Consider the following 72089-nt stretch of genomic DNA (forward strand, 5'->3'; position numbering starts at 1 on the left):
GACTGGAAAATTGCAAATGTAATACTGATCCACAAAAAGGGAGACAAAAAAACCAGGTAACTACAGACCAATAAGCCTGACTTCTGTTATATGTAAACTATGGAAACTATAATATGATCCATAAATGGAAAATTAATATGTCAGAGGGACTCGTACCAAAATTTTATCTGAACCCTCTAGACTATTAACTAACTTGCTTGATGTTTTGAGGATGCAACATCGACATTGGATAATTGCAAAGCATATGACATGATTTATTTAGATTTCCAGAAAGCTTTTAACAAAGTCCTGCATAAAAGATTAATTGACAAGTAGGGATTCAAGGAAATGCATGCAATTAGGGAGTGGTTAACAAGTTTTTCAAACTGAAAAAAGAAGACTGGTATAGTAAGCAAACTTGACCACAAAAATAGGGGAGTGGCAGACACTGATGCAGCAGCAAAGGTTATTCCAATGATGTAGACAACATTCAGAACTGGGCAGGTATGTACATTATAAATATCAGAAAATGTTGAAGAAGGAATCTAATCTAGGAGTTTATGTTGACTCAGAAATATCTTCATTTAGACAATGTGGGGAAGCTATGAAAAGGCCAACAAAATGCTCAGATATATAGTGAAAAGTGTTGAATTTAAATCAGGGAAGTAATGTTAAAAATTTATAATGCATTAGTATGACCTCATCTAGAATATTGTGTTCAGTTCTGATCACCTCACTACAAAAAGGATATTTCTGCTCTAGAAACAATGCAAAGAAGAGAGACCAGAATTAAAAGGCATGTCATATGCAGACAGGCTAAAATAATTTAATCTTGAACAAAGAAGACTACGCTGAGATATGATACAAGCATTCAGAATTCTAAAAAGTATTGACAATGTCGACACAATGGACTTTTTTGACCTGAAAAAGGAACAAGGACCAGGGGTCACAAATGGAGATTAGACAAAGGGGCATTCAGAACAGAAAATAGGAGGCACTTTTTTACACAGAGAATTGTGAGAGCCTAGAACCAACTCCCCAGTAATGTTGAAGCTGTCACCATGGGATCCTTCAAGAAGATGGGCTGAATAGCCTCTTCTCATTTTGTACTATACTCGAATTTAAGTCGCAGTGTGTCTTCGCAGTGTGTCTTAAATTCAAAGGAATGCGATACACAAATAAGCTGTATGTTCCTTTTGCTACAAAAGAGTCCTTAATTGGACAGGATAAACCATTATCACCAACACAGCAGTGAAATAGGTACTATATGTTTTTATTAAATCAAATTTGTCTCAAGGGCCCTTCTGCCTCCAAGACAGTTTTGCCTCTTGGGCAGAAACTAAAATTCAATGACAAATGTTTTGACTTCTCAAATTTTGAAGACATTAAAAAAGACTTTTAGTCAAAAGATTTGCCATTGAATTTTAGTTTCTATTAGTATTTTCAAATTCATTACTATTGAGTGTTTCATAGTTATGGATGATAGCAAATTTGATAAATAGGGGAGACACTGTTTTTAATAATACATCTCCTCTGAGGCAGATCTCCCAGAAGGATTCTGTGCATTACAAAAAGACAACCGTCTTGGTACAAAAGGAACATAACTGCTTTGTAAAAATATTCCACAGCTCAGAATCTTACACGCTCTCCTCTCTCTTTTTTCTTTTTCTGATATATTGCAATATATAACACAGGAAATGCATTCTTTTATTTTGCTTGTTTTCTCATGTACCCTAAAATGTATTTAAGGCCTTAAGGGGTGATGTAAGTATGGGCGCAGTGCAAATAATTGCGGATGCAAAATTCTAATTGAATTGCAGCCAGGCAATTATTTTGCACTGTGCCCTATGTAAGCTTAAGAGCAATGCAAACTATTCAACATGCACAAATAATGTAGTAACAACAAGAAAATCCATAATAATTCAAAGTACTTCAGTTATGCTAGTATCCTTAGGTACCTTTTTAACATGACATCCAGAAATTTGCCTAGCACTCTGGAAAAAGTGGATAGGGCTATCCTTCCAGACATTGCATCTGTGGTATGAAAGGAACCAGAGACTAAGTAGTGGTCCCTAGATTGACGTTGGGGTCTAGCTCATCCCTCAAGTCAGCTATTAGGTCTAGGATGACCTGCAAAGTGAGACGATAATGCTTTAGCACCCCATCCTCCAGCATCCCAAACAATTGACCCTGGGATTGAATATGCAGGGTCTTCTTCGTCTTGCCCTTCTCCTGCCTCTCATCAACAAGAGCCAAGTGTAGCCATTCTGAAGCCAATGACAGGTCTCTGCAGGTGTGTGCTTTTATACAGCTCTTAGTTACTCACTTCTACAGTGGTTTGCACTTTGTAAGAAGTGCAAGGCAAAATCCTTACATCACATTATAATGTTTGCACCTGCTTAGTATCAATTTCCTGCTCAATTCCATGCTCTTTTCTTCAATTGAATGCATTTCAATATAATTTTAATGGATTAATGATGGCAAAGTGCAAATTTGATATGTGTGCAGCACAAATCTTTACTTATGCTGCATTTTTAGTGACCAGTAAAATCAGACTTTACGGCAACTCAACACGATTTATAACAGCATAAAGGGGGTTCTGTACCTGCAAATCACTTTGAACATATTACACCACCCCCTAAATGTTTCATGATTTTTCACAGTGTCAATGCTTTTAAATGTCAAAATGTGAATTTCTTCTCAGTTGACTTACCTTGTTTTTTTGTTTTTGTAAATCTTTGATTTTTTTCAGTGTACCAATGACAATAACACATTTAGTGAAAGCCTACTGTGGAGATTTCCAATTGTTTTTTTCAACTTCAGAATTCAGCACTACATGGCAATGCCTAGAAGTTGGAATAATGGCAGGATGCACCATTTCTCCACTGGTAATGGAAGTAATTATTAGGGCATCAAAATGGGTAGTGGGAGGAGAGCGCTTGGCTTCTGGAATGCGACTACCACCAATTTGAGCATGACTGACTACAACATGACTACATGACTACAACAGTAGCCTGCACTAATCGGTTATTGGGCAAATTAACCAACAACATTGAATGGGCACAAATGCAATTCAAGCCCACTAAATCAAGGAGCATCTCTATAATTAAAGGTAAAGTAGTAGATAAAAGGTTCTACGTTAATGGTGAGGCAATACCAACAGTGTCTGAGAAGCCAGTGAAAAGACTTGGGAAATGGTACAACGGGGATCTAAAGGACATAGTTCGTGTGGGAGAAGTTAGACAACAAGCAGCGGAAGGGTTGAAGATCATAGACAGCAGCGCTTTACTGGGCAAACTGAAACCGGTGATTTCAGTTTGGTCTAATGCCAAGGCTGCTGTGACCACTGACTGTGTACAAGGTTTCTTTGACAACAGTTGAGAAGCTGGAAGTTTTAATCTGTGATATTACGGGGCAAGTTGAGCATGGAAGAGAAAGAAAGCAACGCTGATGTATGGGTAAGTAAGCTGGGCTGAGTTGGAATGCCAGAATCACTGTCTAGGCCTCTTGAGGAGTCGTGGGCTAGTTGACAAAACACAGAGGACAAAAGGTGCCCATTTGAAGACCCCAGAGATGTACCCTACTTAGCTCAATCCAGACAGTTGTTATGCTGATGCGCTGGGGAGACTGCACTGTTGATCCCCGGAGCCAGCATCGCAGCTCTTGCCTGTGCTGATGTGCTAGGAAGGCAAAATAAGCTGATCCCTGGAGCCAGCATTACACTGCAGGCATCAACACCAGGCAGAAGGATATGTACATTATCAGATGGAAAGAAATGCAAATGGATGTAGATGCAAATGGATCACATTAGTTTACTGTAATGTTACATCTAAGTTGGTGCTTATCTTGGTGAGAGCTGAGTTCAAATCAGCATGAAGTTTTAACATGGAACTCTCATGGAATGGAAATCATGATTTGGATAATGAAAACCTTAATTCTCTATGTATGTATTATTATTTTTTTTTTAGTTTAGGTCATAAAGATTTTTTTTAGTGTACATTAGGAAACACGTGCATTCTCAGAACTGATTCACAAACTTGATTCACAAAAAGGTCTGTTCATGTATTAGCAAGTGATACTATTTTGAGTCCATTCCCTGTACCTTCAAATGGAAATCATTCCCCAACACAAAGGCCATTTGGGATTTGCTGATGTAAAGTGTCAATATAAACTACAAAACCACTTTATTGAATTTGCCATGTAAATTACAACTGTGGCTGTTTATTTGAACTAGTGAGCATGTTTAGAATATCTCGACTACAGATTTGCAGAAGTTCTTGAACAGATACAAGATTGTGAAAAAGAACCACAAGACACTTTTTATTCAGTTAGGATAGAGAAGTTATTACCTGCATCCATATTTATTTCATTGTGCTACAGTGAAGTTCATTAATTTTACATAGATTTTTCGAAGTTTAACAAAGTAACTTAATAACAGCATTATAACTTATTTGTTTACACCTGATTTGTAATGATTTTTAAATACAATGGTTCAGGTTTTTTTCTCAAAATGTAGGAAAGTATATGCATGCATTCTGCTGATAGACTATTGGCACATTTGTAACATTTGGAGATCTATCACAGCTTGTAAAATATAATTTTAATGCAAAAAAGTATAAAACAACAATACATTAACAGTAACAGTGCACGTTTAGCAATTAGCTGGTGCTAAATATTCTAACTCCCTGGCTATATAATTCATCATCTGTAAAGTAATTTATTCTTCTGGTTTTAATATGTTACAGATGAACGGTTGTATGTCTTTCCTGTTAGAACATTACCAGACCGGCTACTTCTGCATTAGCCTGGTACTACAAGAGATACCTGAGGTGCTCTTCATGGTTCATGTGGTACTAATTTAAATGGGAAGTTGCACATATTTCATTGAAACATTCGGAAAAGCCAGCTTTCACAGAAGGATGCAGATGATGGACCATTCTTACTGTGCAGCTGAACTGCTCTAAATATGTCAGGAAGGGTTATGGATAATTTCATTTTGCCATCATCTCCAGTCTGCTGTTTGTACAAATCACAGTGCGGTGTCATCAAACAGAACAATTCTGATAGTACATAGAACATAGTACAGCTGCTCTTAATGTGAGCACTCATCCCATTTAAACTTTTAGGTCACCCAGGAACATACCTGTATGCCTGTTATTATTATTATTATTATTATTATTATTATTATTATTATTATAGAATAGACAACAGTGTTTACCCAGAGACCTCACTACAACATACCATTTTGAGGAGGAAAACAGTTTTCCCAAAATGTTTCATAAACCTAAATGAAATCTCTGAGTCCTAAATGACAGAAAATGGTATCATTCTGTCTGGTTGGCTGAAAAATGTGTTTTTCAAATGTGAAGTGCCCCATATACAGGGCCAGATTAACCTATATGCAAATTATGCTATAGCGTAGGGTCCCCAGCAGAATTGGGGCCCCATGAGGTCGCTGTTTGTTTGGGAAATTTTATAAAAATAGTTTTTAATTAATTTTGTTCTTTTATGATGGCTATGCATTTCTTTCTCGATTACAGCATACCTGGTCTCTGAGTCTCTCACGCAAAGAGCTTCCTGCTAATGTACAATACCAAATGCCCCAAGCGCTGTGCCTCCTGGGAAAGATCTATCCCTAGTCCTACTACGTCAGAGGCATCAGTCTGCAAGATAAAAAGTATCAATCAGGCTCAATTTATATATTCTTATTTCAGTTCTAAGGCCAATTAAAATACCTGTACAGTCTGAAATGTGCACAGTATGCCTCTTTAAATTTTATAAAATGTTCCTTTTTCATTTGGGGGTTGGAATTTTGGAAAAAGGCAGGTAAAGGTAAACATGTAAAATGCGAGAGGCTGAAGGAAATTCAAATGTGGATGTCTCAGCTGGCAAGAACAGCATAGTGTTTGTTTCTCTCACTACAAAAGAAAACCCAAAAAGAAGTAAAGAACATAAAAGTCATTCCCTTTTTTTTCTTAAACTACATTGTTTTATTCTATTGAATGTAGTAGAAGGACTCGACGAACAGGTTTGGAAAAAAAATAAAACGTTGTGTTCTGCTATATACTGTATATATGATTCTACTGCTATTGTAAATATTAGCTGCTGGACTTTCTGGTAAACTAACAAAACCACTGACCCATTAACCCCAGTGGATATTGTATTATGCACCTGCTAATGCTTTTGTACTTTACTGCCTGGGACTGAAACTTTTTTATGTCTGTGATCCTCTGGCAAAGTAGTTAGCAGTGTGCAGGTGCAGGTGATCAATAAACAGACAGACAATTATAATCCAGGTGCGATGTTGTTTAATGTTTTTTTTTTTAAATCCAATGGCTTTATGGTAAACAAAAACAGTAAATAATAACAAAGGTATTGAAACAATCCGCGGGTTGGCCCCAAAATAATAACAGTCCCGTTTTTAGTTCACCCACACGTAACACAAGCACAAACACCAGTCCACAGTGCGCGCTCTAGTGCTTGTGGTTAATACAGTACTTTAGTGTTAAACAAAAGTGCTGTTATGTTGATCCGGGTTTAATGCTGGTCTTTAATGACCGCTCCGGATCGTGTTAGCCGTTAACAGTATTATTAACTACAAAAACAAACAAAACACTCACAGTTCACAATACAGGTTCTTCTGGTCCTTTAATGCAACCATTCACAAAGGAACACATCACATCACTACGTCCTCTTTTTATAACGTTACCCGTGACCCCTTGGTTAACGAGCGCATCCGTCACGTCGTTTCCGGTCCGGGTCATTGAGTTTGTATACCATAGCTTTTCCCCCTTTCTAGATGGCCGACTTCCACCTAGCCCTGGGAATAAACTGTCGTGCCATTTAGTGCAGGGTATTCGGTTCCCTTCATGCAGCTACCAGGGAGATGTAACACCACAAATCATTCGATCTCTGTCACAGATCCATATTGCATCATTTTGTGTTCTATGTTCCCACAGATGTTTAAATGTTAATTAAAATGATCATTAACAACCATTTTTATATGGCAGCTCCACAATCTGGAGAATATATATTTACCCTCCATAATGAATTATTATAAAGTGCAATGCCAATCACATTGAATACAAAAGCGTCAGTAAAATATAAAAATGCAATTCTCAAGTCTGCAAACCATAATAGTGCCTAATTTTGGTTTGAAATTGTAAAATTAATGGCTCCCATGCACAGGCATAATGAAAAATACTGTACAGTGACTGCACCTGTATTTGTCACCTTCTTTTTAAAAAAATTGTGCAAACTCCATGGCCAAACATGTATTTAAAAAAATGAAACCACGCTCAGTTCTTCTCAGTGCTGTGAAAGAGCAGGCTGGAAAAGTCTGCTCCGCACTCTGCTCCCCCGCTCCATAAACAATTGGTTAGCTCCACTCTGCTCACACTCTCTGATTACAGCATACCAGCATACCCATTTTAGATAATATTTTATTTTTGTTTTATTGAACATAATTATACTATAATACCATTTTAGATATATTTATTTTTTGTTTTTATATAATATATATATATATATATATATTTAATGATATAATATTATAGTATATATATATATATATATATATTTTTTTTTTTTTTTTTTTTTCACTGACAGTTTTGAGCTCAGTCTAAGGAGGTTGAACCTTTGGATGACAACGAATGCTTATTGAAATTAAACAAAAAAATAAAGCTATAGTATATATAGAATAAAAACATATAAATACCCATGTAACTCACACCTATCTTGAGTTTGATTCATGGAAGGAATCTTGAATACTCTTCGGATGATGATCTGTTTACTCTGTCACCCGTGCAGCACCATCCTTTTCTGCTCAATCTCCAGCTTCTCTCCCTCAGATTCACTCTGCCGGGATCTCACCCCAGTCCTTCTCAGCACCCCTCCCTGCAACTGAAACATAGTCTTCTGATCAGAATTCACCAAAAACATCCCGGTTCTACACAAGCCCCTGCTTCTCAGTTACCCATCAGGTATCTCCCTCCAGTTTGCCATAGCTCTCATTTCACTAAACGTAAGTCAGCAGCTCCTGACATAAAAAAACGAACTATTCCAAAGATTGAACAATTTCACCATGAAAGAACATTTTATTTAACTCATCAGCTTGCAAGGAAGAGTTGTTTCATCTCTACCTCTACCGCAATCCAAAAACACTTCTGTAATGATGTCACCTCAAATCGCCGTTCAGCCTCCCCTTCTGATAGTCTTCGTAGGCGCAGCCATCTTGGAGTAAACAATATTGCTGTCTTGAATCCCCCAGCTGTCACAGGACTTGATTATTTCAAATAACACCACGACTGCAAATACTACTGCAACTATCCCTGAGGATTTTCTCAAACAAACAACGACTTCTATTACTGTTAATATTCCAGCTGCCTGGTCTAGTTTACCAACTTTATTACTGACCTCACAACAAGCCGGAGTACATCAATTTATGAATTCTGCAGGTGTCAAGCAGGCCTCTGCAGGCCCTGTGGACCCCAGTAAGTCAATGTCATCTGCCCCTGTTCAACCAGGCATCCTATCCACCCTACTGGATGTCCCAGGCATCCAGCAAACCCATCTTTCCACTGCGGGCATCACAGGTCATGCCTCTCCAGAGCCCTGACTCTCACTTCCACTGCGGGAGTCCAACAGGCCCCTGTAGCTAATAGGGCTCACAATCACAATTCAGCTTATAAGATTACATATTCTCTGCCCACATTCAAACTGTCATTCCATCTTTCCCTCCTTATCTTGTGTCTATTGTGGGCATCCAGCCGGCCCCCACAATTCACCAGCCCCTTTTCAGTCACCCTGTTCTTCCTCTCACCATTTCCACTGGTTTTACTCTCGGCTCTGCTGTTTCTTTGCCTCCCCCTGATAACTCACTTACCTTCAATCCAAGGCCTGTCTCTTTCGCTACACCATCAAATGCACTCAGATGTAGATATTTATTTAGTCGCTTTGCTTATTAACTCCCTAGATAGTATTAGCAGCAGAACAATTGAATGCAGAGAACTCTTTGTTACTCTCAAGTCCTCAGACCCTTGTATATTTAAAGCGCTCACTATTTCTGAATTAATTCTCGCTTTTAGTCATTACAGTTCAATTTTCAACCCATGTCTGTCTCTACTCAGCCACCTTAATTATGCTACGAGAATAATTCAGCAGGGTCCTACTTTCCTCAATTTGCTTGTCCATTCCATCCCTCTCTCATATTATTTCAATGGATTCTTTCTGCCCATGGAAACTCCTTCTAAGTCAGTGGAATGGAATTACTTTCTTTTATGATAACTGCCTTCTTTTACCTGAAGATTTACAGATGCCTTTTACAGATGCTTCTCCTTTTTTGGAGGGTATTTTAAGGGAAAGGTTTGTCGCTTCTTGGCTTAAATAATTAGAATCTAGTCTCCATTCTAGTCTAGTTTCCATGACACACAGCTATTTCAATCATCTTTAGTCTAACAATTGTTTTTGGAATGTTTAGTTTGCAAACAAGTATATTTTTTGTTCAAATTTGCAAAATTATAAAAGTACAGGGAAATATAGTCATATGCTACAATAGTTACTACTAATTCAAATCATTACACAATGGAATGTATAAATACTAAAGACTATGTTCAACAATACGAACATTAGCAAGGATCCTATAAAATATAAACATGACCTTAATCCATTAAAAGCATTTTAGCATGCCAGTTTTCATGGTACAAACCAAAGTAATAAAAATGTTTGATAAAAATAACCAGAATGTTTCAGCTGGTCCCCATAGACTCCTTCTAAAGTGGTTAGAGACGTTTGTATTGGATGCAAAGGGCATGCTTCCTACTGTCCAATTTTGAGGCCTAATTGACTTGGTAACCACAGGGAAATGAGAAGCAGGCCATTGCTCTTTTGCATGGTTTGTCACAGGAGACACTCAGACTAGGTTACAGGTCTGGTGATTTAAATAAAAGCAGTTATATAACATGAAACCCAGAGTCGCTGATATGCAAAACCGTATAGACTACATTCATTATAAGTTATGCATGTATATTTGAACCTGGCTTGGGGGAAACTTTTACTGTACATTGAGAAGAAAAACTGAAAAATACAACCTACAAGATGATTGATTTAGTGAGTAAGCCCTAGCAATGGATGGTCTTCTAACTTAATGGCCTTCTAAAATAGTATTATTGACTATGTCCGGCAGTATCTTGCACAAACCTTATACAGAACTTCGAAGGGTGTTTTAAGAAGGGATTTGGATTTCAAAAAGCCTTCTTCAATGATGATCAATCATGCAATGATGAATATGTGGCGCTTACTAGGGACTTTGGCGGCTGTACTATGGTCAGAATATCTTTTTAGAATAGTTCTAGGAGATGTTAAAGATCTGTGACACAGATGAGATCTATGCCTTGTCAGCAAGATGGACACACAAAAAAACACTTGCTATGGAACACAAGGGATTATTGGTGATCTGCCATTTCTGGTCCACCCATTATGCCCTTATATCCTTTGTATATTTTAACCCTATGCTTTAAATTTTACATTTTCTCATCACAATGTGGACGCTTATACTCTGATTATGTCCATCTGTAATACTCTGCATGGTAAACCTGATACTTGCCTTACATTTGTATCTTCTGCAAACTTAGATCACAGGGGTAATTTCCATGGAAAAGAAAAGTAAGTCTCACATTTTTCTCACTCTATTTTGGTAGCACTTATTTTGGTACAAACATGACTTTTTCCTTTGTAGGCGGCATGCTACTTAAAGCTAATGTACAATGACTTGCATCTTATTGCTAAGGGACAAAAAAGTCTAGGCTGAAGCAATAAGTGTAAAAGGGCTTTGTTATTTATTTATGTATTTATTGCAAAGGCTATTTTTTTATTTGTAGCAGCTTCAATATTTTGATAACCTTGCTTTTAAAAAATGTAATTATAAAGCACTTTTTATGAGTCAAATAGCAATAATCTGAAACATTAAAAACAAATCAATGAAGAGGTCTCTAAAACTGCATGTTTATTTTTAAGAAGTTTGCCAATAATTGCTTGGTACAGCCTTCAGTTACTAGAAAGTTGTGTAAGGTTACATCACAAATGGGATTTCCACTGCTGAAGTCTCGTAAGCATAATTAGGTTTTGGTTAATTGCACGACTTTTTAGCGTGAGAAGGCATTTGCCCACCTTTTAAAGTCATACAACGTTTTAGACGCACATCTCCTACAGAGAGTGGAATGTGCGTGTTATATGCGAGCTACATCACATAAATAATGACTGTGTAGAGAGCGTGTCGACCTTCTAAGCCAGTTACTTCTAGCCCATTGACGTTTCGAATTGCATTTCGGGTATAGTCCAATAAATTGTTGATTTTATAAAAATGTTTTTAATGCATTCACTCTTTTATATTGTTACTGCTTCCGTTGAAACTAGTTTTCAAGGGATCAACTGTAAGACAATACTGCCATACCAAGCATTTAAATAGCATGGTAAAAGCTGACTTTACCCCGTTCATTACAGTCTGCACAGTGTACGAACGACAAAGCCCTACACAAATTAAAAACTCAATATAATTCACCCTGACCCTGTCTATATATTACAATACGTTTCATAGTACATTTTTAGGTTTTATTTTTCAGTTTAAGCATTTTTTTCTTATGTTAAAAAACAAAATAAGCATTTGTTTTAAGTTTGTAAAACGTATACATATTCGAAAGCCAGGAAAAAATAAGATATGTTTTCCATGGAAACAGTTACTGGAATTGCATTACTCAACCTGTTTGCTATTTAGGTTGATGTCTGGTATTTTTTAGTTTATAATGATAAATAGTGTTCAATATTTTGTTGTTATATAACCCCATGCAATGTACAGAACATAAAAGGGCTCATAATCCAAGATTTGACAGTAGTTTGCAACACATTCTTGCCATCTCATCTCTCAAGAACCACCTGTTCTTTTTCTTGCTTTCCATGCACTTTAGGCTGTGCTTCTGCGACTATTTCATGTATTATGTTACTATCGTGTATTATGCACTTTCCACTGTATTTAATGTACTATTTCATGTATTATGTTACTATCGTGTATTATGCACTTTCCACTGTATTTAATGTACTATCTCATGTATTATGCTACTGTCATGTATTATGCACTTTCCACTGTACTTAGTGTACTATTTCATGGTGAACACAATAACTTGCTTGAATTTGTACCAATCTTGACAAAAAATTGTATCATACACTTCTAGCCTCCTATAGAAGTTCTCTAATATGTTTGGCTATCATCATATAAACCCTTGATTTTATACACAATGCAATTTTTGAAAACTTTATAAATGCATTGTTTTTAATAGGTTTTCATCATAACCAAGACAGTCATTTTGTTGATAGAGAAGTAACTAACATACTTCAGCTGTAAGAATTGAAACTGTTTGAAGAAACCAAAGGTGTAGGGTAAACAAAAAGACTATTGAGGCACAATGTATTCTAAATGCAGCATTTGAACCAGGGCAACTATTGAATAATTTCACATAATCTAATATGAAAACATAACCAGGAGCAAATGATCACACAGAAGATAAAACTTTTGCCTAGGTGTATAAATCCAACTGATGTGAGCAATGAATGCTGTCATAAAACATGTCAAACAGCAACAGCAAATTGAGTCTGTTATGTACAAGTATCTGCAAGCTTTAATATTGAATCTGAGGTTTGTGTTCCTATAACATAAGCAAAGGTAACTTTCTGTAGCTGGAAATCTATAATTCTCAAATGCCCAAACTCCAGGTGCAGACCACAAAAATTGCCTTTGGCGATCAACAGACTGCTTGTTTTTAGACGGTTTCTCCTGAGGGAGTGATTGAATTCAAACATTTATAAATATTTCAACAGTTTTTCATGCTCTTCAAACCCCTTGCTAATGTGCTTGCTGCTAGTCCTGGAAGATGCAGCATGCTTACATTTGCTGCTTTATCTGGTTATCATTTACAAGTATCCAGGAACTTTAATAAGGAAAAATACTGCTCTCTGTAGATATCTTCTAATCTGTTTCGAACATGATTCTGGTGTTGGAACTGAGAAGGTTTCTGATTACTGTTCTCTTCAGACTCTACTGCCAAATAGAATTTAGAAGAAGCAAATAGTTCAGTACATTTAAGAAACAAACAGTATTACATTTTAAGATAAGTTAGCCTTCCAGTAAATCTACAAAAATAACTACAAAATGAAATCAAAAGTAAAAACAGACTTTAGCGATGTAGAACTATGGTACATCTGGTTGCCATCTGAGAAGTCTGGACTCCAGCCAATAAGAATCTTGAAAAAATGAAAATTACTTCATTATGAAAAAATAACAAACATGGATGCTACTTTGAACATATTGCTGCTGACTTCAGTAATTTGTATAGTTCTACAATTTGTATACAATATATGTTTTCTTTTAAAAAATAAGATTTGTTTTGTTGTATAATGTTAAAGTTTCACCCAGAAACAGTGTTTTGTTTTTAGCTTTTTGATAACTTTAATCACAAAAATGTGTGTTAAACTTTCAATAAATAATTATATTTATGTATTAATGTAGTTGTGTATTTGTTTAATGAATTGATTAATATAAGCATAGGTGATTGGAAATAAAAAAAGAAACCATATATATTTCTGCAGGAGCCAAAATATATATATAATATATATATAGATATATATCTATATATATATATATATATGATGGACTTTTTTGTAATTCCTCTTAAATAACACTGTAAGTAGCAGTGTTGGTTTGAACTGACAACCTGTTTGTCAACAACCTTTAATTTTTGTATTACATAATCAGTCAAAATTGATCATTCCAAGTGCAGTTCTATGAATGATTAAGATAAAACAGAGAACAGAGTTTCAAGATAAAATGTTTCAATTACTAATATAAAGATGAATAGTAACCAAATAAACCGAGGATAAAAGGATAAAAACACATCTACATATTTATTGACACCAATTGTTGTATTGACACCAACTGTTTCTTCAGCATGATGATGAAATTATCCTGGAAATATGTAACGCTACTAACTCTACTACTAGGGGTGTGTGTGTGTGTCTATGAAATATATCTACAGAGAAAAACATTTATATTATGGGCTGTATGGTACTATATCAGGTTTATTGTGTACTCCAGTTACAGGCATGGCTAGTGTTGGTTTAAAAGTTATATATACCCCATTTTGTGTTTTTTACCCCACTGTAAATTTATAGTCAGGTTTTTAAACAGTTCAGGGGTTTAGTTACTCTACAAATTACCCTTGATGAGACAGTGACACAAAAGATCTATTTCCAATACAAATAGCATAAGGCAGCATGTGAGCCCACCTACATTATAGTGCTACCACATCACTTTTAATACAAATCATGCACAATCATGCAATGACTGAAGACTAAAACTGTAACTGTATAAACACAGAGCATTACAGTCATTACAATTTGTGTTCAAATAATAATAATAATAATAAAAAAACTCCAACCATGCCAACGAGTTGAAGCACTGGAGAGGTAAACAAAGGGAAGAGATATTATGGTATGTGTACATAAAAATGAGCAGTCCTCAACACTCCGCCCCCACTGCTGCAACTGCTGATTTGCACTACAGAGTGCTTGCAGGGCTTTTAGTCGTGACTCCCTAGATCCTATGTTGAAGGGTACAGATCAGTTTAAGCCTCTTATTGTGTTCTATATATTCAAAATACACAGAACAGATTAGTACAGGGTTGTTCGCTGCTTTGTGCAGTACAGTTATTCCACTACACACACTGTCATGCGCATAACAATCGATATACGAAATACAGACATGGATTAATATATGTATAGTTCAAATGTACAAAACATTTTCTTTTAAACTAAACTTGAAGCCAGTTATTCTTATTTTTCAAAATGAAATCATTACTTTAAAGAGCTACTTGGCATGGACATAACATATCAAAGTTGTTTTAAGTAAAGATTCAAATTATTGTCATTTTCTCTTTCAGTTATCACAATCTCAGTGACTTTTCTCATGAGTTTAAAGTGCTGTCGGTAGAGCTCTCAGAAGCATGTCTAACTGGTACACATGGAGAGGTTCGGTGAGGGCTCTCTCTCTCGATCTCTCTCTGAGTGGTCCGGAGGCGGGCCTTGAGGGGTGCTCGATCTATAAAAATAATGCTCTGCTATTTCTTAAGTCTGCCCCTTTAGAAAGTAACAGCGGGAGCTCTGGTCAGAAACTGCGGTTCAGACCACAATAAAACGCCAGCATCTGGAGCGAGAAGATGAGACAGACAGGCAAGCCAGGCTGAGGAAATAATTAGCTACAGACCTGGGGGGATGTGGGTAGTTAGCAGGGGAACCCTGGGCAACATCACAAAGTATAGCAGAAGAATAGCAGGGTGCAGGCTGTAGACCCAAGATGTACGAGTATCGATGGTGGGGGACGCTTTTATTTACCTTTGCTTTCGCCTTTTTTTGTATTATTTTGACACACCTATGTGTGTGTGTACATTCATTATTCTGCTCCTCTTTTACCATTGTTGGTATTAGAGTGAACAGCAGTACAGTGGCACCTTGTGGCGAAATTAATAAAGTACACCCCTGCAGGGTGTTTCAAACACAACTTTCTGTGTTGTGTCCCATAAATGTCCGAGCTTGGTTTTCAAAATTAGCTTCATACAAAAGCCATGCCAAGGGCTATCACGTGATCACAACCATTACAGTCAGTAGTAAAATATAAAATGTTCCTTACCTTTAAAAGTAACTACCCCAACACTGGCTGTGGCAATACCATAGATTTTCCCAAAAATGTGATCCTACATAAAATACAGCTCCCCTTTTTGTTCTAAATTGGCTGGAGTCACACAGTATTATTATCGTTCATTTAACAATCACAGGATAAACGGACCGTTTTAGACAAATAATAATATTAATTCATTCTCCTTGGATTCAATTCTCACAATCCTTATCATCTGAGGTATTGCGTTTCCAAATCTCACCACATACTTCATTTTCAAGTTAAACCTAAAGGACTTAATAAATGGACCTCCATTTATTATGATCCAAGCTCATCTCAGCATCCTTAAATAATAAATGACAAAATGGTTGATAGCACTTGACAATGCTTATGTATCATTATTGATGCAAAACAGTTACATAATTGCAATTTATCAATAACAATTAAAAATAACATTCTTCAAGGTGCAACCCTTGTTTTTGGAGGTCTATTTAGGGCCCACATGATGAAGCAGTGCTGTAGAGGCCCAGGATTCTTTTAAACATGATATAGTATTATGTTGAACAAACTCCAGCTAGTTAGCAATATTAATGAAGTTCTCATATTGGCACAGTCCACCTACCACTAGCGAGAAACTGCACTACATTTTTCTTTCCAAAATATTTTATGTCAGCCATTCATCAGTAACAGAGTAAATCTTGTCTTCTTCAAGTAAGGATCGAAAGCAATTACCATTAGCAACTCTTGTCTGCAGACGATCCTTTCTGCCCTGTATCTGAATCTCAATGATCTCCCAAGTGTCCCCATGCAATTTAACAGCAAGATCAATACACCACAGCAGTTAGCAGCGTCGCTCTTGAAGAGCTTCACAAAACTCTCTACATTTTCTCCACCAAATAAATGTCAAAATATTCCACCAGCTACAATTCTTTGGAGAAATTGTTCTTGCGAAACATTATTGACATACTTTAACCCACATTTCCAGCTTCCTAGAGGCAAGTCAATTCTCATTTGGCAAGAGTCACATCGACATGTGTCCCCTGCTGACTTACTCTGTAGGCATGAAAGCCATCAAAATCTGGAGCAGGGGTTCCAGAAGCCAGAGGTCAAAGGCCTAGCACTGACCCAAGGTCAAGGTGGCAAATGGTCTTCCCTGGAGGCTTGCTTTCATCTCTAACACGGCCTTGAATCCAATCAATGCCATTTTAAACTCTGCCTGTCTTGCAGTCTGTGTTACCTGATCTATGAGCTTTCCTGCAGCACGTAGAGAAGTGACAGTTGACATTATCTTGACAGAGAGATTGCCACTGCTTCTTCTGCTCCTGGAAATCAACTTAAATAGCATGTCTGCATCCATGGAAGTTTTTCTTTAGAATCTATAACTATACTGTTTGAACTATATTTTATTAATGTCTGCGCTTGTTATATTTACATTGGTGCATCTAAGGTTATAGAATTGCATAAAGCAATTACACACATGAACAAGTTGATAGCCACATAAATAGCTAAGGTTTTTATCATCCATTCATGAGAGTCTTGGCAATCCTTTTTTCTTTCACAATTCATGTATTTTGCATTTCAATTAAAAGTAGCATTTATAATGCTTCTTTTTCTCTGTAAAGCAGATTGGAAAGCTGGTAATTAAAAATGATTCCAAAAAAAGCAATATAATCAAGTGAATGGAGGAAATATTAAATATTGCATACATTGGTATATTAAACAAATTTGAAAGAAAGCAACATGTATATCATTCTCACTCAGATTTTTGTTATAAAAAATATTAACTGCAGAAAAAAATCAATTTCACAAGCATGAGAAACCTGAACATTTATACAAACATTAGCTACCTAAGTACCTCTTCAAACTGAAAGCTCCTGTGTGTCTGGTAATCCTTGCAAGGGAAGCATCAAGCACTGAAAATTGTGCACACAATCATTTTAGTTATTTTTCCTAAAAGCAAATCCACACAAAGCAGTTTTGTAAATTATTTGTTATATATTTTTTTAAGACAATCGCTTTTCTTTCCTGCTTTGAGACATACAGGTAAACTATGCTACAGTCTAAGTTTTTTTGTTTTTGTAATAGCAAGGACTACTTGAGGGGTTGGGAACATTATTAATTGTCAGTCTTTTTGTCTTTTTATTACAATTATCCTGTTAAGCGGAGATTTATATTCATAGCCCGTGCAACATGCCCATGTTAACCCAGGCCCGCTGCCCCTGGCTCTGCCCGGCTGATGTAGGAAAAGAGCTGTACATTGTGAGATCACACCCTCACATAATTTTGTCTTGCAATTGACAATACATATTTTAATGCTTAGTTTTTTATGGTAATCTGTTGGGGTCTATAAATGTAATGCAGCCCTGTTGTACTCTACCAGTGAGACAAAATAGAAATGTGTTATAATTAGGCCTCCTACTTTTCGATATTAAACGGTAAAGCTTGTTAAACGCCAAATTCCCCCAAAAAAGAGTTCGACTGAAATAAAGTTATACAGGATAAACAACGTTAAAACCACACCCTTTTTTTCGTAACAAAAATAACAATTTAGAAATCATCTGTAGTTTGTTTAGTTTTTATACTTACTGTCAATCATATCACTGTTCTACTCTGAATGGCTAGAGGCCACTGTCAATCATCTCAGTGATCTGTTGGCATAGTTTCACTGTCACTGTCATTTTACCCAGTTCTGACCGATCTCTTTGACTGAAGCAGTGCCAGATTGCTCTCATTCGTTTAAATGACTGTCAATCATCAAGACCTGTATCGACTGTGCACTTTCATTTGCCAGCTCAAGTGCCTGTCTTTCAACGCACCTACTTTTTAAATGAGCAGGATAAGGTGTAGGTGGCCTTTTGCTAGATCTAGTTCTGTTCAGCTATCTAATGTTTTGTTCTGTGCATACTATTTTTACTTGTAAATTTATGCTATAAATTTATATGCTACAGTTTATTCTAGGTTTATTTGAGACAATTTTTTTATTTCCTTAGGATCTTTGTCTTTACAAGGTATAGCTTCGCTGTGACGAAACGTTCTTTCAATTAGAATGTTGGTAACCATGGTTTTATTGCATGTTGAATATGACAAAGGGGCTTCGCTAAATGAGACGCTTCTCAATAGCATAAAGTCTGTGAAAAGTCGATTTCATCCATTCTCTGCTTGAATTGAAAAATAAAGATCGAAAAAAAAAAAACACGGTAAATTCTTTCTAAAATAAACATCGATATTAATTGTCGATTTGGCAAAAAATAAAAATCGAATAGTAGAAAGCCTAGTTATGTAATATAATATTATACAGTCAGCACTCAAATATCCATTACCCAAATACACGTGAGTCACGTTTTACCGCCCTTGTATTAAGAATAAAATCAAGCCCCATTACATATATGTAACAAATGAATGCCCCTCTCAATGTTATAATGTACTTGTTTATTCGTCACAGCCCACTTGTTTTGTTTTTTTCTCGCATGACAAATCAGTCACTCTTTATTGCGCGGTTACACAGCACATCATCCAATTTCACATGATGAAATGCAGCAAAAACAAAGCGAACGACACAAGCTACGGTAAATGTTACTCATAAACAGTTCTACATACGGTGATGCATTTTTTTTTAAAAGCTGTGATCTTTAGTTTCTTTGGTTCATACTACAATCAGGTGCACCGACCCGTGATGACGGCCCCAAAGGCGATGGCATGATGATGACGGCGGAGTATGATCCCGAAGCTTTCCTGGTCACGTTTGAGCTGCTCGCTACCACCGCATTATGGCGTCGATTGTTCTGGGCAAGCCAGTTAGGACCCTGCACTGAAAATACAAATCTGCAAGTATCTGTAAATTGTTTGGTTGGGTATGCACGCAGCATGAGATAGCTGAGCTAGCAAGCGTGTAAATGGGTGACGGCTAAAATGCAAAACAATTGTGAGTGAGTTGATTTTTGTAAAGACATAATTGTTAGATTTAGTTTAATGTTTGATATTGGCTGTTAAAGTGCAAACATTTGTGACAGTGTCTCTGAACACATACCTTTTCTTTTAGAAGTTTTTTTTTTTTCTTCCATTATAAGGGTCAAACTAACAGAACTGAATGATAATGATAAAACCTACATCATTGGGTGATGTTAACAGCGTCACGTAGAGACTCTTTTCAAACTAAAAGTATTGTTCTGATACAAGGTGACAACCGTTGCCTCTCTCCTCTGCTTCTCCCTCCCAGATACATACAGACCCCTTTCTCTAATCTTAGCAGTCATGAAACCATTTCAATATTTCATGTATTTGAATTATTGTACAGTGTTTCAGTGATATATTGAAGTAAATATTATATTCATTGTTTTTTTCCCCTACTACAATTATACATTATACAATTATACATTATTTGCATACTAGAGTGACGCACTGTTCATTGCTGTGACTAAAGTGTCGAACAGAGTATTGTATTGTTATTAAAAATGATCATAGAAGTTCAAAGAAAATTACAGACAACCCAAAAATTGCTTTAGTCTTGCTTTACTTGCTTACTAATATATGATTTTTTTTTTTTTTTTCAGTAATAGAAATTCAATAGACTAACCTTAAGAATGTAATTGATGCTGCCAACAGGATTACAAAGACACTGTTCAGTGTAGTCAGGGGACACCTGATTAGCAACTGAGTAATTGTTAATTGATTGATGTATCTCCTCACCTCTCTCAGTAGGGCTTTTATAAAGTGTTTTGTTTGTAATGGGCTGCTCTGTACAATTGGACAGCAGATTACCATACATCTTCTTTTTATGTTTCGTTTTATCTGTAAGAAGGAAACAAAGCGAGTTAAGTATGATGGTAAGGTCAGTACAGTGTAAATGACCTTCCATTTGCTCCTGTCTTTGCACAAAGAATATTACGTGAGTATGTTGAAGCTAAAGTAAAACCGCAGCGATTGTTTTATCGATTTCCTGTTCCACAGGACAAAACCACATTATGACTTTAAGATAAGGTGATAGTCTCGTTTCTTTATGCACAAGTGCCTGTGATTAGTTATTACACTTCAAACTTTTGTGAATACTGCATTTATTCAAATTAAAAAACTAAAAACTAAAAAAAAATGTACAAACACTTTTTTACCCTGAGCTAACTATGTTACAAATAAAATGCTATTAGAAATCTCTATTGTTCATCCACAATTAGTACAGACTTATTTAAATAAACAAGTCCAGTGCCACAACAGGCAACATATATAGATTAAACAAAAATGATAAGAAATAGCCAAGCTCTTTAGGAGAAATCCAGGCCTTTCATTCCTGCCACTGTAGCTGTAGCTGCTGTACAGGCCTGTGGCAGGACTGATCACGGTGCTAAGCAGTAGAAAAAAAATTCTAGAAAAAATCAATTTTTTTTTTAAATTTATTTAATGATTGTCTTTATTTATTGACTGGATCAAACAAAGTTATTTTAGTGTAACATGTTTGATATTTAGAGTACAGTCACATACACTGTGTATTATAAGTGTTATATTGAAATGTATTCTGAATATTACAGAACAAATTTTAGTTTTTTTTTTTTTTAATGTTTCACTGTAAAAGTGCATAAACAATAAATCTTGAATATAAGGAGCGACACTGATTTGAGGTACTTTAGAACTAAACTAATATCTTTGAACTCAATACAATCTTTTTACTTTCAACAGGTTTAAAATGATGCTCAGAAAACACACACACACACACACACACAACACACATATGATATGACACACACACACACACACACACACACACACACACACACACACACACACACACACACAACACACACACAGTTGAAATCAAAAGTTTACATACCCCAATGGAAATTTATAATTTCTAGAAATTTCTCAAAAACAAAGAATTTTAGAGAAAATCTTTTGTAGCATAAGGAAAAAATGCATGTTTTTTACACTATTTCATGGAATGGCATTGAGCATGAGCACTATAGCAACTCATAAACTGTGTCTATGGCAATTCGAAATGCATCATATGATCAGTAGTCCCAAAACAGCTCTACAATGCAATACAGAGGCGTTAATCTAAATGCTAGTTCATACATTTCCCAAAATACTTAACACTCAGCTGTTCTAACTTGGGCAATTCATTTAATTCAATATGTTCTTCTCTGGGGCGGCTCCAAAATAATTCACACAAATGAGTTTGTTTTAATGAGAACTGATTGTGTATTCAAACCTGTAATAGAATCGCGTTTGTTAACTTTCACATTCAGAAAATACAAAAAATGTGTTAATCTTAATTTGGACAAGTGTAACAGAGCAGAGGCTGACTGGTGACTATGCACTCCCTGAGGAAACATCTTTACCATAGCAAAAAAGAGACAGACCTATTTGCACAAGCATTACATTGCTTTTAAAATCCATAATGGCAATTACACTGCCACTAAATTGGGCTAAATTGTAATTTTGATCACTAGTCTTCTTTAATTGAACACACCAGCTGCAGGAATAAGAAGAAAAATGTGTCAGCCATTTAATAAAAATACACACACAGTCCCATATTGTTAAGACATTTAGTTGATAATTCCATGTTTACCCATTCAAAAATGGACAGTATGAATAGCACTGAACTACACTACATATTAGCACAATGAATGATAAACAGATGCATGATTAATCGATCAGTAGAAGGACCACTACAATAAAAAAAATATTGTTTTATTTATAATACAGGTGTATTATACTGTACAATCCTTAGCTGACCTTAACAATGTTGAACAAATACCAAACAGTGGTTCTGATATGGTAGCACACATGTACTAATATGGTACCATGCTTCTGCAGTGGACTACTGTATGGATTGGTTCTTCCCATTGTGTTAATATTGTGATAACATTCCACCAATGGCATACAATATTGTGGATGCCCTTATGTGCTGCCATATTCAGGAGCCTTTACATTTCAGTTAAATATCCCTTAGTAAAGGGTCTGAACTGTTAGTGCAGTCTAATGAAGCATTTTCTATTATACTCTCCACTCTATTATAGTCTCCACTCTGGAAATGGGCATTGCTGTATATCTGCAGAGCAGTGGTTAGGTCATCTGTTTCTGTCCTTGAGCAATATCATGCTCCTACCTGCTGTATTTCGCGTGGTGTCTGTTTATTATGTTCGTTCAGAATTTTGCCTTCCAGAACTCTTTATCAGAAAGCACATTCCCCACATGTAGTTTAAGCTGCAGAAATACAAGCTTCCTCATGCCTTGGAACCTCACATATAACATTTACGCTATGTATTTAAAGTACAGTAAATCATGGGCTTTTGTCTTCCAGGGTCCAGTAGCTTGCCAACATCCACTGTAGAGCTCTGTAGCATAAAGAGGTGATTTGGCTTGGTGGTGGGACCAGAGGATGTTTACCGACCTTCATTTCTCCTGAGCTGCTGTGTGGATTTGCAGCAGTGAGGTACCATAATTGGGTCTTTCAAATTGGGGAGAAAATCAGGGTGAAATAATTGGACTGGTGTGATTGGCATAGACCTACAGTACTTGGGCAATTTGTAAATGCTTATTAGTTGTCAGAAAAATCTAAGACTTGGGATAAGGAGCAAGTATATGAATGCTAACGAGTAGTATTACATCAACAAGTTTATTTTCTCCTCAGTTTATACAAACATTTTAGTTGGTGTGAAAAGTATACCTTTACTAAAAGTCTAGGGACTGTTAGATATGTAAGTTACCTAAGCAGCTTACTGATTAGGGCTGCCAGGCTATCTAATATTCTGTCAACACTGAGGATGACCATCAAGTGATGATATGGTAAATTGCCAGACGTGAGATCTTATGATTAAATAGTGTGGAAGTTATTGTAGTGCACTGCGTGATCTCATGCATGGAATTGCACTGGCATAAGCAGTTATGTTTTATGATCATAAGAACTGAGAGACACTGTATACAATCTGTAAAACAGCAATTGATTGAATTTCAGGAACAGTGAATGAGTTTCTCAAATGTTCCTTTCCGAGCTGAGTAACTGAAGAGAGATTATCTTGAAAGAGTACAGCTGTCAAGAGATGTATGCCATATTATTGTGTAGTCACTTTTAATAAGCAATTATTGCATCGTAAAAATAACACTTTTTACATATACTATACCTTTTTATTTCAAATCCACCACCATGTTTAATATCACAAAACCTGCTTCTCAAAACCAGATATTTTTATTTATTTATTTTTTGTTAACTGGATAACGTTAAGAGCATAATATAGTGAGGTCTTTATCAGTGTATTCCACTGGTCATCTCCTGTACAATTAGCCTTACACTGGAAAGTGGTCCCAAAATCATGGAATTATGGATATCAAGCATTAGTTACATTTTTATGAAGAATTTCAGAACCTTCTAAACGACTGAGGAGCTAAAATATCATCTTCATTATTGTTTGCTTCTCAAAATGTTCTTAGTATATAGCAATGTTTGGTGATCCTCAAGGAATAGCACAGTGCTTTATCAGCATCCTGATTAAAAAGTCTAATGTGGTAAGAGTAAGGCATATTCAACCATGGTGGAAGTTGTCCTAGGGATATATAGAATATTCTATCTGACCATTCCTATATGCCGTAATAAGTAATATATAGTTAATTATATATATATATATTCGGGGAAAGTGGAGCCTCCCATTTCACTCTGTAAAGATTCTTTTTGGATTTGTTTCACTTTCATTCCCCTGTAAATGTATCACCCATGATAATGTGTGTGAATACAAATTAAAAACAAGTATCATGATCATATTGAAAAATACATTTTACTAATATGTACAACCAAATGAGAGTAATGGCAAGTAATGTATACATAGTAACCACTACAAGATGTCCTTTACAATTCTGTTATTATGAAACAAAGCCAATCAGTTGTCACTTGCAATGAATCTCCTAGCGGCTGAGGAGTTCGTAATACTGACATTAACATAAGAAAGACTTACTTCTCGACTACAAAGTTTGTTGTTTAGTAGAATGGTAACACATTTGTCTTTGAACTGAAACGGTTAAGTACCGTGTACCGCGGGATACCTCTATGCCAATTCCTTACAGTGGCACGCTCTGGGAAAGAATCCTGACCCCTGTGGTTGAAACAGCAAGCCGAACGGTTGTGTTCTTTGTATTATAGTGATAGCATGTATGCTGGCTTGCAAGACATGAGTAGTTGAAATTACAAGCCTAACTTTGAAACCGACTGAGCCTAGGTGGGTTTGTACTTGTGTTTATGCTTGAGGACAAGCTTTGATTAAGCGGAGAGAGAATGTAATCAAATCTCCTCCGTGCGGCTGATGAGTTATTAATACTGACATCATCATTAGACCTGTATTTACCTCCTGACTACGGAGCTTGCTCTTTACTTGAATGGTAAGATGTTTGTCTTTGAACTATATGGTTTGTGGTTCATGTCCAGCACTTGCCTTTCAATTTAATTCAGTGGCTGAGATACCAATTAATTACACACTGACCAAATTATGAATACTATTATTATAACCATTTGTGAGCTCATAGTGGTGGAATTTGTCATGTTACACAGTCTTCTTTTTACAACCATTTTCATTGCAAATACTGATCTTTGTTTCTTTTGTTTCACTCAGGTTCAATTTTAGAGGGGCTCTCAAAGAGTTTAGGGGGCCCTGGTACTCCTGATAAAAGTCACTGACATTTTAAAACACAACACACACCCACACACACACACTCATTTATCATATAATATATATATATCTATATATATATACTTATATATATATAGATTGTGATGAATGTGTAGTAACAAACGTCAAGATGGAGGCTTTGGACCCTGGGATAGCACAACACATGGATGATGACGAATGTCATAACATTGCTTAATTGAGACTATTGGTCGTCTAGTCTGTTACCTCATCGTATTAACTATGCAGCGCGTTCGATGCAGGTTGCAAAGAAAAGGGGAAGGCACAGAAATGATGCGGGTGGTTACCTCCCCGTCTTTGATGGAGTCCGCGGCGGCTTTCTTGAGCACGTCCACAGCCTGGTTATTGTATTTGGTTATGCGGCCGCCCACCATGTTACCCAGGAACTCTACACCGTACAGCTTATTGTAGGGGTTCTGGGGTCGAGGGTCATTCACCAGGCAGATCTGCTCGCCAAGGGAAGAAGAGATAGTTACACAACTTGTAAATAAAATAAGGGATTACAAATTGAAGCAGTGCCAATAAACATTTCCAACAGTAGCAGGAAAGGTGTTAATCCATCCGTGTGTCCCTTTACACTGCTGAAGGGTTTGACACGCTCTCTGTAGAACTGCAGCGGGCTCAGTGCCAGTGTGTGTGTGTGTGTGTGTGTGTCTCAACCTGTGGCCTCAATGCGCACAGTGTTTGACCTGCTCTCTGTAGAACTGCAGTGGGCTCAGTGGCCCCAGCCTGTGGAAGTTCTTCTCCTTGTCTCGGTACTCCCAGGTGAACGTGTCGGGAGGGCTGCCCAGACAGACACTCACCACCCGAAACACCTGCAACAGACAGGGAGAGAGAAACACAAACCAGGGCTTACACACGGCAGGGAGAGAGAAACACAAACCAGGGCGTACACACGGCAAGGAGAGAGAAACACAAACCAGGGCTTACACACGGCAGGGAGAGAGAAACACAAACCAGGGCTTCCACACGGCAGGGAGAGGGAAACACAAACCAGGGCTTACACACGGCAGGGTCGGCAGCTATACTGGCTCACAGATACGCTGGGGAAAGCATGCACCACACAGCAATACAACTTGGAAGGTAGCAACAGCGGACCAAGAGAATGAGGATGGCATGCTTGGTAGCTGCCATAGCACGTGTAGAGGGGCTCAATGTGACCACACGAAAGCTCAATTTATCCCCATGGTCTATGGTGGCTACATGCAGGGAGGGAAAGGAGACTCACCTGATCCATTCCTGGTTTTAGTGTTGGATAAGACACTCTGGCCCTGCGCTTGTTACCTGCACACTGTGGCTCATCAAGCTGGCAGTAAAACCTGGAATGGCTGAAACTGCGATGCAATATCTTATTGCCACCCCTCTAAAATATATATATATGTAGTTGTATTTTTTTTCTCTGCCCATCTGTACTGGTCCAGTGACAAATTAATCACCCTGCACTGAAATCAACAGTTGTCCAGTAACTGCGCGACAGGGTTCGTTGGGTCACTGGTACAGTTTCCCCATCAAGGCTACAGAGGATTATTCATTGTGTTTGCATTCTGCTGTAGTCAAATAATAACTTTTTTTTTTTTCGAGTTCTGCTGAAATCAGACAAATTCCAAACATTTTCTCAGAATCCGAGTTTCCAGAAGAGAGAAAATCGGAGGAATTTGCTTCCTTTCCTGTCGCAGCAGACTCCTGCCCGCCTCCCTAAACACACACAGGCTCACACACGACGGAGCCCTGTTAAGTTTTCCATCCCTTCTGTTCTGGTTATTGGCAGCGGCTTGGGGCACGCTCGGTTTGTTTTCCCATGGCGCCGTGTAAATTGTGCCCAGCTGTATCCAGAATGTACCCAAAGCGGGGCACAGCCGGCAGGGACAAAAATACCTGCCCTGCCCCACTCCCCCTGTCTTTCTAAGAACAGCCAAATAAATTCCCGGCTCAGAACAAACAGAGGAGCCCCTCTCTGTTCAAAGGACGGAGGAAACACACCCGGGTCGCGTGACGTCAGGAAACGAAGTGTGTCAATATTGAAACACCTGTCTGCAGACAGAAATATAAAAAGAAACAAGCCGCGTTTCACTTGCGATCTGCCATGCAGGCTATAGCTGTGGTCAAGCCAGGCTTTAAATCTCTCTTTGTAGAACAGCGGTGCCTGACGCTGCCATGTGTCTGGTGTGTCCAGCAAACAGGGCATCAATCAGTCACCGCGTATCTTACAAAAGGAAGCAGGGAGAAGAGGCAGTGGTGGGGAGCCCTCACACCACCAGTATAGATATTTTTCTGGCTTCAAGATTACATGGAGGGAGTTTACAAGTTGGAGAAACTTTAATACACATGAAAAATAAGTGATGGACAGTAAGCACCTGGTCCAGGGCAGTTATGACAGCTTTCCTGTAATGGATCAGGCTATGGGGCTGATTTAACTTATACTCTGCCAGGATAAGCCACAACTGAATTTAACAGCATTGGTACAGAGGGGATCAGATTCAGCGATTTCAGCACTGCAAATGCTAGAGCCTGGAAATGACACTGAAAACGCTCAACCCCCTCGTCATTAGGGCCATTGCCGTCAGTCTAGAGCAAACTACCAACATCTTCAACCTGGAATAGGAAAAACAAACACATTAAGAAAACACGGAAATGCTTCAGTACAGCATGGCAGAAGGAAGCTGGCCACACAAGTCACTCCCTTGAGGAAATGATTTGGAAGCTCGTTATCAGTAATCCGTGTTCTTAAAAAAAACAAAAACAATACAAAAAAAAAAAACCTGAGGTGTTAATGTTCTTCGTATCTAGGACCGGGCTGAGCCCCCATTCATGTCGTAGGCTCGACCCGCAACGATACCGACCTGTTACATCTGAGGACTGAGGGCCCCACAAGCCTTTCAGAAATGCTGAACCGATGGGCCTTAAATTCCTGCAGTCGAAGTGGGTTCGAGTTAAGTATCTGCCCACAACGCATCAAGGACGGGTGGCTCTTTACACTAGACTACTGAATTAGCTGGCTCTCAGATCCACAGTACAGCACTGTGTTCTCTATACTGTACTGTATTGAATTTGCTGCTCTCAGATCCCCAGTACAGCGTTGTGTTCTCTACACTAGTCTGTATTGAATTAGCTGCTCTCCGATCCCCAGTACAGCACTCTGTTCTCTATACACTAGACTGAATTGAATTAGCTGCTCTCAGATCCCCAGTACAGCATTGAGTTCTATATACTAGACTGTATTGAATTAGCTGGCTCTCTGATCCACAGTAACAGCACTGAGTTCTCTATACGAGACTGTATTGAATTAGCTGGCTCTCAGTACACTGAGTGCAAAGGACTATAGGACTAAGACTGTATTGGAATTAGCTGGTGCTGGTTCGGGTCTCCGGGGGACAGGACGGAGAGACGGGTTCGGGGGGCGGGAGTACCTTAGAAGCGGTTGTTAAGGTATTGTGGTGGAAGAAAGCGCTCAGATGGATGAGGAAGGTAAAGGAATGAGAGGAGAAGAAGAATGGTAGGACTAAAGCGATGGGCAGAGGACATAAACTGAAGCGAAGAGGGACGCAGGCTAGGGGGAATGTCGTTGGACGGGAATAAAAGGGAGATGGGTGGAGATGAAAGCAAAGGGAATAGGACGGGTATCCGCCGATAGGGGTCAGGGTGGCAAGGGAAAGAAGAGATATGATTGTCGGTCCAGCCGTAAGAGTAAGAGAGTCGAGGGGTGAATGTAGTGACGAAAGAAACCCTGATCGGAAAGAGACAACTGAACAGAAACGAGAGTAGTAGGCGGTCATGGCCGAAGCTCCAGGTTGTAGCGCCGGAAGCCAAAGAGTAGTCTCACAGGGCGTGAGGCGACTGGGGGGGCAAGAGTGAGACCAGTGAAAAAAAGGAGTGTAAGCTAAGGGCCTCTGGAACTCTAAAGCTGAACCACAAGGCTTAACATGGCAACCTAACTAGAATTGTCGGAAGAAAAGGCAATGTGGCGGCCGCACCGCTAAAAAGTTCAGAGGGTCAATTGGGACGGGTGGTTTAAGAGGTGGGAGCAGGGAAAAGCCCCCACTGTTGGGTTTTTCCAAAGTCGGAGAGAGAGTAACCGTGACACAAGTGGCATTCAGGGGGTCCACCACGTGATATAGATTAATAAACCAAAGGATAGAGGAGAAAGGGGAGGGAAGAGCAACGCCCTGACCGTAGGGGCGGACCGGAGGAACAAACAGGTGAGAAAAGCAACATCTTTCGTATGATTAAAGGGGCGGCCAGGGATAGGGGGGAAGGGGTGCTGTTACAAGAGAATACGGTGGACAGCCGAAGAGAGTATAAAGAGCTCAAGCCCCATTCACTCTGTTACATAAACACACGTGACACAAAGAGATTCGATTTGTTTACACCACGTTATATATTATTATAACAAAGCGATACAGCAACTCATCATCAACGCCCCTGGCCTGCGGCGGCAGGCGGCTGCTGTATAGACACCAGCTGAGCAAGCAAACAACCTCTGCTGTCCCGCCAGGATATTCTGGGTGCTTTAAAGAGAAAGCAGCATACATCTTGGCTTTATTTTTTTATTTACACCCGATCATCCTAATGGCATGCTGTTAGTGGTTTCAGATGCAACCATTCCTCAACATGCAAAAGATTAACTGCAGTGGCATTATCCAGATATTATCTAGTTTTCTACCAATGCAGAATAGCTGGATGGGACTGGCTATTTTACCCCCTAAAGGGTTTTGACAATGGTGACCTATAAGACTTGTAACACACTGAGGATGCCAATTCAATTCATTCAGGGACGAAAATAAGACTCCCATTGCAAAGCAGTTTGATCCACTCCTGGTTTCACTATGAGCTTGAGACGACGCACCTGAACTAGTTACCTACACACAGTGGCTGATCAAGCGCATATTAAAACCTGGCATGGATGAAACTGCTTTCCAATAGGAGACTTCGTTCCACCCCTAACCTAGACAGTGTCAGAACTATACGCCACCTGCGTTTAAATATTAAAATCAGGACTAAACCTGACACTTCAAACGATGCGCTGTTGTAGACTTCGGTTTTGTCAAAGTCCCCCTTAACGATTTAAAACGACAGCGTGGTTTAGATTAACTGACTAGAGCCCCAAAAACCTGTCAAATCCACATTCCTGTTTTATTGGTGTGGAAAGTATTTCACCTGATGAAACAATGGCTGTGCAGAAAGGCTGCGTGACTACCCCCACAATGCTGTTCTTTTCTACAGCAGGAATATCGCTGTCCTTTCTGTACACTTTCTTGTGTATACTGCTAATAAACCTTGTCCCAAGCATCAGAATGCAATCTGTAATCAAAGAGCTCCCCCACGTGGTGACACTGCCTATACAGAACCACTAGTGCTACTGAACTACAGGACTCAGACTATTACCAGCTCAGATTTACTGCTTCAACCAGGTCCGACAAGCACAGAGTTAGAGCAGCTGTTCTCTCGCCTGATGCTCTCTTAATCCATCCCACTCCAGGATCTCAGCCCAGAGCCCTGTACCAACTAGGTGCTTCACAGCTGAAGTGAACCTCTGTGTTCCACCAAGTAATTAAAGGACCTGGTTGGAATAAGATCCTGGACTGGATTTAAAGAGCAGCGCTGATCTGAAGTGTCAGAGGACGTGACCGCAGACCACTGCAAGCACTCGGAAGAAAGGCAGGGGTCGGAGCCAGCGAGAAATAAATGAAGCAGCTGAAACAAATGCTTACCTCCTCTATCATAGTATCCATGGTGTCAGAGAGCTCTTCTTTAGATGCATCGCTGGCCACCATGTTCCTCAGTCTGAGGCAATACTCTCTCATCTGAACACCAGGGAAGAGACGAACAATGCCGTGTTAATGAATCTATGCAGAGAACGTCACAACACAGTGCATCTGTAAACTTAAGATACAAAACAGTTTTCCCCATACACAATCGTGTTGTGTGCACTTTCTACCTTTCTACAAGCAGTAATGTCTAACCCAGGGGTCTCCAGCCCTGGTGCTGGAGAGCCCCTATCCTGCAGGTTTTCTAGGTGTCTTTACATCATCAGTGGCTAAAGATCTGGAACACCTGCTCATCTTGACTAATTAAGCCAAAAATTGGTTCAATTAAGTAACAGATTTGTTGAAACGAAAACCAGCAGCCACAGTAGCTCTCCAGGACCAGGGTTGGAGACCCCTGATCTAACCTGTTCTGGAGCACCGTCAAAACCCCAGCCCCCCACCTTGTGGTTCAGAATGTCATTCATCCGTCTGGAGGCCTCCGAGCTGTGCGACTCCGGGAAACTCTTCTTGGGCATAACGCCGTATTTTTCTGGAATAAAAACAGCAGCAACGATTTTGCTTAATTATTTATTTTTAAATGCTTGTAAAAATAATAATAAAATCGGTGACACGGTTATTTCATATATACAATATTATAACAATCTCCTTATGTCCAGTCTCACCGATAAGGTTGACCAGCATGTCCCACTGTCCTCCGTCGTTGGAGGGGTTGGACAGAAGGAACTGGACCAGCCTCCCGTCCACAGGCTCTTTCCGCAGGGCTGTCTCCACGTAGGCGTGAAGGAAGTAGTAACAGCGCTCAATCTGAACGATCAAGACAAATGGGGAGGGCTGTTCAACTGATCTGAAATAGGTGTTCTCCTAAATTATCAACACACAATACCAAGGGTACAGGAATCTAACAATGTATTCCTATCTCGGAAGATATTTAAAAAACGTGAGGCAAAATCCTCTGAGTGATGCAAACCAAGGCAAGATTATAATCCACCACCTAGGAGTTACAGCCCTGGCTTTCCAGCTGCTGTGATTTAAAAGGTGCTGTACAGTCAGAGACACAAAAAAGGCATGCTTGCAATCTCATTTTCTTACTGCGTGCCTAACGAATACAGCAATAACGCATGCTCACTTCTACAAAGGTAAACGTGCTGTTTTGTGGCTGCTCTGAGTCCATGTGTTACCTTATCCCAGAAGAACAGATAGGACTGGCTGAACTCGAACTCTTCCATGTTAAACTTCTTCATGAACGGAAGACGCATCACGTTGAGGCAGGAAAAGATCCAGCACCTTCCTGAAAGTGGCAAACGACGCAGGCCTGAGTAACGCGACTCATTACAAGGGAGGTCACGTCAGGGCTTTACGACAGAAAAAAAAAAAAAAAAACACACAGGAGTCGACTGATCAGCTGCAGTCATCCTGCCGCTGATAATACAAACCCACTCAAGAAAAGAACACAGGACAGAGATGCCAACAGAACAGATTCCACAGGAGCCTGCTGCAATCACAGGCATTGGTTTAACCTTAAGGTCTTAATGTCAGTTCAGTGCAGCATCAGTAACACGGTGTTGGGTTTCAAAAAAAGTTATTTTAGCCCCTGGACCTTACTCTGTCAGGGGCACCCTTCCCTCCCTCTCTGCCTGCCTGCCTGCCTGCCTCCCTCGTCCCAGGCAATTCACAGCCATACAGCAGGACGCTCTATAAGAGTCCCCAGACGCTCTATACGAGTCTAAACACGTAGCACCCCCATCAGCATCATTAAAAAATGGATAGTCATGAAGTACATTCACTGCCATGTGAATTACACAGATGCAATAATCCCTGCCGTGCCTCACCTGAGCTCTTCTGGTGTGTGATGGGCTTGCCCTCGCTGGGGATGGCGTGCTGGAAGACGTGGACGGTGTCCTGCACCGTCGTCCTGTGCAGACACACCTCCAGAGGGTCGATGCAGGTCGACACATTCTGAGCCAGCAGGTAGCGGGGCTCCGACTTCAGCTTCTTAGTGAAGGAGGCGACCTTCTCAGGGCTCAGACCTGCAGGCAAAACACTGGCCTCTATTTAAAGTCTCGGACTCTGTGCATCTTTTTTTTTTTTTTTAAATCCATTCCAGGTTTTACTATGAGCTTAAATAGCCACAGTTTGTATAGGGTAACAAGCTCAGGTGTGTCTTATTAAAAACTCATAGTAAAACCAGGAACAGATCAAACTGCTATGCAACGGGAGTCATATTAATAATAAAGTAAGTACTAAAGCCTATTTTAAAGGACCCAGGAGTGCCAGACCGCCTGCATAACCAATTTTTGTGAAAGGAACTAAAATAAAGAACACATTGATGCCTGGTTTCACAGACCCTGAGTAGCACTCAGGGTCTTACCTGCAGGATAACATTGCAGATAAGAAGATTACAGCTTTATGACTGTTTGAAGATATACATGAACAAAATAAATAATAAAAAAAAAAAAAAAAAACTTGTTACCTTTACAAGCCCTTAAATTAACCTTTCAAAAAGAAAACAGTCTTAGAAAAATGAACAGTGCCAATATACTGATAATCCAATTTGACCTTACTGTTTTTTTTTGTAATATTTTAAAAATAAATAAATAGATAAATAAATGCTAAATGCCCGCTATTTGTATACTGCTGTGCTAAACCAGAGGCAAAACCCACAGATGCTGACCCGCGTTAACCACAAAACAGATTGGAGAGTTCACTGCGATATTATTAACATTGTAACACGTACCAGTTACATTAATTAAAAGTTAATTAGTGCGGCAATGGGGCGTTCGAGGTGATTTTAAAGTACAAAATAAATCAATTAACGTGTTTTTTTTTTTTTTTTTTTTTGTTATCAATCTAGTTAGTAGATAAGAATGATTAACTTTTACACAAAATAATAATAATTCTTTGTGTATCTACGGTACTTAGTTACACAAAAAAGCTCTAAAAAATAAAAAAAATAATAAATAAAAAAAATATAAAAAAAAAAAAAAAAAATAAAAAAAATAATAAAAAAAAAATAAATAAAAAAAAATAATAAAAAAAAAAGAAAAAGAGATATCATAATCCTTTATATATAATATAAAATAAAAAACAATATAAATAAAAAAAAAAAAATAAAACAAACAAAAAAAAAAAAAATCAAAAAAAAAATATAAATACAAATAAAAAATAAAAATAAAAAAAACAACAAAATCAAAAAAAATAAAAAAACAAAACACAAATAAAAAAACAAACAACAGATAAAGACAAAATAAAACCATACACACATCACAACCTAAAAAAAAATACAAAATAAACACTCACCATCAATATTATCAAATAACAACCAACCCCAAAAATAATAAAAAACCCATCCAATACCAAAACACATACATCACACTCCATCCAACATCCATCAACCAACCTATATAGAGGGTTTTAAGAGTTTGTGTTGGTGGGATTGTGGGTTGGGAAGTGTGTGGGTGTTGGGGGTGCAGGTAGAGTGAGGTTGTGGTGTGGAGGTGTAGGTTGGGATTGGGAGGGACGGGTGGGGGGGTGGGGGTGGGAGAGGTGGTGTAGGTGGTTTTGGAGGGCGGTGTGGTGGGGGTGAGACCCAACCCACCCCCACCCCCACCCCCCCCCTAACCATCCGCCCCACCCACCCCGTGGGAGGGGTTATGGGTGGGGGGGAGGTCCCACACCCCCCACCCCCCTCCCCCCCCCTCCCCCCCCCACTCCCCCCCCCCCCCTCCCCCCCCACACACCCCCCCCCCCAAACTGGAGGGGGGATATGGGGGGGAGGTGAGTGGGGGGGTGGGTGAGGAGAAGGATATGGATGGGGGGGAGGTGTAGGGGAGGTAGGGGGGGGGTGGGTGGAGGTCCCTCCCTCTCCCCCCTCCCTCCCTCCATACCCACCCCCCCCCCCCCCTCCCCACCCCCACTCCCCCCCCCTCCCCCCCCCCTCCCCCCCCCCTCCCCCTCCCCCCCCCACCCCGAGGGGGGAGAGGTGGCCACTCACACACACACACCCCCACCCCCCCCTCCCCCCCCTCCCCCCCTCAACAAAACAACAAAAAAAAAAAAACAAACAACAAAAACAAAAAAAAAGTGGAGGGGAAAAAGACTCAGTGGATCGTGATTAGACGTTGGAATTTTTGTTTAGTTACTCATCCGAGAGATTTGGAACGTACAAATAAAAAAAGAAGCTTGCCAATAGGATTGCTTGGTACAGCCTTCAGTTATAGTAGAAAGTTGTGTAAGGTTACATCACAAATGGGATTTCCACTGCTGAAGTCTCGTAAGCATAATTAGGTTTTGGTTAATTGCACGACTTTTTAGCGTGAGAAGGCATTTGCCCACCTTTTAAAGTCATACAACGTTTTAGACGCACATCTCCTACAGAGAGTGGAATGTGCGTGTTATATGCGAGCTACATCACATAAATAATGACTGTGTAGAGAGCGTGTCGACCTTCTAAGCCAGTTACTTCTAGCCCATTGACGTTTCGAATTGCATTTCGGGTATAGTCCAATAAATTGTTGATTTTATAAAAATGTTTTTAATGCATTCACTCTTTTATATTGTTACTGCTTCCGTTGAAACTAGTTTTCAAGGGATCAACTGTAAGACAATACTGCCATACCAAGCATTTAAATAGCATGGTAAAAGCTGACTTTACCCCGTTCATTACAGTCTGCACAGTGTACGAACGACAAAGCCCTACACAAATTAAAAACTCAATATAATTCACCCTGACCCTGTCTATATATTACAATACGTTTCATAGTACATTTTTAGGTTTTATTTTTCAGTTTAAGCATTTTTTTCTTATGTTAAAAAACAAAATAAGCATTTGTTTTAAGTTTGTAAAACGTATACATATTCGAAAGCCAGGAAAAAATAAGATATGTTTTCCATGGAAACAGTTACTGGAATTGCATTACTCAACCTGTTTGCTATTTAGGTTGATGTCTGGTATTTTTTAGTTTATAATGATAAATAGTGTTCAATATTTTGTTGTTATATAACCCCATGCAATGTACAGAACATAAAAGGGCTCATAATCCAAGATTTGACAGTAGTTTGCAACACATTCTTGCCATCTCATCTCTCAAGAACCACCTGTTCTTTTTCTTGCTTTCCATGCACTTTAGGCTGTGCTTCTGCGACTATTTCATGTATTATGTTACTATCATGGTATTATGCAACTTCCACTGTATTTAATGTACTATTTCATGTATTATGCTACTATCATGTATTATGCACTTTCCACTGTATTTAATGTACTATCTCATGTATTATGCTACTGTCATGTATTATGCACTTTCCACTGTACTTAGTGTACTATTTCATGGTGAACACAATAACTTGCTTGAATTTGTACCAATCTTGACAAAAAATTGTATCATACACTTCTAGCCTCCTATAGAAGTTCTCTAATATGTTTGGCTATCATCATATAAACCCTTGATTTTATACACAATGCAATTTTTGAAAACTTTATAAATGCATTGTTTTTAATAGGTTTTCATCATAACCAAGACAGTCATTTTGTTGATAGAGAAGTAACTAACATACTTCAGCTGTAAGAATTGAAACTGTTTGAAGAAACCAAAGGTGTAGGGTAAACAAAAAGACTATTGAGGCACAATGTATTCTAAATGCAGCATTTGAACCAGGGCAACTATTGAATAATTTCACATAATCTAATATGAAAACATAACCAGGAGCAAATGATCACACAGAAGATAAAACTTTTGCCTAGGTGTATAAATCCAACTGATGTGAGCAATGAATGCTGTCATAAAACATGTCAAACAGCAACAGCAAATTGAGTCTGTTATGTACAAGTATCTGCAAGCTTTAATATTGAATCTGAGGTTTGTGTTCCTATAACATAAGCAAAGGTAACTTTCTGTAGCTGGAAATCTATAATTCTCAAATGCCCAAACTCCAGGTGCAGACCACAAAAATTGCCTTTGGCGATCAACAGACTGCTTGTTTTTAGACGGTTTCTCCTGAGGGAGTGATTGAATTCAAACATTTATAAATATTTCAACAGTTTTTCATGCTCTTCAAACCCCTTGCTAATGTGCTTGCTGCTAGTCCTGGAAGATGCAGCATGCTTACATTTGCTGCTTTATCTGGTTATCATTTACAAGTATCCAGGAACTTTAATAAGGAAAAATACTGCTCTCTGTAGATATCTTCTAATCTGTTTCGAACATGATTCTGGTGTTGGAACTGAGAAGGTTTCTGATTACTGTTCTCTTCAGACTCTACTGCCAAATAGAATTTAGAAGAAGCAAATAGTTCAGTACATTTAAGAAACAAACAGTATTACATTTTAAGATAAGTTAGCCTTCCAGTAAATCTACAAAAATAACTACAAAATGAAATCAAAAGTAAAAACAGACTTTAGCGATGTAGAACTATGGTACATCTGGTTGCCATCTGAGAAGTCTGGACTCCAGCCAATAAGAATCTTGAAAAAATGAAAATTACTTCATTATGAAAAAATAACAAACATGGATGCTACTTTGAACATATTGCTGCTGACTTCAGTAATTTGTATAGTTCTACAATTTGTATACAATATATGTTTTCTTTTAAAAAATAAGATTTGTTTTGTTGTATAATGTTAAAGTTTCACCCAGAAACAGTGTTTTGTTTTTAGCTTTTTGATAACTTTAATCACAAAAATGTGTGTTAAACTTTCAATAAATAATTATATTTATGTATTAATGTAGTTGTGTATTTGTTTAATGAATTGATTAATATAAGCATAGGTGATTGGAAATAAAAAAAGAAACCATATATATTTCTGCAGGAGCCGTTTTAAATATATATATATATATTATATTACTAATATATATCGACATATTACTCACTCGACTGCTTTTTAAATCAGTAATTCCTCTTAAATAACACTGTAAGTAGCAGTGTTGGTTTGAACTGACAACCTGTTTGTCAACAACCTTTAATTTTTGTATTACATAATCAGTCAAAATTGATCATTCCAAGTGCAGTTCTATGAATGATTAAGATAAAACAGAGAACAGAGTTTCAAGATAAAATGTTTCAATTACTAATATAAAGATGAATAGTAACCAAATAAACCGAGGATAAAAGGATAAAAACACATCTACATATTTATTGACACCAATTGTTGTATTGACACCAACTGTTTCTTCAGCATGATGATGAAATTATCCTGGAAATATGTAACGCTACTAACTCTACTACTAGGGGTGTGTGTGTGTGTCTATGAAATATATCTACAGAGAAAAACATTTATATTATGGGCTGTATGGTACTATATCAGGTTTATTGTGTACTCCAGTTACAGGCATGGCTAGTGTTGGTTTAAAAGTTATATATACCCCATTTTGTGTTTTTTACCCCACTGTAAATTTATAGTCAGGTTTTTAAACAGTTCAGGGGTTTAGTTACTCTACAAATTACCCTTGATGAGACAGTGACACAAAAGATCTATTTCCAATACAAATAGCATAAGGCAGCATGTGAGCCCACCTACATTATAGTGCTACCACATCACTTTTAATACAAATCATGCACAATCATGCAATGACTGAAGACTAAAACTGTAACTGTATAAACACAGAGCATTACAGTCATTACAATTTGTGTTCAAATAATAATAATAATAATAAAAAAACTCCAACCATGCCAACGAGTTGAAGCACTGGAGAGGTAAACAAAGGGAAGAGATATTATGGTATGTGTACATAAAAATGAGCAGTCCTCAACACTCCGCCCCCACTGCTGCAACTGCTGATTTGCACTACAGAGTGCTTGCAGGGCTTTTAGTCGTGACTCCCTAGATCCTATGTTGAAGGGTACAGATCAGTTTAAGCCTCTTATTGTGTTCTATATATTCAAAATACACAGAACAGATTAGTACAGGGTTGTTCGCTGCTTTGTGCAGTACAGTTATTCCACTACACACACTGTCATGCGCATAACAATCGATATACGAAATACAGACATGGATTAATATATGTATAGTTCAAATGTACAAAACATTTTCTTTTAAACTAAACTTGAAGCCAGTTATTCTTATTTTTCAAAATGAAATCATTACTTTAAAGAGCTACTTGGCATGGACATAACATATCAAAGTTGTTTTAAGTAAAGATTCAAATTATTGTCATTTTCTCTTTCAGTTATCACAATCTCAGTGACTTTTCTCATGAGTTTAAAGTGCTGTCGGTAGAGCTCTCAGAAGCATGTCTAACTGGTACACATGGAGAGGTTCGGTGAGGGCTCTCTCTCTCGATCTCTCTCTGAGTGGTCCGGAGGCGGGCCTTGAGGGGTGCTCGATCTATAAAAATAATGCTCTGCTATTTCTTAAGTCTGCCCCTTTAGAAAGTAACAGCGGGAGCTCTGGTCAGAAACTGCGGTTCAGACCACAATAAAACGCCAGCATCTGGAGCGAGAAGATGAGACAGACAGGCAAGCCAGGCTGAGGAAATAATTAGCTACAGACCTGGGGGGATGTGGGTAGTTAGCAGGGGAACCCTGGGCAACATCACAAAGTATAGCAGAAGAATAGCAGGGTGCAGGCTGTAGACCCAAGATGTACGAGTATCGATGGTGGGGGACGCTTTTATTTACCTTTGCTTTCGCCTTTTTTTGTATTATTTTGACACACCTATGTGTGTGTGTACATTCATTATTCTGCTCCTCTTTTACCATTGTTGGTATTAGAGTGAACAGCAGTACAGTGGCACCTTGTGGCGAAATTAATAAAGTACACCCCTGCAGGGTGTTTCAAACACAACTTTCTGTGTTGTGTCCCATAAATGTCCGAGCTTGGTTTTCAAAATTAGCTTCATACAAAAGCCATGCCAAGGGCTATCACGTGATCACAACCATTACAGTCAGTAGTAAAATATAAAATGTTCCTTACCTTTAAAAGTAACTACCCCAACACTGGCTGTGGCAATACCATAGATTTTCCCAAAAATGTGATCCTACATAAAATACAGCTCCCCTTTTTGTTCTAAATTGGCTGGAGTCACACAGTATTATTATCGTTCATTTAACAATCACAGGATAAACGGACCGTTTTAGACAAATAATAATATTAATTCATTCTCCTTGGATTCAATTCTCACAATCCTTATCATCTGAGGTATTGCGTTTCCAAATCTCACCACATACTTCATTTTCAAGTTAAACCTAAAGGACTTAATAAATGGACCTCCATTTATTATGATCCAAGCTCATCTCAGCATCCTTAAATAATAAATGACAAAATGGTTGATAGCACTTGACAATGCTTATGTATCATTATTGATGCAAAACAGTTACATAATTGCAATTTATCAATAACAATTAAAAATAACATTCTTCAAGGTGCAACCCTTGTTTTTGGAGGTCTATTTAGGGCCCACATGATGAAGCAGTGCTGTAGAGGCCCAGGATTCTTTTAAACATGATATAGTATTATGTTGAACAAACTCCAGCTAGTTAGCAATATTAATGAAGTTCTCATATTGGCACAGTCCACCTACCACTAGCGAGAAACTGCACTACATTTTTCTTTCCAAAATATTTTATGTCAGCCATTCATCAGTAACAGAGTAAATCTTGTCTTCTTCAAGTAAGGATCGAAAGCAATTACCATTAGCAACTCTTGTCTGCAGACGATCCTTTCTGCCCTGTATCTGAATCTCAATGATCTCCCAAGTGTCCCCATGCAATTTAACAGCAAGATCAATACACCACAGCAGTTAGCAGCGTCGCTCTTGAAGAGCTTCACAAAACTCTCTACATTTTCTCCACCAAATAAATGTCAAAATATTCCACCAGCTACAATTCTTTGGAGAAATTGTTCTTGCGAAACATTATTGACATACTTTAACCCACATTTCCAGCTTCCTAGAGGCAAGTCAATTCTCATTTGGCAAGAGTCACATCGACATGTGTCCCCTGCTGACTTACTCTGTAGGCATGAAAGCCATCAAAATCTGGAGCAGGGGTTCCAGAAGCCAGAGGTCAAAGGCCTAGCACTGACCCAAGGTCAAGGTGGCAAATGGTCTTCCCTGGAGGCTTGCTTTCATCTCTAACACGGCCTTGAATCCAATCAATGCCATTTTAAACTCTGCCTGTCTTGCAGTCTGTGTTACCTGATCTATGAGCTTTCCTGCAGCACGTAGAGAAGTGACAGTTGACATTATCTTGACAGAGAGATTGCCACTGCTTCTTCTGCTCCTGGAAATCAACTTAAATAGCATGTCTGCATCCATGGAAGTTTTTCTTTAGAATCTATAACTATACTGTTTGAACTATATTTTATTAATGTCTGCGCTTGTTATATTTACATTGGTGCATCTAAGGTTATAGAATTGCATAAAGCAATTACACACATGAACAAGTTGATAGCCACATAAATAGCTAAGGTTTTTATCATCCATTCATGAGAGTCTTGGCAATCCTTTTTTCTTTCACAATTCATGTATTTTGCATTTCAATTAAAAGTAGCATTTATAATGCTTCTTTTTCTCTGTAAAGCAGATTGGAAAGCTGGTAATTAAAAATGATTCCAAAAAAAGCAATATAATCAAGTGAATGGAGGAAATATTAAATATTGCATACATTGGTATATTAAACAAATTTGAAAGAAAGCAACATGTATATCATTCTCACTCAGATTTTTGTTATAAAAAATATTAACTGCAGAAAAAAATCAATTTCACAAGCATGAGAAACCTGAACATTTATACAAACATTAGCTACCTAAGTACCTCTTCAAACTGAAAGCTCCTGTGTGTCTGGTAATCCTTGCAAGGGAAGCATCAAGCACTGAAAATTGTGCACACAATCATTTTAGTTATTTTTCCTAAAAGCAAATCCACACAAAGCAGTTTTGTAAATTATTTGTTATATATTTTTTTAAGACAATCGCTTTTCTTTCCTGCTTTGAGACATACAGGTAAACTATGCTACAGTCTAAGTTTTTTTGTTTTTGTAATAGCAAGGACTACTTGAGGGGTTGGGAACATTATTAATTGTCAGTCTTTTTGTCTTTTTATTACAATTATCCTGTTAAGCGGAGATTTATATTCATAGCCCGTGCAACATGCCCATGTTAACCCAGGCCCGCTGCCCCTGGCTCTGCCCGGCTGATGTAGGAAAAGAGCTGTACATTGTGAGATCACACCCTCACATAATTTTGTCTTGCAATTGACAATACATATTTTAATGCTTAGTTTTTTATGGTAATCTGTTGGGGTCTATAAATGTAATGCAGCCCTGTTGTACTCTACCAGTGAGACAAAATAGAAATGTGTTATAATTAGGCCTCCTACTTTTCGATATTAAACGGTAAAGCTTGTTAAACGCCAAATTCCCCCAAAAAAGAGTTCGACTGAAATAAAGTTATACAGGATAAACAACGTTAAAACCACACCCTTTTTTTCGTAACAAAAATAACAATTTAGAAATCATCTGTAGTTTGTTTAGTTTTTATACTTACTGTCAATCATATCACTGTTCTACTCTGAATGGCTAGAGGCCACTGTCAATCATCTCAGTGATCTGTTAGTATAGTTTCACTGTCACTGTCATTTCACCCAGTTCTGACAGATCTCTTTGACTGAAGCAGCACCAGAATGCTCTCATTCGTTTAAATGACTGTCAATCATCAAGACCTGTATCGACTGTGCACTTTCATTTGCCAGCTCAAGTGCCTGTCTTTCAACGCACCTACTTTTTAAATGAGCAGGATAAGGTGTAGGTGGCCTTTTGCTAGATCTAGTTCTGTTCAGCTATCTAATGTTTTGTTCTGTGCATACTATTTTTACTTGTAAATTTATGCTATAAATTTATATGCTACAGTTTATTCTAGGTTTATTTGAGACAATTTTTTTATTTCCTTAGGATCTTTGTCTTTACAAGGTATAGCTCGCTGTGACGAAACGTTCTTTCAATTAGAATGTTGGTAACCATGGTTTTATTGCATGTTGAATATGACAAAGGGGCTTCGCTAAATGAGACGCTTCTCAATAGCATAAAGTCTGTGAAAAGTCGATTTCATCCATTCTCTGCTTGAATTGAAAAATAAAGATCGGGAAAAAAAACACGGTAAATTCTTTCTAAAATAAACATCGATATTAATTGTCGATTTGGCAAAAAATAAAAATCGAATAGTAGAAAGCCTAGTTATGTAATATAATATTATACAGTCAGCACTCAAATATCCATTACCCAAATACACGTGAGTCACGTTTTACCGCCCTTGTATTAAGAATAAAATCAAGCCCCATTACATATATGTAACAAATGAATGCCCCTCTCAATGTTATAATGTACTTGTTTATTCGTCACAGCCCACTTGTTTTGTTTTTTTCTCGCATGACAAATCAGTCACTCTTTATTGCGCGGTTACACAGCACATCATCCAATTTCACATGATGAAATGCAGCAAAAACAAAGCGAACGACACAAGCTACGGTAAATGTTACTCATAAACAGTTCTACATACGGTGATGCATTTTTTTTTAAAAGCTGTGATCTTTAGTTTCTTTGGTTCATACTACAATCAGGTGCACCGACCCGTGATGACGGCCCCAAAGGCGATGGCATGATGATGACGGCGGAGTATGATCCCGAAGCTTTCCTGGTCACGTTTGAGCTGCTCGCTACCACCGCATTATGGCGTCGATTGTTCTGGGCAAGCCAGTTAGGACCCTGCACTGAAAATACAAATCTGCGAGTATCTGTAAATTGTTTGGTTGGGTATGCACGCAGCATGAGATAGCTGAGCTAGCAAGCGTGTAAATGGGTGACGGCTAAAATGCAAAACAATTGTGAGTGAGTTGATTTTTGTAAAGACATAATTGTTAGATTTAGTTTAATGTTTGATATTGGCTGTTAAAGTGCAAACATTTGTGACAGTGTCTCTGAACACATACCTTTTCTTTTAGAAGTTTTTTTTTTTTCTTCCATTATAAGGGTCAAACTAACAGAACTGAATGATAATGATAAAACCTACATCATTGGGTGATGTTAACAGCGTCACGTAGAGACTCTTTTCAAACTAAAAGTATTGTTCTGATACAAGGTGACAACCGTTGCCTCTCTCCTCTGCTTCTCCCTCCCAGATACATACAGACCCCTTTCTCTAATCTTAGCAGTCATGAAACCATTTCAATATTTCATGTATTTGAATTATTGTACAGTGTTTCAGTGATATATTGAAGTAAATATTATATTCATTGTTTTTTTCCCCTACTACAATTATACATTATACAATTATACATTATTTGCATACTAGAGTGACGCACTGTTCATTGCTGTGACTAAAGTGTCGAACAGAGTATTGTATTGTTATTAAAAATGATCATAGAAGTTCAAAGAAAATTACAGACAACCCAAAAATTGCTTTAGTCTTGCTTTACTTGCTTACTAATATATGATTTTTTTTTTTTTTTTCAGTAATAGAAATTCAATAGACTAACCTTAAGAATGTAATTGATGCTGCCAACAGGATTACAAAGACACTGTTCAGTGTAGTCAGGGGACACCTGATTAGCAACTGAGTAATTGTTAATTGATTGATGTATCTCCTCACCTCTCTCAGTAGGGCTTTTATAAAGTGTTTTGTTTGTAATGGGCTGCTCTGTACAATTGGACAGCAGATTACCATACATCTTCTTTTTATGTTTCGTTTTATCTGTAAGAAGGAAACAAAGCGAGTTAAGTATGATGGTAAGGTCAGTACAGTGTAAATGACCTTCCATTTGCTCCTGTCTTTGCACAAAGAATATTACGTGAGTATGTTGAAGCTAAAGTAAAACCGCAGCGATTGTTTTATCGATTTCCTGTTCCACAGGACAAAACCACATTATGACTTTAAGATAAGGTGATAGTCTCGTTTCTTTATGCACAAGTGCCTGTGATTAGTTATTACACTTCAAACTTTTGTGAATACTGCATTTATTCAAATTAAAAAACTAAAAACTAAAAAAAAATGTACAAACACTTTTTTACCCTGAGCTAACTATGTTACAAATAAAATGCTATTAGAAATCTCTATTGTTCATCCACAATTAGTACAGACTTATTTAAATAAACAAGTCCAGTGCCACAACAGGCAACATATATAGATTAAACAAAAATGATAAGAAATAGCCAAGCTCTTTAGGAGAAATCCAGGCCTTTCATTCCTGCCACTGTAGCTGTAGCTGCTGTACAGGCCTGTGGCAGGACTGATCACGGTGCTAAGCAGTAGAAAAAAAATTCTAGAAAAAATCAATTTTTTTTTTAAATTTATTTAATGATTGTCTTTATTTATTGACTGGATCAAACAAAGTTATTTTAGTGTAACATGTTTGATATTTAGAGTACAGTCACATACACTGTGTATTATAAGTGTTATATTGAAATGTATTCTGAATATTACAGAACAAATTTTAGTTTTTTTTTTTTTTAATGTTTCACTGTAAAAGTGCATAAACAATAAATCTTGAATATAAGGAGCGACACTGATTTGAGGTACTTTAGAACTAAACTAATATCTTTGAACTCAATACAATCTTTTTACTTTCAACAGGTTTAAAATGATGCTCAGAAAACACACACACACACACACACACACACACTATATATGACACACACACACACACACACACACACACACACACACACACACACACACACACACACACACACACACACAGTTGTAATCAAAAGTTTACATACCCCAATGGAAATTTATAATTTCTAGAAACTCAAAAACAAAGAATTTTAGAGAAAATCTTTTGTAGCATAAGGAAAAAATGCATGTTTTTTACACTATTTCATGGAATGGCATTGAGCATGAGCACTATAGCAACTCATAAACTGTGTCTATGGCAATTCGAAATGCATCATATGATCAGTAGTCCCAAAACAGCTCTACAATGCAATACAGAGGCGTTAATCTAAATGCTAGTTCATACATTTCCCAAAATACTTAACACTCAGCTGTTCTAACTTGGGCAATTCATTTAATTCAATATGTTCTTCTCTGGGGCGGCTCCAAAATAATTCACACAAATGAGTTTGTTTTAATGAGAACTGATTGTGTATTCAAACCTGTAATAGAATCGCGTTTGTTAACTTTCACATTCAGAAAATACAAAAAATGTGTTAATCTTAATTTGGACAAGTGTAACAGAGCAGAGGCTGACTGGTGACTATGCACTCCCTGAGGAAACATCTTTACCATAGCAAAAAAGAGACAGACCTATTTGCACAAGCATTACATTGCTTTTAAAATCCATAATGGCAATTACACTGCCACTAAATTGGGCTAAATTGTAATTTTGATCACTAGTCTTCTTTAATTGAACACACCAGCTGCAGGAATAAGAAGAAAAATGTGTCAGCCATTTAATAAAAATACACACACAGTCCCATATTGTTAAGACATTTAGTTGATAATTCCATGTTTACCCATTCAAAAATGGACAGTATGAATAGCACTGAACTACACTACATATTAGCACAATGAATGATAAACAGATGCATGATTAATCGATCAGTAGAAGGACCACTACAATAAAAAAAATATTGTTTTATTTATAATACAGGTGTATTATACTGTACAATCCTTAGCTGACCTTAACAATGTTGAACAAATACCAAACAGTGGTTCTGATATGGTAGCACACATGTACTAATATGGTACCATGCTTCTGCAGTGGACTACTGTATGGATTGGTTCTTCCCATTGTGTTAATATTGTGATAACATTCCACCAATGGCATACAATATTGTGGATGCCCTTATGTGCTGCCATATTCAGGAGCCTTTACATTTCAGTTAAATATCCCTTAGTAAAGGGTCTGAACTGTTAGTGCAGTCTAATGAAGCATTTTCTATTATACTCTCCACTCTATTATAGTCTCCACTCTGGAAATGGGCATTGCTGTATATCTGCAGAGCAGTGGTTAGGTCATCTGTTTCTGTCCTTGAGCAATATCATGCTCCTACCTGCTGTATTTCGCGTGGTGTCTGTTTATTATGTTCGTTCAGAATTTTGCCTTCCAGAACTCTTTATCAGAAAGCACATTCCCCACATGTAGTTTAAGCTGCAGAAATACAAGCTTCCTCATGCCTTGGAACCTCACATATAACATTTACGCTATGTATTTAAAGTACAGTAAATCATGGGCTTTTGTCTTCCAGGGTCCAGTAGCTTGCCAACATCCACTGTAGAGCTCTGTAGCATAAAGAGGTGATTTGGCTTGGTGGTGGGACCAGAGGATGTTTACCGACCTTCATTTCTCCTGAGCTGCTGTGTGGATTTGCAGCAGTGAGGTACCATAATTGGGTCTTTCAAATTGGGGAGAAAATCAGGGTGAAATAATTGGACTGGTGTGATTGGCATAGACCTACAGTACTTGGGCAATTTGTAAATGCTTATTAGTTGTCAGAAAAATCTAAGACTTGGGATAAGGAGCAAGTATATGAATGCTAACGAGTAGTATTACATCAACAAGTTTATTTTCTCCTCAGTTTATACAAACATTTTAGTTGGTGTGAAAAGTATACCTTTACTAAAAGTCTAGGGACTGTTAGATATGTAAGTTACCTAAGCAGCTTACTGATTAGGGCTGCCAGGCTATCTAATATTCTGTCAACACTGAGGATGACCATCAAGTGATGATATGGTAAATTGCCAGACGTGAGATCTTATGATTAAATAGTGTGGAAGTTATTGTAGTGCACTGCGTGATCTCATGCATGGAATTGCACTGGCATAAGCAGTTATGTTTTATGATCATAAGAACTGAGAGACACTGTATACAATCTGTAAAACAGCAATTGATTGAATTTCAGGAACAGTGAATGAGTTTCTCAAATGTTCCTTTCCGAGCTGAGTAACTGAAGAGAGATTATCTTGAAAGAGTACAGCTGTCAAGAGATGTATGCCATATTATTGTGTAGTCACTTTTAATAAGCAATTATTGCATCGTAAAAATAACACTTTTTACATATACTATACCTTTTTATTTCAAATCCACCACCATGTTTAATATCACAAAACCTGCTTCTCAAAACCAGATATTTTTATTTATTTATTTTTTGTTAACTGGATAACGTTAAGAGCATAATATAGTGAGGTCTTTATCAGTGTATTCCACTGGTCATCTCCTGTACAATTAGCCTTACACTGGAAAGTGGTCCCAAAATCATGGAATTATGGATATCAAGCATTAGTTACATTTTTATGAAGAATTTCAGAACCTTCTAAACGACTGAGGAGCTAAAATATCATCTTCATTATTGTTTGCTTCTCAAAATGTTCTTAGTATATAGCAATGTTTGGTGATCCTCAAGGAATAGCACAGTGCTTTATCAGCATCCTGATTAAAAAGTCTAATGTGGTAAGAGTAAGGCATATTCAACCATGGTTGGAGTACCTCATGGGGATATATATATTATATATTATATATAATATATATATATATATATATATATATATATATATATATATATATATAATATATATATCCTCCATTTCACTCTGTAAAGATTCTTTTTGGATTTGTTTCACTTTCATTCCCCTGTAAATGTATCACCCATGATAATGTGTGTGAATACAAATTAAAAACAAGTATCATGATCATATTGAAAAATACATTTTACTAATATGTACAACCAAATGAGAGTAATGGCAAGTAATGTATACATAGTAACCACTACAAGATGTCCTTTACAATTCTGTTATTATGAAACAAAGCCAATCAGTTGTCACTTGCAATGAATCTCCTAGCGGCTGAGGAGTTCGTAATACTGACATTAACATAAGAAAGACTTACTTCTCGACTACAAAGTTTGTTGTTTAGTAGAATGGTAACACATTTGTCTTTGAACTGTTTGGTTTGTGGCTCATGTCCAGCCAACGTCAAATGCCAATTCATTACAGTGGCGCCCTATGGGAAAGAATCCTGACCCCTGTGGTTGAAACAGCAAGCCGAACGGTTGTGTTCTTTGTATTATAGTGATAGCATGTATGCTGGCTTGCAAGACATGAGTAGTTGAAATTACAAGCCTAACTTTGAAACCGACTGAGCCTAGGTGGGTTTGTACTTGTGTTTATGCTTGAGGACAAGCTTTGATTAAGCGGAGAGAGAATGTAATCAAATCTCCTCCGTGCGGCTGATGAGTTATTAATACTGACATCATCATTAGACCTGTATTTACCTCCTGACTACGGAGCTTGCTCTTTACTTGAATGGTAAGATGTTTGTCTTTGAACTATATGGTTTGTGGTTCATGTCCAGCACTTGCCTTTCAATTTAATTCAGTGGCTGAGATACCAATTAATTACACACTGACCAAATTATGAATACTATTATTATAACCATTTGTGAGCTCATAGTGGTGGAATTTGTCATGTTACACAGTCTTCTTTTTACAACCATTTTCATTGCAAATACTGATCTTTGTTTCTTTTGTTTCACTCAGGTTCAATTTTAGAGGGGCTCTCAAAGAGTTTAGGGGGCCCTGGTACTCCTGATAAAAACAGCACTGTAAAATAAACACACACACACACACACACACACACACGCATATATATATATATATATATATATATATATATATATATATATATATATATATAATATATATATATATATATATATATATATTGTGATGATGTGTATGTACCAAACGTCAAGATGGAGGCTTTTGGACCCTGGGGATAGCCACACACATTGTATGATGACGAATGTAACAATTGCTTAATTGTATAGTTAAGGTAACAATTGCTTAATTGTGTATTTAATGGGCAAATGCTGATCAGATGGGAGTGATCAAGTTGGAGTTAAAAAGGTTTTCAGTTGGTGTGTTCAGGGGAGAGGGTTGAAACGGAGAGCGAGGAAAGAAACTGATCGGTGGAAAGGTGTGTCGAAACAAAGGTACGAGTTCTGACAAAAGTGCTTGAATGTGATTTGGTTTAGGTGATTTATGGAATTGATTTAAACAGGGGAACAGGCTTACCCTGCCCTGCATTAGATAGAATTACTGTTAACCAGTTTAATTAGCGCCTAAAGAAGGGCTAGGTTTTGTTTTATGTTTTTGTTTGTTTATAACTTCTGTTTGCTAATAAACGTACGCCACAGCGTTTACAGAGCACTTCCATTGTGTCGTGTAATAATTAAAGAAACAGACACCTGTTTGAAAGAACAACGCGGACTCCGGCTGAAAAGGTCAGAATACATCACATTTGGTACCAGAAGTGGGGTTCTGTTTTTTTTTTGAGTGAGAACCCCTCAACATGGAAGAGTTACTTAAAACAGTTATACAGGCAACGACAGCGCAGCAACATGCCACAGCGGCTTTACAGGAGCATACCAAAGTCCTGGCAGAACAAGCGGCGCAGGATCGTCAAGAATGGAGACAACTATGGAGCCAGATGAATTCTGGAGACCGGGTGGGAGCAGCTTCTGAGGGACCACGTCCTATACGAGCTAGTCATGTTTTACAGAAAATGAACCCAGCAGATGACGTGGAAGCTTACCTTTTGGCTTTCGAAAGGACCGCCGAGCGAGAGGCTTGGCCACCTGAACAGTGGGCAGGCATTGTTGCGCCGTTTTTGAGTGGAGAGGCTCAAAAAGCTTATTTTGATTTGGAGCTAACAGAAGCAGCTAATTATAATCTTCTGAAAGCTGAGATTTTAGCAAGAGCGGGGGTCACCGCAGCGGTGAGGGCTCAACGCTTTCACGCTTGGAAATATGAAGATGGAAAAGCACCAAGGTCACAGCTATTTGACTTAATCCACTTAGCCCGTAGGTGGCTTCAGCCCGAGAAGAATAGCTCAGCGCGGGTTGTGGAAATACTGGTCCTGGACCATTATCTAAGAAGCCTTCCAGTGGGTTTACGAAAATGGGTGGCACAGGGCAGTCCAAGCACTGCAGATGAACTAATCGCTCTGGTCGAGCACCAACTCACTGCCCTGGAAATTGCCCAGCCCACATCTCGTTTTGCCAAAAGCAACTGGCGCCCCTCAAGCCCGAAACAACGCACCGCCGAGAATCCCGGTAAGAATGTGTGGGAAAAAGGGGGCGCTGAAGAGCGGTCTAGAACTGTGAAGGGACCTTGGGCAGGGGAGAATAAATTGTTTGAAATACAGAGTTTTCCGTATAACAGTGTGCAATGTTTTAAATGTAATGGTTGGGGGCACATTGCCAGAAATTGTCCCGAAAGGGAGAAAGTAGAGTCAATGGACTGTCATGTGGTTACTACGGTAAATAACTTATTTTCATGCAATTCACCAAAAACAGAGTATGTGGTTGCTGTTAAAATAGGGGATAAAAGCACAGTAGCTTTATTAGATTCAGGCTGTGGGCATAGCCTGATATCCGCTGACCTGGTGGGGGAACACTTTTCTATAGACCAGGCGGGGGTACGAATAATGTGCATTCACGGTGATATTAAAACCTACCCAGCCACCACCGTAAATCTAAAAATAGGTTCCCAGGAAGTAAAGTTAAAAGTGGGGGTGGTGGCTGGGGCTGTGTTACCTAGGCTTCCTTATCCAGTGATTGTAGGTCGTGATTGTACCGAATTTGCTCGCTTAGTACAGTTACGAGAGGTTTTTGTTGCCAGTAAGGAGTCAGGGCCATCTAGTGGCCAGGACCAAGAATTGTCTGAGTTGTTTCCGTTTGACGAAGAGGTACTAGCTGAACCTGGAAAAACTAGGAAGACACGAAGTCAAAAGTGTAGGACCCAAGCTAAGCCGCAAAGGCTCCCTGGGGGGAAGTATACAAGCAAAAGTACAGATCCCCAAAAGCGTGCAGGGCAGCCTAACAGGGAATCTGAGTCACGGGAAAATTTAGAAGATAACCTCCCCGAGATGTGGGAGGAGCTAGCAGTGTCTACTTTTGACTTCAAACGGGAACAAGTAGAAGATAAAATCTTACAATATGCCTTTAATCAAGCTGTGGTACCGGACGAATGTTATTGGGAAAATAGGGACACTGTGACTGTACCCCATTTCATTGTTAAAAATGATCTCTTGTATCGGGTCACTAGAACTGAATGTGGGGAGTGGTTAGAACAGTTACTGGTGCCAAGTAAGTTTAAAAGTTTAATACTACAGCTGGCACACAGCCATCTGTTAGGAGGGCATTTAGGCACACAGAAAACCAGAGACCGGGTAATGATGCGGTTTCATTGGCCGGGAGTCTATAAAGATGTAGAGCGGTTTTGTATAGCTTGCCCAGAATGTCAACTAGTCGCTGGCAGGAAACCTACTCGAGCCCCGCTAGTCCCGTTACCTGTCATAGACGTGCCATTTGAGAGAGTGGGAATGGACTTAATTGGGCCCCTGGAAAAGTCTAAAACAGGGTTCCAGTACATTCTGGTCATTGTGGATTATGCCACTAGATACCCCGAGGCTATACCGTTAAGGAATACTAATTCAATGAACATAGCACAAGCGCTGATACAGGTCTTTTCTAGGGTCGGTTTCCCTAAAGAGATCCTTACCGACCAAGGGACCCCCTTTATGTCCACAGTTATGAAAGAAATGTGTAAGTTGTGCAAAGTAAAAAAAATTACTACCTCTGTTCACCACCCACAAACGGATGGTTTGGTGGAACGGTTTAATAAAACGTTAAAACAAATGATAAAAAAGGTAATGCGCATAGATGGCAAAGACTGGGATAGTTTTCTTCCTTATCTTATGTTCGCTGTCAGAGAGGTTCCTCAAGCGTCGACTGGGTTTTCCCCGTTTGAATTGTTGTATGGGAGACAGCCGAGGGGAATCTTAGATGTTGTCAAAGAAGTGTGGGAGGGGACACCACCTGGAGGGGACAATCTGGTTGAGTATGTATTAAAAATGAGAGAGAGAGAATGGAAAAGGTCAGCAGGCTGGTGAATGAAAATCTGGTCAGAGCACAAGAACTACAAAAGACGTCGTATAACGCCGGTGCTCGTTTAAGAGAGTTTAAAGTTGGAGACAAAGTGTTAGTTTTGCTGCCTTCACATGCACACAAGTTTTTGGCTAAATGGCAGGGACCTTTCCAAATAGTGGAGAAGTTAAGTAATGTAAACTATAAAGTGTGCCAGACAGGGAAAAGGAAACCATACCAGATTTACCATGTCAATCTGCTGAAACCGTGGGTAGACAGGGAACCTTTAGTAGGCACAGTACAGTATGAAGAGTTAGAACTGGGTCCTGAGTTGCCGGGCACGACAAGTGTAACTGAAATAAAAATTGGTAAACACTTGACTGCGGAACAGAGTACTAAAATTGAAGAACTAATTAATAGATATGACGACGTGTTCTCAGACTTGCCAGGGAGAACTAATCTTATATCCCATAGTATTATTACCCCTGTGGGAGCCCGAGTCAGAATGAAACCATTTCGAATTCCAGAGTCAAAACAGGGTGATCTGGCTAAAGAAATAAAAACGATGTTGGAATTACAAGTAATTGAGGAATCAAATAGTGACTGGTGCAGCCCGGTGTTGATGGTGCCAAAACCTGATGGAACTATAAGGTTTTGTATGGATTTCAGAAAAGTGAATGAAATATCAAAATTTGATGCATACCCAATGCCGAGGGTGGATGAATTGCTAGAAAGGTTGGGAAAAGCAAAGTATATCACCACACTCGACTTGACCAAAGGCTATTGGCAGGTGCCGTTGTCACCAGAGTCGAAAGAAAAAACAGCATTTGTAACTCCACAGGGTTTGTTCCAATTTACAGTGTTGCCTTTTGGTCTGCATGGCGCACCAGCCACATTTCAAAGGCTTATGAACAGGATACTCAGGCCACATAGTCACTATGCAGCAGCTTATCTTGACGATGTGGTCATTTTTAGCATTGATTGGGAGTCTCATGTATACAAAGTGGAAGCGGTATTGAGATCGTTAAGGGAAGCAGGCTTAACAGCTAATAAAAAGAAGTGTGCATTCGCTCTGCAGGAGACAAAATATCTGGGGTTTTCACTCGGACGTGGCTTAATTAGACCACAGCAAAGCAAAATTGAAGCTGTTTTGTCTTGTGCCCGTCCAGTGAACAAAAAACAAGTCTGAGCCTTTCTCGGACTTATTGGCTATTATCGCCGGTTCATTGAAAACTTTGCCTCAAGAGCTGTGCCCTTAACGGAACTCACTAAAGCCTCCGTGTCTAACATGGTAAAATGGTCAGCAGAGGCTAAAAGGGCATTTTTAGACTTGAAATCAGCACTGTGCTCGGAGCCTGTTTTGATAAGTCCTGACTTTGATAAACCGTTTGTATTACAAACAGATGCTTCGGAAGTGGGTCTAGGGGCAGTGTTATCACAGTCCTGTGAGGGGGAGGAACATCCTGTTTAATTTTGAGCAGAAAGCTCCTACCAAGGGAAAAAGCATATGCCACAATAGAAAAGGAGTGCTTAGCTGTCAAGTGGGCAGTGGACTCGTTGAGGTATTATCTCTGGGGAAGGAGATTTACTCTGGTTACAGACCATGCCCCATTACAATGGATGTATCGTCAGAAAGACAAGAATGCGAGAATAACAAGGTGGTTTTTAACATTACAGCCCTACTGTTTTGACTTAATACATAGAAAAGGTAAAGAACACGTAAATGCTGATTTCCTGTCTAGGTTTCCACAGCCAGCAAAAATCTTGTATGCCCGACCCCACGGGATCGTGCAGAGGGGGAGGGTGTGTGATGATGTGTATGTACCAAACGTCAAGTTGGAGGCTTTTGGACCCTGGGGATAGCCACACACATTGTATGATGACGAATGTAACAATTGCTTAATTGTATAGTTAAGGTAACAATTGCTTAATTGTGTATTTAATGGGCAAATGCTGATCAGATGTGAGTGATCAAGTTGGGGTTAAAAAGGTTTTCAGTTGGTGTGTTCAGGGGAGAGGGTTGAAACGGAGAGCGAGGAAAGAAACTGATCGGTGGAAAGGTGTGTCGAAACAAAGGTACGAGTTCTGACAAAAGTGCTTGAATGTGATTTGGTTTAGGTGATTTATGGAATTGATTTAAACAGGGGAACAGGCTTACCCTGCCCTGCATTAGATAGAACTACTGTTAACCAGTTTAATTAGCGCCTAAAGAAGGGCTAGGTTTTGTTTTATGTTTTTGTTTGTTTATAACTTCTGTTTGCTAATAAACGTACGCCACGGCGTTTACAGAGCACTTCCATTGTGTCGTGTAATAATTAAAGAAACAGACACCTGTTTGAAAGAACAACGCGGACTCCGGCTGAAAAGGTCAGAATACATCACAATATATATATATATATATATATATATATATATATATATATATATATATATATATATATATATATATATAGTGTGAGAATTCTGACAAATTGGTTGGACAGATTGTCAGTCTTGTTCCAGACTTTTTAGCCCTGTCCTCTAGTGCAAAAGAAGATAGCAGTCATGAAGTTGTCATTTAAACACAAAATAAGCAAAACAAAACGAAGCCTATCTGTCTTGGAGTTACTAACTAAACTGTGAAGTTCTGCTGTCTAATAACCGGGCAGCTAAGCTGCTTACTGGCTGCTTCAAAACAACCACACCTTATACTGATATGATAATGTAATGGTTAACTTATACAAAGGGTCCATGGGGTCCTTTCAGCTCCTCAGCTTTAGCCAAGCACCAAACAAGAACTGAGCAGGATTTTTGCCTTGCTTAAATACCAACCTTTTAACACAGGTGAAAACAATTACACAACCCTAGGTAAGTGCAGACTGGCCCTTGTAATCTCAGGCATTCTGGGTAATGTAGTTTGGCTGGTTGGCTTAACCACAGGACTACATTTTCTTTTCGCTATTTTTTAAAACCGGGTACAGACTTCGCTTTTTACACTGCCCTATATGTCTCCCAGTTTGTGGCCTGTCATTGACAGTGTGTGTCTGGTTATACCGTCTCGCCAGGTTTGAAATTGCTGGCTGAGAGCACACAGTATGCTGCCATAGTCTAGCCTCCAACATGCCGTTTGTGCGAAGGCGCTGCTCTCATGACAGACGTGGCGTACTATTTTTATTTTCGTTGAATTTCTTTATTGCTTTTATTCAAGCTTGCAATTCAACAGCTGAAATCACTCCATATCCAGTGTCCAATCGACTGTCTCAGTAATTAGGTGATTAAGTGCATGTGCTTCAGTCATAGTCACTCAAGCGTGTCATGGTCAAGGATGAATGATCGAGTGATTAAAAAGGAACCAAAAACATTTTGTCAATGTCCATCATTTATAGACCTTATTTTTTTCAAAAATAAATGTGTTATAGTAGTGATAAGTTTCTTTTGAATCTCAGGGAAAAAAAAAAAAAAAAAAAAATATATATATATATATATATATATATATATATATATATATATATATATATAAAAATTTTTTTATGTAATGTACATAGAGCAACCATGTTTTATTACTCAAAGGTAACTTACTCAAGTTGCAGATGTATTTACCAGTATAATCAATTGGTTTCAATAGGGTAACATTTAGTAATGCCAATGTAATATTTCCCAACTACATGAGGTTACTGTACATTAAGGTAAAAACTGTTATCTCTAGTGCACTGGTAGATTTTAATTGGTTGGAGGACAGGCATTGTTGCTAGGTATGCATTGTTTGCAGAGGAATTCACTTTTCAAATATAAAATGTAAGGCTAGATATGCTGAACATTTTAATGACTTTTGCTTTACAACAGAGCAGACATTACAACTGGGAATAGGGCCTGTCTGAAACACATCACCACATTAAGGACAGTCATTGGTCCACTGAGCAAATATAAATTTCACAGTTTAATAAATAAAATAATGATTACATTGGATGGTCATGGGAGACATGTTTTTAGTAGTATTCTAATTAAAATACATCCTTTAGACAGCTTGTTTCTACACTTACAAGCAATGAACCATATCTGATTTGTCATTAAGTAATTACGAATGCTAATGCAAATAAAGCACCTTTCAAACAGAATGCTGCTTGCAGGAATTAATCATACTTTGCGCATGAAGAACACAGATGCATAATGGTCACTTTAATCATACAAGAGAACATTAGCAGACCCATTCATGATTTCTGGGATAACTTGAATTCAAAGAGCGCATGCTTATTGTAAAACACCTGCTCATAATAAAAATGAAATTTGCACTGTAATAAATAATCTAACGAACTATAAAGGGGGGAGTGGAATACATTTTAGTTGAGAACCTCTGTTTTATTTTTTATTTTGAATTCAAATATAATAATTCAATCTGAAAAATCTTACACTTGCATTGTATGATATGTGACATATGCTTATTGATTTAGTGCAGTGTTAGACTGGGGGTGGATGCGGTCTACTCACTTTTTTGGAAGGGTGGACACCATGCACACACTATTTTTGGTGAAACAGGATTTTTCAAAATTACTCAGACACCTAGGGGCTTTTCAATGACATAGTCAGTGTGTGTATGCGGTTCTCCTAGCCGGAAATACGAACATCTGAAGTTAAGCCTGTCATCATGTGACAGAGTTCACAGCTTAGGTTTTGCTTTGAGTCCATTGCTCTTATCAGCATTATTAATGGCAAATTAATTTAAAAAAAAAACGCTATGTGACTGAGCTAGGGCGACCACGGCAGGTACTGCAGTTCGGACTCCGAGCATGCGCACATCACGCAAGGCTCTTGTCTCGCTGTGTCGTAAATGTCGTATTGATACCATAAAATTGAAGCAACGTAAAAGAGTTATAAGTGCCGTGCATCGTAAGTTGAGGAGTGTGCGGGTGCGTGTATATATATATATATATATATATATATATATATATATATATATATATATATATATATATATATATATATATATATATATATATATATTAGAATGTTATCACATGATAACATGTGTTGATTCAGTGAAGATATTTCTAAAAAAGAAAAAAAAAATTGCTGACCTTGTTTTTTCCTTCCAAAACTCACAAACTAAACACTATCCAACAGACTTCACGAAAAACAGAATTTGCTCGATAGCAGGCACTGCCTCCCTCATCGATCCTGCGTTCCCAGCAAGATCTCTCGATAATCCAAAGCGAAAGTTATTTAATATCATATCAGTGTTTACAAAGACGCCACACAGTTTTTTTTTTTTTTTTTACTAGGCTTTAATATACAGCCATAAGTTCTATATTGTATTTTTACATTTTGTCGTGTTACGTTTTATTGGTGACCTGCTATTTTGTCTGATTTTGTATGTCTTTTTTTCTTTCTTTCTCAATTTTATGAATTCTGTTTGCTTGTTTCTTATTTCTGTGATCTCAGATGTCTGCCATTTATAGTGTGTATTGTGAAAGCGCTTTGGGATAGTACATTGTATGTAAAAAGGACACAACTAATATTGTCAGATTTGTTTATGCTTTAGTTTTTATTTGCGACCTGCAGTTACAGTTTTTTCTTTGTAAAGAGCTTAAGGATCCTTCTAATGAAAATACACTATCTAACATAAATAGTATGATCAGTGTTATTATTATTATTATTATTATTATTATTATTATTATTATTAGTTGTAGTATTACTGTATGATTAATAAATAATACACCGATGATTGAAAGCAGGGTGTAGTTCATTACAGTGAATGTGACTTCACTGCCTTGTTAGTTCCTCTCTCTGGAGCGATGTGACAGTTGTAATATTTTAGCAAATCTAGTATTGGACCGAATATAGCCTTGCAGCCAAATAATATTGCTCAAGTCCTCTTAGTTTGGAGAGTTTACCCTAGAACTCAGTTCCAATCTTCATATACTATAATCCAACTAACTGTATGCTTTTTATAGACCCAGGCTCCCCAAATAATTTCTACAAATAAATGTATTCAACTTTTTAGGTGTAACATTTACAGCACAGGCACTGTAAATATGAAAAAATTCCCCCAAGGGCTTTGTCCCTGGGCTCCACTTCCCCAAACACCTTGCACATAGGAAAATTTCCATCATTGCTCCAAATTGGGTAACCCTATAGAGTCCACTCATTATTTTCTGTAAGAGTCTAACCCTGATATAGAGAAAATATTTAAAGATATCTCTAAAACATTTTGAGATAACTTAAAATGATTTCGATATCTATACAATATTTAGAGAATACATTAATTTGAGCTATCAAAAAATGATAATTTGGTTTGAACAAAAACTCTGACAGGCAATTGACTGAGCATAGTGACGGCATAAATACATTAAATTATAGGAATAGTACATACATTTTTCAGCTTACAAAAGAAATATTATGCATTTGAATTACAAAGAATTTCAAACAATAAAACAGATGGGTAAGTATTTAAACATCTCCAAATAGTAGAACCATGTTGCCCCTTTCAAGAACAAAATACAGATTAAAAACCCTACACCTTGATATGTTACTTTGCATGACTGTAGAGAATTAATGTGAAGCGGTTCCTGTTTCAAAGATTTTTAAGATCCATATTTTCCTGCCTAATAGCTTTAAAAAAAAAAAAAAAAAAAAAAAAAAAGGTTAGTTTTAAATCTCAATGGATCAGTCAACAGAGGGACCTGTCCTTCAGCAGAAGAAGCTGTATTTCAGGATTTGCATATCACTGAAAAATTACAAAGCTGAGATAAATACAGGTCCAATAATAACTCACCACAGACTTGGCTCCTTTCCTAGATTTTCTTGGCTGTTTGTCCTAATAAAGTGTCTCCATGGCACTCAGGGCAGGGAAGCTATTAGTCGCTGTCAATCACCAACTAGCAGTCGGCATCAGCAGGAGCAGGTTTGGAAGAGAGGTTGCATTTGTCCTCCAATCACACTTATCCTGGGTATGGAAGTCATTCAGGTCAAGTGGCTGAAAAGGACGGGGCCCATATCCCTACGGAACACAGAAACCTGTTCTACACAGCAGAATCAGCTGACCAGATAATATTGTGGTGCAACTGTCTCATTTTTGAAAAACAGATGCATATGTAAATAGAATTTGTTTGTTGCTAACTATTTAAGCACTAAAATTCAGTAGTTTCTGTGTCTTATATGGAATTAAAAAATGGATTGCAAATTTCTAATCGCTTAAATGTTATCTTTCAAACTACTGTATCTTTAATCACTGTTTCAAATCAGTCCGCCAGAAAATATGTACAGTACATAGTATCCGTTTATGTAATTTAGCTTTTACAAAAAAAATGTTCCTAAATGTTTAATTGCTTGCCCGAAAAACAGTAAATACTAAGTTGTAGAATATTTAGTTTATGTCCTTTTAAGATATTCTATTTTCACCATGAGTGAAATATCAAACAAAATACATAAGTAAATGTAAAAAATAACAAGACATGTGAAATGTCCCCTTTTTGTACTGGACAGTGATCTTTAGCAGAAATATTTCCAATCTTTGATGCAGCTGTATTTATTTTAAGCAACAAAAGATATGTATACAGTAAAGGCACATTCACACTGGGCTGATACTCCATTTCCCGCTACGTTTCGTTTCAGTTCAGAACGTTTGCCCTTCAGTGTCAACGCTCCAAACGTTCCTGGGAATGATTAAAACAAACCATCCCGAGACCACATGAAGGAGGTGACCTCGGTATTGCATCTGTTCTGGGGACGGTTCGCTTATTTTTGCTTCAGTGTGAAAGAAAAATGTTCTCAGTTCAGTTGCGGACGTCAAGTGTACCAAAGTGTCAATCAAACTCCTGGAAAGGGGAGCGGTTGTTGCGCGGAAAATGATAGCAAAACAAAAATGTCAGACATGGTGAAGAGGGGGATAGAATTCTGCATCGGATCGGGTGACCGTGGGTGACCTGCAAAAGCTGGTTGGGTTTGGGTCGGAATGTGAACTTTTTTGCAGTTTGCGATTCAGGTGCAGTTTAAAAAAAAAAAAAAAAAAAAAAAAAAAAAAGTAATTTTCAGGTCTGAATTTGAATCGCCAAAAATGTTTTCTGTCCTTTCAGCGTACTTGTTTGTAACCTTTCCCAAATAACCTATTAGAAGGTTATTTGTGTTTGAATATGAAAGCATGAGAAAGTCAGTTGCCACTGGGAGTAGGTAAAACTAGCGGGTTTGGGTCGGGTTGCAGATCTTATTAAAGTGGGTCGGGTTGGGTAAGAAGACTGTTTTGCAGTGTAATGTAAAAGGGTAGTGTTCTCGGTACACTTGAAAAGATGTTAGTGTACTCAAAACCTTTCCAAGTGTACTCGGCACAGATCCAGTGTGAAAGAGAAACGATCTGAGGACGTTTCCCCTGAAAAGCGCTGAGCACACTTGGTAAGTGTACCATACTCGGTACACTTACAAGTGTACCCAGTGTGAACAGGTGGCTACTTCCATTTTCCAAACATCTATTTTCCAAACACCTCAGTTAACAGACCGCCTCTCCCTGCACCCCATCCCCCGGCCTCACACATAACATGTTCCTGCCCTGTGTTTAATACTCAACTAAACATCTGTGTGCTTATTGGTGTTCCGGTTTTTGTGTTTTACATTGTGCATAGTTTGAAAAGTACAGTACTGCAGCGATGGAGGGGAAATTTAAAAGAAAGGTACTGAATCTTTCACAAAAAAATTTAAATTGTTAAACTTCTGAAGTCAGGTGAAAGTGTTACAAAGCTTGGTACCGAATTCAAGATTGGAAAATCTGCAGTCAGCAATCTGAAGAGAGTTGGTAAAGATTTGTTAGTTTGCCAGCAAGATGGAGACACTAGAGTTAGGAAGTCATAGAAAAACAATGAAGACTGCTGAAAACGATAAGCGGGATGAAGCAGTCGGGTTCACTGAAAAACTAAAATGCATTAGCCCACTTGAAGTTTAGCGGCAAACTACATTGTTCAAGAACTGTAAGAACAGCTTTTTTTTTTTTAACAATAGGAATGGGTTTGTTTTTATTCCGAAATTGTTCATAATAATGTACCCAAAGATGTTGAAGAAATCGTTTTCTGAACAAATTATTTTTTGACACCTAGAGTTGGATTTCATTAACGTTCAATAATGCAATTTGAAAGACTTAGAACAAATGCATTATACTTGTAAACAGACACAAGATTCTGTTGTATGTTACAATAAATAGCTACTGTATTAAAAAAAAAATACATGGTATGTTGTGTCCCCAGTGTTTGACCATGTGTTGTGTGCATATTAGTATTTATGTTCATTGGCTAGCAGCCAAAATGTATGTGTTTTCCTTGCAAACAGTGTTTCAAAATGCTACGATGTACATGTATAAATAAAAAAGCTGTATGTACTTACATAGTTATGTATTTATCCTCTTCATAATTGCTATTCTATTATCTGAACAATTCCATTATGTGAAGACCACCTGGTCACAATTAGTTTGGAAAATTTAGGTTTTACTATATTTACAATTCTTTCAGAAATGGGAATTTTCATGGGGAACTGCATATTACAGGGCAATGGGTTAATCGTGAAACCTGTGATAACAGTGGAAACAAAAAAAAAACAGCCTTAATTATAGTTTCAAATAGGTAAGCATGTACAATTTGTATTCTACAGATGTTTATAATATAATTCTGTTTATTTGTCTCATTGTCTTTATAATTGATATTAAAGTTTTGGTTTAGTTTTCTTGATTTGAGCTCATGCAGGGAAGTTGTTCACAACAGAGTCATGAACAGCAATTTAACAGCCACTGTGATCAGCACTATTTAAAAATGTCATACTGATTGAGGAAGACAGAGAAACAAGTGTTTAGGCAAGACAAAGTGAAGAATAGCTCACTAATTTAAATAAATAAAAATATATAGAGAACAGCAGACAAGTATTGAAACCACATAGAAACATTGTTAAGTGTGACACAAGCTTAATTTTGTATATAGTTTATGCAGTGTCATTTTTTGACTGTTTTGCTACTGATATCTAACGAGAAAAGACTATCATAAACACTGCAAGACCGTCCAGGCTGGACACTGAAGGGGGGGACGGACTATTTGTCCACCACATAGGACCACAAAGAGGTAAGGTTGGCCCTGGTTTGTAGTACACACCCTCTGAATGTTGTCTATTAATGCAGACTAAAGTCTGCTTCCTTGCTGCCCTATACATTCAATCGATCTACTTAGATTTTAAAAAAAACGACAATAGTGTTTGTGGCAGCAGCAATATAGTAACCACAACAGCAATAGCAACTAGTCTCCAGATTGAATGACAAGTTGTAGAAATCAAACAACTGGATATAGACTGATTACTTTCATAAACTTTAGCACGTCATAACGCCACAACGCTCTTCTCTAACAAGCCAGGATGCTTTGAATAAACTTTAGAAACACCCTGCAAGCAAGTTACAAACAGCATGAATTCTGGAATTCTGAGCAATCCGCATTACTCATGGAATATTGAGGAAAACGTTTCTGTTCATTAGCAAGAAAAATTAATGCTGCGTAAAATCACAAAAAAAAAAACCAAACAGAAAAATGTTAAATAATTGTTATTTAACTGTGGCAAAGTGGTTAACAATGTGCAGGTAAAGGTAACACTGAAGTGATTAATAAACACACAGACAACGATAGTCCAGGTACAAAGTTGTTTGATGTTTTATTTTTAAATCCAATGGCCTGATGGCAAAACAACAGTAAATAATAAAAATGGTAATGAAGCAATACAGCGGTGTGTATTATTTATTTGTAATACGCATGTTGGGCCACAAATAATAATAGTCCCGGTTCAGTTCACAAAAAACATAACACATACACAAACATAAAAACCAGTCTATAGTGTGTGCGCTAGTGCTTGTGGTGAATACAGTTCTTTAGTGCAAACAAAGTGCAGTGTTGTTGATCCGGGTTTGGTGCTGGCCTTTGGCGACCGCTCCGGATCGTGTTAGCTGTCCAAATAATTACAAACAGTATTATTAACGACAAACAAAACACGTTTCACAACACAGGTTATTTAATTGAACCATTCACCAAGGAACAGATCACGCTACTACATCCCTGTTATATACCTTGGGTAACTAGTGCACCCGCTCCTCCAATCTGTGGATGCCACATCGTTTCCTGTCCAGGGCAATGATTTAGTGTACCGTATGCTCTGTCTCCTTTCTAGATGGCCGATTTCCACCTAACCCTGGGAATTAATTCTCGGGCCATCCAGTCTAGGGTACTCCGTTCCCTTAACAAATCGCCCTCTCAGGTCAGGATGGAAATCTAACACTAAGAATCAGTCGCTCTCGATACCATTAACATATCCATGTATAAAGGGGCATACCCAAGACTGGGACTGGTTTCTCTGTGTGATGGCGTTTCTGAAAGTAAAAATCATAATATTCTGTTGTGCTGCAAACTCTGCACAAGTTTAAAATTCATTGTACCGTAAATTAATTAGTCAGCTTTGATGAAAATCAGCATAGTTTAAATGGTAACAATCTATGAATAATTTAATCTGTTTTATTTTCAAATATTTGCCAGTTTTTGCTTCCTAGTTTCCAATGTAGTATAGTTGACCATGGCCAGTCAACTCTGATTTTTCTAGGAAGCTGAAAATAAAATTTCATATGAAAATACATGAAATTCTAATCTTGGATCAACAAAACAACAAAGATGTATTCAAATACACACTGATAATATTGTATTAACCACCCAGTATTAGTAGATTTAAAATTTGTAGTCTTTCTTCAGCCACGGTCCAGTCACAGGCAATGGATTAATTAATATGATTAAACGGTAATGTGTCAGTTGAAAGTGATGAGGAATTTGTGCAGTATGGCTGACAGAATCTAACCAACCAGAGGGCATTGTTTAGTAGTATACATTAATTTAATTGCCACCACATGCATTGCTGCATAAATTCACAGTAAACCTAAAATGGACAACCTCTCTCTTCAATCTGTAATACAGTGCCTAATGGCAACACAATTCCCATTCTTTACAGTCTCTACCCTCAGGCCTCTCAGCACAAATGATGTGTGAGCTTATCTACTTAAAACTGGGATAAGATTATCTTTTACTTTACAGCCTTTGATGAGAAACAGAACTCAGGCCCACGTTCATGTGTTTTAATTGTAAGCAAGCAATCCCTGGTGTACAGCACAATGACTAGGCGCTGTGATGTACTACAAAATGTAAACACTGTACATGTCAGTCCCTGAGGGTAGCCATTGTATAGTGAATCCTGGAGATGTATATATATATATATACACCTTACTGTATCTGACTTTTATTTTTATAAAATTGGAGCTAATTAAAAATCTATATTCTGAATTAAAACACTTGTTAACGTTTGTGCCTGTCATTTCTCCATTGGGCTCCTTTTTATTTCCAAGGACAAGACTCCTTAACATACTAATTGATATCTTGGTCTCTGGACAATATTTTAATATATGACATGATGATAATAATAACCAGTTAAAATTCACCTTACATACTACTTCAGCTATTGCAAATGATAATGCATGAGAATAGCACTGCTACTGCAGTAATGTGTTAGTTGTACATTTGATAGACAGCTGTGAAGTATTCTTCAGGCATGCTTTTTTAATCTTGTGTTTGGGAAAGTGGAACTTGCTGACTTGGCACAGTGTTACAATCTGAGTTACAATCTTCTTAAAAAATCTTCCATAAAAAAAAAAAAAAAAAGTCTTAAAGCTTTAAAGCCACAATTATCACAAAATCTCCTCAATAAGTTTTAAGTAACATTTTGACAGCTATAGAAAACAGAATAAGAAAAAGAATGTGACTATGTACACGCATATGAATTTGTGGACTGAAACTCTAAAAAACTTTGCAAAGAGCCTGGTTTTTAAAAAAGTGGCATATTTTGCACTCATTGTAAGGAACAGGATCATGTTAACACGATCATACTGAAGTGGGCTTCTAGGACCACGATTGTGTAAAAAAAACAAAAAAAAAACACACTTTGTTTTGATGACTACAGACCACCGTTACTGCAATACAAGCTTGAAACAGATATCATTGGACATCACTGAGAGGGGCATTTATTCTCTAAAGGGAGGAGAAAGTTTTGGCAGTCCTGAGAGAAAAGACATCACAGTCTGCTTCAGAGACACCTGCAAGAAAGGTAAGAAAGAGATTGAAAAACACTGTAACTGACGTTTTTGACATAGTTATATTAGAACATTTATTGTCTCATGTATATTAATATATACTAATGCACAATGAAAACACAACAGTCTAATGTTTACATCAGTAGCTCATTGGGCACATACATAATGTTATTTACATTTTAAATAGTGAGCAGATAGGTTTGAGTAGTATTGTTCTTTGAGATACCACAATCCTGAGCTCAAGTCATCTGGTTTCATAAAAACGCCAGATGCTCAGTGTTTGGTATTTGAGTTGAGTTAAAATTGCCAAATTAGTTGATTAAGAATCTGTATAAATAGCCATTCGAAAAGACATGATTTTAACTGACACAAGAACAGCGAAAGATATGACCATGCCCTACTTGAGTAATGAAGATATTCTGGTTGCTATTGGCATGACTGAAGGTGGCCTGTCTGTGAGAGAAGTTGCCCAGAGAATGAGATGTTCTGCTTGCAGTTAGCAGACTAGTCCAGAGAAACCAGGAAACTGGCTCTGTGAGGGACAGGCCACATCCTGGAAATTAGAGGGTCACCACACTCAGACTGATCCATCTGCATAATCTTGTAAAGACAACCACAACCTTCGCCAGCTGGCTGCAGCTGCACAGGAAGAGTGGAAGAGCATCCCACAGCGGTCTATCCAGAGGTTGATCAGGTCTATGCATCAACGCTGCTAGGGTTGTGTTAATCCTCAGGGAGGTCATATCCGATACTAACTTTGTAATGTTTTAATTTTGACAGTGTGTTATGTTTCATACTGAAAACTTATTGTGATTCTTTGATCTGTATTTTTGTTCTCATTTAGCGCATCCACACTTTAAAACCTTCACCCGCGGATTCATTTCGCCCTTTTTAATACAGACCCAGACACAAGATTGAAGGTTTTAAAGCACAGATGTGCTATTTTTAATAACAAAAATAAACAAAAACAAAACCTAGCTTTCATGAACTAAACACAAGCTGGAACTTTCTCTAATAAGCCGGACAGCTAAGCTGTTTACCGGCACAAACAAAACAAAACAAACACAGTTTACACCACCAAACACAAAAGGTTAGACGCTACCTTTGTTCGGTGTAAGGCTGTACACGCGCGCTTAGCCAGGCTTCTTCACACACATCAGCAGCCCTGAAGAGACTGGCTGCTTTCCTTAAATACCCTGCACACGGCTCTAATTTTCAACGATATCTCGGTGCAGGGGATCATTAATAATAAAACAATAATTAAACTAAACAAACATGCATACACACATTTTTTCACAGGGACGATTTTAACCCCCTCCCTGCCTGGTTACATAACCTTTAGGTTAAATTTCAAGGAAAGTGAGACTTTTCTCCCTCTTCTTTTCTCTGTCTGTAACTCGATCTCTAGCACACCAATCAGTTTCATGATGTGTTGTCTCGTGATTGGTTAACCAATCTATCCTGCCTCTATAAAACACTCCCATTTCTAGCAATCTCTCTCTTTTGGGCTTTGTTTGTTCCCACCATTCTCCCCTCCACCCCTAACCGTTACTATTTTCTTATTTCCTATATAGCGCCCCGCACAAAGTCCTGCTAGACAGGATATTCATCACTTCCCCTAGCTTCTCAGGCATCCGCCATTCAAGCTTTCTAGCCACCACGACTCCCGGCCACAATCATCTAAGTCACAGTCACTAAACCTGACATCTCTCTGTTTCAAAAAAATCCCCTGTATAAGCAGGTTTCAGACACCCGGGTTTACCTGCAAGGCTAGTTTTTTTAATTAATATGACACTCTACTGCAAGGGTTTTTCCAAATTCACCACATAAAGTCATTTTGGGCCGGATTCAAGAGATTTCTCGGGCTGGTATCTTTTCAGATAATAAAAAAGCTTGCATCCTAATTTTTATAACTAAGCTCTCATTATTTTATTAATATAATGAGGTACATACACCTATCTTTCTTAAGGCACTTTTCATTATCATTCAACATTGATACACAACCAATACAAGTCATGCTTTTAAGAGCCAACAGCAATACCCTTCTTTGAGGTGCCAAGTCTAAGCCTTATCTTTTGAAGGTCTAATGTCCTTCCATAATTCTGCAGTGTGTCTGAGACAAACTTCTAATTCCTTCTCTTTTAAACTGTACCATTTCCCTTTAAATAAATATTTCTGTTTATTACTGCAGTAAAACTTAAATAAATGCAACACTGTTGTCCAAAAGTTGCTTTTTCTTTGTAATACAAAAGCCTCTGTATTTTTGGCTCACAAGCATCATCCCAATTAAAGTCGCTACCTTCCTGATAAAAGCTTATACTGTAGACAACTCTTCTAATTTAAATGAAATGCTTGCTTCGGCTGCCAAGTTTTCATTAATTTCTATAATATAATAAAGAGAATCAACATTACACCATACTATAGTAGAATCACAAACCTATTTTAGTTCAATTGTTCCTTGCATAATAACTGTGCTCCATAGTTTGCCTTTCTGTTCTCGCTGGATCAAAATGTTTGAGGCTCTGAGTCTAATTTTAAAAGATGCTTTTGCCTGATAAGGGAGGTTTGGAACTTTCAGCAGGTTGGCCTGACCTTACACATTCACTAATAATATTGCTCTAGTGTTATACTAGAATAAACTGGAATATGGAATCCTACAATATTGTCACGGATTAATACAGAGTACATTTATAACATTTTTTTCTGAATAGTTTTAACAACGTGTTTGATATTTCTGCTGACTTTATATTCTTTTACATTAAATTACAGTCATTACAATATGTGTTGCTGTTTCACAAATGTTCAATTTGTATCCCAAAGATCAGCCTGCTTCCAATAGCTGTGACAGTCTTGGGTCAGTTTCTGCTCTCAGCGAGTGTCAAAACCACCACAGGTGTGGGTGACAGTCTTTAAAAGCCTGATACCTGCAACAACTTAAATCTTGTTAGCTGGGCTCCCATCTCTACAATCTCATTCCCATCAGCAGTGGGAAGACTTCAAATAAATTAAGTTGTTTCTATCAAAGAGCTATCCATCTCTGCCACATACACCTTTCATTAAAAAAAGGTGTTTGCAACTTGTACAAGGGAAGACAGGTTTTAAGGTCACTCATGACACTATTCTGCACTTCCTGTGTCCTGAAACTGTCAAATATATAATGCTGCTGTAATATTACAATCTTCAGTCCAGACACCCAACACATTGAGGGTGCTATAAAGTAAATCTTTAAGCCACTGGTCACTCCCATTTCCAGTTTGACTGAATCTGACTCTTGGCTCCTGGGCACAGCTAGAAGCTACCAAGGTGCTACTGACAATATTATTAACCTGTAAATAGACATGTAATACTATTTACATGGAACCTGGGCATGAGCTGAACTAGCTAAGCTACTGTCATCACAATTGCTAGTCTCTGTCTCTCTGCCAGCCTGCCGGTCACGCCCCCTGCAGCACCTACCTGCTATTTTTTTATAGACACTCTCACACACTACCGCTCGCTCATTAAACATCTTTATCAAGACAACCACACAACACAGATGGGCCATAGGCATAAAATTAATTAACAACATTCAAGTACTATCTACACTAGTTTCCTTCAAACTGTTAGTTCAAATTGAATAGCTATTTTAAATAAAACACATAAGAGGTGCTATAACTTTTACTCATACAGGGAATACCATGTTTTGACTGACACTTGTATCAATTTAGAGCATGTTCCTATCTTACATAAAATTCTTAAACAAACTTAACAATACACAATAACATTTCTACACTTGTTATAAGGCTTTTCTGATGGTCCAATCTGAAACATTAAACTTAAAAATGAGAAATAATGTGTTGATAAGGCAGGTCATAACATATGATTGACATCAACCTTGAAGTTTAAAGCAGCTGATCAGATATGAATCAGGTAGCCACAGTAATTCACATTAAGTGACACTTATGGGTAGAACGACTAGAATAGTCAAGGTAAAACTAGTTGTAGTCCCCACTTAAATATGTATTAATACATCATGTATATGATAATGTCTGGTGCTCTATTTGTATACAGTTTTGTAACACATGCACTGTATTTATCAATGTTCTAAAATGACATTTATATGATCTGGATTGCAACCGAACTGCACTTCCATTCATCTAAAAGCATACACTTCACATTGACTTTCCATTTCAATGCAAACAGCTGAATACAATTTAAATGTGAATTGCAAGTTCACTATTAGTATACACTTAAACACAGCAAAACCGTTGCTGCTTTGAAATTGAAGCATGTAAAATATTACCAGTCGACTATTAGGTGCTAGTTGTAGTGATAAAGCCTAGGAAACGTGTTGCACAATAAATATGTTTATGATGTTTGAAGAACCCGTTGGCTCGAAGCAAGTACAGTCCTGTAAAAGGTTAGGGATGTATGACTGCATTTTGAGAAAAAAACACAATGATAATACATGCTCTAAATAGGATTTACATGTAATGCTAGTGACAACATACGTATTTGAATCATTGGAAGTTTCAGATTTTACTGTACATGTGTATTCCTTGGAGGATGCCCTTTTAATATTAAACAATTAAAATGCCATGTAACACAACTGGAGCCAAAATTGTACTACCAATAAAATTAATCAGTGATCCCACGTCATTAATATAATGTATTTTGTCACTGGTACATTTCCTGCAGCTAGAGTGGGTATAGTTTGCGGGACACATCAATTTGTTCTCCGCTATTGTGAAATTGGATACTCTGGCTCTCATCCAAAGCACTTGCTTGATTTGCATATCTTTGTTATCGGGTGAGCTTCTCAGAACATACTGTGGGCTATCACACCATCTGCACCCAGATCCTCACATCCAGACTCAAATTAAAATTGAACCAGTAAAATTTGCAAGGAAACAATGCACACCTTTTATCTCATTCTGCCTCCATTCATTTTCAAAAGGGAAAGTTGTTTAGAAAAAGAGGCCTTATTAATTAGACTGGCAACAAGCTTGCATACATAAAAAATAATGTTTCTTTTTTCCCCATAAAAGGAGGCTATCCTGACATGAAAGGGTCTTTGAAAATGACATTCAAATTGTGACATTTGCATTATATGTATAATAATCAAACTTATTTCTTTTTTTACATAAACAGGTCATACTTAGCTTAAGCCAAATGTAGCTGTAGTAAATAAAACATGGACAAGGGCACACAAGGTAGAATACTAAATCATTCAATTTTAATACAAATCACAGATGTTGGGCTTATAAACTGTGGGGTAATATTTTATAGAATATCAATAAACAATTCTAAAAAAAGGAGTTGCATTCTGGAATCCTGCTGATTTAGCTGGAACACAATATGTGTATCCAAGACAAAGAACAGTTCTGAGATAAATTGAGGCCTGCTTTCTGTAACGAAAGGCAATTGAGCTTCACACGTAAAACAACAAATTGAATTTTGAACAGTGTATTATTATTGTACCAGCCAGGTACCATTTTCTTTTATTGCATGTAGGCTGGTAGGGGCTGTTAAATATGATTAAAAAAACAACCCCTGTTAAAAAACCATATTCCTTATTGCTGTATGCAATATTTAACATAATTCTTCTGAAAAAAAAAAATCAATACTAAAAAAAAGTCATTCTTCTGTCCTCTAAACTGTGATCCATGAACAGGGTCCAACAGAAATAGATTGTTCATATCCATTTTTTATATATTGGCCTGCATGCATGTTACAAATGATAAACCTAATAAGCATTCACAAGTTAAAAACTCTAGGGTGGATCAAATTAGTTAAAGCTGCAATTGTATCCAAAATTGTACCGTCAAAGAACAAAGCAAAATAACTCTTAACATGTTTTATTATTATTATTATTATTATTATTATTATTATTATTATTATTATTATTATTATTATTATTATTTATTATATCAGCATTAGTAGTATCTCTGCAAGATCTTTTTAATTGAGATTGATTAGAAACTAATAAACTGTGATAACTTTTATGTTTTTCAGAGTCATTTTCCAAAA

The 72089-nt window shown here is 37.8% G+C and overlaps 1 protein-coding gene across 1 annotated transcript; it reads right to left on the reverse strand.

The window, feature by feature from the left end:
- Window positions 1-7776: 7776 nt before the first annotated feature.
- Window positions 7777-41215, reverse strand: LOC121327498 (bleomycin hydrolase-like). The gene is made up of 9 exons (XM_041271567.1): window positions 41137-41215; window positions 32951-33169; window positions 32300-32409; window positions 31784-31925; window positions 31562-31650; window positions 31065-31157; window positions 26032-26171; window positions 25644-25836; window positions 7777-7896 (listed from the first exon to the last, which is right to left on the reverse strand). The coding sequence occupies exons 1-9, from the start codon at window positions 41213-41215 to the stop codon at window positions 7777-7779; spliced, it is 1185 nt and encodes a 394-aa protein (XP_041127501.1).
- Window positions 41216-72089: the final 30874 nt, after the last annotated feature.

The sequence above is a fragment of the Polyodon spathula genome, chromosome 15 (assembly GCF_017654505.1).
Source record: "Polyodon spathula isolate WHYD16114869_AA chromosome 15, ASM1765450v1, whole genome shotgun sequence".
Taxonomy (NCBI): Eukaryota; Metazoa; Chordata; class Actinopteri; order Acipenseriformes; family Polyodontidae; genus Polyodon; species Polyodon spathula.

Bases quoted from the DNA above. Each gene is read 5' to 3' on its own strand.
- LOC121327498 (XM_041271567.1), bottom strand. From the start codon at position 41,215: ATGGCATTGATTGGATTCAAGGCCGTGTTAGAGATGAAAGCAAGCCTC. The intron at 32,410-32,950 runs GTGAGGCACGGC...TGCCACTTTCAG, and splicing joins CACACACCAGAAGAGCTCAG to GAAGGTGCTGGATCTTTTCC. The intron at 26,172-31,064 runs GTAAGCATTTGT...TGTCTGTTGCAG, and splicing joins TGGATACTATGATAGAGGAG to GTGTTTCGGGTGGTGAGTGT.